The following is a 72,089-nucleotide window of genomic DNA, read 5'->3' as shown; positions in this document are numbered from 1 at the left end:
AAATTATATTAAATAGAAAAAATTTGTACAATCTTTTAAAGTTTATGTTAAAGGATATATATTTAAAATACATAATATTTGGTTTGTTCTGCACTCTCGGGCACCTGCGGCCCTCTTGCCCGCAGCCCCCTCGTCATCCATCGTTGTCATCCGTCCCCGCAGCGCCCTTGATGTGGTTTGCGGAGTCTGGTGATGCATGCGCGTGCAGTCACTGGTGGTGCGTGTGTGCACTCTTGGTAAAGTCGACGCATTGGGTTAGTGGGGAGAGTGTGGTGGAGAAAGTTGCCGCTGCGTGGATTGATGGCTCGTTTCCAGCTCGCTTAACCTCCTCGGGGTCGCCGCTGGATTGATGTGTATACCCTCACCGGCAGCAAGCAATTCTATTCAAGGGTATGATATTTTCAAAAAAAAATTGATTGCAAACAATAGAATTGCAAGCAATCAAGTAATTTAATTGAAGGGGTGTGTTAAATGAAGGGAAAATATCATACATACCCCTGAAATATGTTGAAATATCAAGAATACCACTACATTCTTGATAATAGCAAATATACCCCGAAAAAAGTTTTGATAATAACAAATATACCCTTGAATAGAATTGCAAGCTTGAATATACCCTAAACCATATTCAAATAATAAATAGATTTTATGTTCTTCTTCGATGTAATAATAAAAACGTCAATGCTTTTTTCAACTGTCAGAAACTGATTTTGAAAAGTTGTGAATCAGAAGAATAGAAAGATATTTTTGAAGCAAAAAAACTCCTACCATCCAAAATAATAAAATATTAAGTCTGTATCAAAACGAAAATTAACAAGCAATATCTTAGGAAAACAAGGATTAGTGGACTTTTATTTTTAAATATTAATAAATCCAAGGTTCTATGGGACTTGATCACAGATGAACTTGAAACCAGTAAACGTATCAAATTCATTGTCGAATTGTTTTAGAAAAGTTTAGCAAATATAATATAAAAGTTGTGCGTCTTCAGTACCATTTTAAAAGTATTCAGTAGTGCGAATCAAAGATGTGAAGCACATGTGAATCTCCTCTATGTTGTCTGAGTCGGTGAAGAATTCAAGGTTTCCAAGTTGACATGCAGAACCTGCAGTGAAGATTCAGTTACTCCAAGCAAAGCCTTCATCAGCAGTTGGAACTAGAGCAGGATTATGTACTGGTGGGCACTTCTCTGAAACTTTATATGTTTTAACAGTTTTAACACTTGATCTTCTAGTACAACAAACTGTGAGGACAATGATTGGGTTATTGCCCGCATATTTGACGGCATATCACCAGTGACATCATCACAGCAGTAATATATATATATGTATATATATTTGGTGCAATTTGAAGCATGCGATCAAAGACGATCGTATGGTCATCTTTAACTTACATGGGTTGGTTCTCCCAAATTGAAAAGAACGACAGCAACTCTAGAAGAATCGGTCAAAAATAAGAACCATTATCCAACTATGCAGGACGACCATCTCCTGGCTTAAGGTACCAAGCTGCACCCCTTGTGTAACAAAGTTCTTTCATAACCTGCAAAATAAAAAATGAAGATGGCTATCAGTAAAGCATTGGTGCAGAATAACTCGATGTTGAAGAACGAATTAACCAAGAAAAAGAGCATGTATAAATCATGAAGGATGTCTTCATGTGCTCAAGGTCTCAACCTTGAGATACGTAGCTGATGGAGCCTCTCTCCCCGCAGATTTAAATGCTAGCAAAATGTCATTTTTTCGGAGCCCAGCATCTGGCCCCATCTTTCTCAACAGTGCAATCACCACCTCTCTGCAAAAGGCCAAAAGCCGGAATCAGAGAGATACGAAACTAGTGAAAAGCAACGAGGCAAACAATCACCACTTAAACAAACCCTCAGATACTTTCACCGTATTGTACGAGAACAGCAATTCTCAAAGTTGCGAACTGCACAAGGCACATTATGAAAGACAATCCCCATTGGTATGATAAATAATAAATACACTGGTCATCACACCTAAATGGATCAAGTGCTGGGTTGTTCAATGTAGTCAAAAAGTAAACACCACCAATATTAGTTGCCACTCTACACACTGCAGCTGTAAGCTCCGAGGCAGGGGCATTAGCAGCTTTGGCAGCTGCTACTGCTGCTGCTGCTGACTTAGGGTTAGAATTAGCAACAGTACGCTCAATCGCCATGTCCCGTAGACTCTGAACAATGATCTGCATCCTGTTGCACATACAACACCGGTAATAAGCACAAACTATGGACAATCAATAAAAGCATAAACTACTACAAATAGCATATCTAACACATTCTCCTAACCAAGCGAGGGAAATCAACAATTCACCCAAGCGTATTTAGCACTGGAAAAAGCATCAGCATGCCTGTGACTATTCTAAAGATATGAAATCAAATGCTGACGTATCATTTTAGATAACCAAGGCAACCTTCTTCTGTAATCAGTGCTAATTGTGATAAAAGAAATGAAACACCATAGACATAGCTGTCTGGCCAATATCAATGACGACCAAAACGTACAAACGACTCCCTCTATGTACGACATATTTAAACATAAATTCATATGAGAGGAGTGCAATGGTGAAACTGCCAGCAAATTTGTTCTGGTTGTAGTGTCTTACGTGCAAACATGGTGCTTGGCAAAAATCTCCTTCAAAGCACCTGGCAATGCCATTCGGGTTTCATCTGACATGGTTCCCTGTGCACCATTCTCAACATTGCTTTTATCGTGTCCATCACCCGATGGTCCTGCTTCACCCAATGGTCCTGCTTTGTTTCCTTGAATTTTTCCGGAAGGTGGTTTAGGCGAATGCGAAACTAGTGAAGAATTACCTTGTTTACCACTTTTGGTGTTAAGTTTCTTGTTACCTTCAAAGGTTTCCGAGGGCTCAAATCCATGTACTTCTGGGAATGACGGGTTCATTTCTACCAAAGCTCCCACAATACCTGGTTCTGAGTTTACCCACTGGGCAGTCTGTTCCTTGACCACCGACTGATGTTTTTTGATGAATGACTTGTCAGTGTCTTCCTGTACAGACAGCACTTTATTCAGAACAAGATACCATCTACTTATTCCACAAAACGAGCCCAGATAAATCGTAAAACCGAGACCAGAGCCATGTTGGAAAAAGATAGAACGCAAAGTCAATGCATTGCAGTTTTATCCCTCTAAAGGGCGTCTTAATTTCAATGGAACAGATTTGGAAGAAAGAAAGAGAACAAGTCTCAAACAAATTAATGTGTTAAATCTGTGAAGTGCTTCAAAATACTACTACCTCTTTGACGCAAATAGAAGCACAAAAGCACCATCCCCATTGATTCTGAATTTCAAGTTCTGATTCCTTACGGCACATATCTACTCTACTGAGAAAAACAATAATAATAAAAAATAAACTTTATTTGATTTCTGACCTGAAATTCCCACCCAACGCCAGCTCGCTGCACTGCTATTGGCACCATGATTTCTCGTAAAGCTCCCTTGGTCAAAGGAAGTCCCCGAAGCTGTTCATGCTTCACTACTCGGTTTTTACTAAAGAGGAAAAGAATGTAATCCCTCATTGCTCTTAATCCACCACGGTACTCAGGACGAATATGGCTAGCGGCAACCCAACAACCCTGGACTAGAACAGCGAAGTTACTAAGAACGTTCAGCAATTCTTCATCACTACAGCCTGCTGGTGCCATCTTCATCAACCTCTCAAATTGCAACACTTGGACACGGCTCTGTTACAAAATGGCTCAAATCAGCTTAGTATTTTGGAAAGTGTTGAAACAACTGAATTAATCAAAACGATAGTTTAAAATAACCATTTATAAATCATGCAGAAGTTTTAGACCTGCAGAAAATTTTTGAAGCATGAGTAGGAGAAGCAATGACATCGTACGTGGCAAACAAAGTTGAAAAAAGAAATAATCGTTCAAAGTTAATGATCGTCTAAATGCTTGACAAATGTTGCTGCACGAATGGATTTCCCAATGATGATAAATAGCTATCTATCTTACAATCCAGACTCAAGACAATGATCCAGATTTGATGCATGAGGACTTTAATTTTTCTTGTTCCATTTGTTCAAGTAATAATGTAATAATATTAGTGTGGTCGATACTGTAATCTAGACGTATATAGAAGTCAGAACGTACTAATTCGTACTAGTTTACCGATTTGCGAATTATGTGTGTCGTACACTAGAAACATCACTTTCATTCAGCAAACATTCTTTTCGGCGAAGTTCGGTGCCGCTTACCACTCTAAGTAGATACTCAAATCTGACTTCGGGCAAAACAAGCGTCTCCAAATGGCTGCAAATTAAGTACAAGACAAATAAATGTTAGGACGTAGAAGAACCAGAAGACGCGAAGACTGCGAAGCAAATCAGAATCATAGTATTGACTAAAAAGATGATTCGATCTAATTGGGACTAAGTAATCTACAAACAGAAGCTTTTTTGGTCACAACGGGAGTATTTCCTTGAAGTATAAGAATTCGGTACAATTTTTACTTAAAACGTTCTATAGTATGCTAGTGTGATCATGCAGCAGTGTTGTCAAGCTAAATAAGATGGCCTTCAGATTATCTTATCCGAAAGGTAGCACGATCCTCACTCTGGAGCGATTCAGTGAATCTGTTTACCTTCTAGAAATACCAACATTGCCAGACCCGTCCTCTATAAGGGACCCAGCAGTGCTCGTGCTTGCCCGTCCTGGAACCAAGGTGTTCAGATAAGCATCACTGCAGGTCAATAACCACCATTACGGCGCTGAACTTACGAAAATAAGAATACAATTAACACATCAAGAGAAAGGGAGAAGAGACAAATCAAATAAAATTGCTTCCAAAACAAAATATCCTTTCACAAAGAAAACTGAACTCACGGGCTCAAGTTAAAGTTGATACGATCTTGCGTTGAGGTAACCATCTTCTGCCGGATGCCTTCTGTAATCGGACTATCTGTCCCATGAGGTTCAAGTGGAATCCATGCCTTCAAAATTAAATAAAACAACAAGTGGTATAATGTTAGTAAAATAATCCCAAACATAAGACCACACCTTTTGATAGCTATCAGACACATGTATGATAACATTTACTTACAACTCACAGATGGTGGACAGGATAAGTCAAAAACAGAGGCAAACTGACAGCCTAATTAACAAAGGAATAAAAAGCAAATGACCATAAATAATACTGACATCCACTGGCTATTACTTCTGAAGCTTAATTCACCTCTGCTTCATCCAATTGCTTCAAATAGGCATGAGACTGCAGCCGAGTTGCTTCTTGACGCTCAGTTTCTCGCCTCCTAACATTCACCTGATTGACAAAGTCACAGACAAATCACACTGAAGCTTGCTCATTATTGCAACTACTGCAAAAAACATCAACAAGGACGTGAAGCAGTCTCAAGACTAACATTCATCCAATTGAACAAAATGAAAATAACGTTTCAAACAGCTAGATGATTCCTGACTGCTAGACAGGAAAAGTGATAACTACAAGTGAAAACTACAGTCTCAAAAGTTTCCAGAGAAATTTCAGGATGGAAAGAGAAATTCAGAAGACGAAACTTTGACATAGTGAACAGAGGAAAACTACCTGAAGCAGGGTTAACTCTGTTTTGGATTCAGGTGGTTCAGCATCAAACAACTCCTCCTCATCTCCATCGGCGATCCCAGCCTCTTTGTTACTTTTCTTTTTCGCTGCATCATATTCATCTATGTATTTCATTGAGGGTCGAAATTGTACCACAGCTTGCACTGGGTTTAGGTGTAACTGTTCAACATGTCAAAAATGAAAGTTTAGCTGTATAAAAATAAAATTGCGGGGTCTAAACCTTAACATAACAAAAGACTACTGTCAACCTTGTGTTGACCAACTTATTCAACTTCTCTACAGTAATGATAAATGATGTCAGATAAACGCACATGAAAACCAAAGCAAGAAAACCCGCTCAAAGTCATAGATCCCTTGAAAAAATTAATTGAAAATGCTTGCACCATGGGTAGACTAATACACGAACCCGATTTCCCCGCAATATTCCAATGGCATAGCTAGTGGTCATTGCAACTTTTGACGAAGCGAGTGTCTGTCACCATCCAGATCATACAACATTCTTTATAAGAAAAATGCCACTTCATAAATAAAAGAAAGACCACTTTCAAGAGAGGACCAAATCATAATCGGGATGGCACGATGCTAGTACCGACTTTCAAGATGAACTAAGAAAACCAACGAAACATTCAAAATGCTGTTGATATACAAACTGTAAAGAGCTCACACCGTTACAAGATTTAGTAGCAGATTTCTGCCAAACCTGTAGGAGTTTGAAACTAAAAAAATCCCATGTTGATCGATGCTACACCGCAACAAATCTTGTCTTACGACAGAGTATTTCCAGGGATACCATGACATTTATATGTGCTCGATACAGAAGATAACTAACCTGCTTCTCAATCTGAAGATGCTGTTCCCGATCTTGGTCATAGTTTTCACTGGTGGTATCAATATCAAGATCCACTTCAAACTTTGTCTGCTGCGGTTTAATACGCACCTGTAAAAAGAGAAACATCCAACCAATTTCCAACCCTAATGAAATAGCGTAACACAACAGAGGATGCTAAAATAGAGCACAACACTCATCCCCAAGAATGATCACAAAAGTTCACCAAGCCAATATTGAGAGTATCACTTGTAACCAAGAAAATTTGGCCATAATATCCCTGATGTCGAACCAATAAAAAATTTAGAGCGAGAGCCAAGAAAATAATCTCTGTCTCTCTCTCTCAACACTATCAATGACCCCAATACTTCACTCTCTGATACAAGAAGTTGGAACTGCGAACCTCTAGACAGCGCTCCTCCAGATTATATGGTCTCCAGTACGGTCGCAACGGATATTGTAGAACGTATAACTGCAACCATTTTCAACGGACATAAGAAACAAAACTTTCGAGTTCATGCGAGAAGATTAGGTTCATTCTCAAGAACCACCACGCACAGCTCGTGAAGGATACTCACACACAAAAATTTATTGATTAATTCATTTGCCACCTGATTGCACTTACGTTTGTCTCAGGGTCGACACGCGGTGTTAAAAACACGTCAATTTCTCTGACAACCCGATCAACTCCAGGTTTAGACACTACTGAATCCACAACCATAGGCTCATCTTTCAGTTCATCATCGACCTCTTTCACACTTGGTGGCTCTTCTTTTACTTCTTCTTTGATCGATTGTTTACTCATGTCCGACTCCAGCTTCAATTTGAGGTCAGCTTCATCACAGGGCTCTTCTTTAGCATTTAGAAGAGGAACACCGTCCGTAGGTTCTGATTTGACGACATCGGGCTCAGCCTTCACAGTCAACAAAGGAATTTCTCCTGCTCCTTTCGTATCCATCGACGACGAGGTTTTAGCATTGTCGCCAACGACCATGGGAATAGCCGATTCGCCATTGACGGGGACTGGAGCTGTCTCAACCTTGGGTTCTGTCTGTGCAGAAGGCCGCGTTCGAACGCGTGCCCCTGGTCGGGCTTTCACTTTTGGTACGAACTTCCCTTTGCTGGGTGCAGCGGCGGCAGGTTCACGCTTGGGATTCAATAACGCAAAAACAGATGGTCCGGAGCCCTCCGCAGCATCTGCCATTTCTACATCTTCGCCTCCCGGAGCTGCCATGACCTCCAACTTGATTCCTTCTCATGCACAACATAGAGAAGGGGAAACTATTTTGACGTTGATCACATCCAGCCCTTTCACACCAAAGCCGCAGTGTTCACCTGAAGATCAGAATAAAGCCTGGCGATCACGATTCGGGAATTGATGACATGAAAAAAAATCGAAGGGATTGAGTGATTCAGCACTACAGGTATATAAAATGAACAATTGCTTGTCCCAATTTCTTCACTTGACAATCACACGTGAAAAAAACAGAATCGTAAATCGTAATTGAGTGGGGGCAGCTCTCTGTTTCTCTAATAGAATCCAAACAAAATTAGGCGACATCCACGCATAATTTCGCTCTAGTCCACTACGAGAGATAGACACCCAGCAATCCCAGTCAAAGCAAGAACGTTTACCGCAGCTCGAGAACAAGTGCATAAAAAACGTCAACACCACACTCTGCTCAAGAGCTCCAAATAATGCTCCAGGTTTTAAGATTATCCTCACCAACTCTTCGAAGCCCAATGCTTCATTACTAAACCCCAACTCACTCAAAAAGCTCACGAATCAAACTTACCTTCTGAAAGTTCTACCCCTAAACTTTCGAATTAACACGTACAGAACATCATGAAAGCCAGCAAAACCCTAGTAAGCATTAATGTAGAGCGAAAAATCCTTCAAGACTACCAATCGGAAACTGTAATTGTTCCCTCGAAGGAAACTTATACGTCCATCTATAGTTGATATCTTCCACGAACCAGCGGTGGGACATCGAAAACCCTAGCAAACAGGGGGAGTTTACTCCACAAACGTCAGTAATCACGAAAAAGGGGTAAGAAAGAAGACAAAGCTTCTTGAACCCTAAAGAAATCACTGTAAAAAATTTGGTAAATGGGTTCCGAATTAAGCTGATCATTAGTCAGTGACCCATTCCAGACACTAGTGACAAATGACTGAGATAGCCAGTGGGAACACCCACTTGAACCCATTTCCTTTTCAAAAATCGTGCTAATAAGATTCTTTCAAATGTGACAACCCGCGCACAGCGGTCTGTTCAACCAATCAGAACCGTATTGCCGAAGTCCATGCGACGGAGACTCACCTTGCAAATTCTTCATTCGTCGCTGTGAGGGTTATCTTTGCGATTGATGGATCTCGTTCAGCTTACGCAATGGGCAGGTTTGCAAAGAAGTTCCAGGGGGTCAAGCATGTTGTTCCTTGCACAGCCATAGCCATCCTCTCCCTCAAGCTTTTCACGGTGGTTTTTCGAATTATGATTTGTGGGTTGTGTAGTCTTCAGCTGCACATGTTTGCTTGGATCTGGTAGCTGTTAAAGGGCAATGCAAATCATGAGACCCTTCCTGCAATGACGGTGATCTGCTGCCTGTGAGAAAGAAAACCCTAATTTTAGGTTCCTCGTTGATGCATTCCTCCGCATTTGGTATGGGCACCAAAATCTCTGAATCCTTTCACTTCATTAGGGTGTTGTGTCGCTATTACTTAGCTTTTGAATTTGGTCTTGTAAGGCTTATGGAATGATTTTTAAAATGATAACATTAACAATAAATAGCAACAATAAATAGAGATGGCATATTCTTATTTGCATCCAAATTTACAAAAGAATAATAGATTATATTGCATTTTAGAATCCATTTATTTTACTACAAGAAAGAGAATTGTTTACTTCAAATATATTGAATTGATATTTTGAAATTTTTTCTATTTCATGCTTATATAAACATGTGTTTTATTATTTATTTTAATAAATGTAAATAAGAAAGGATTATAAATCTGTAGACAAAGAAATGTTTATTGTTTTTTTTTTTTTTCTGATATGTGTATGTTTGATAAAATTTTGAGTTTAAAATTTAAAAAGATTGTAACTAACATTTAAAATAATTATTTTTAAACATATCAGAATTATTTTTCAAATATAGACTTAAGTAATAAAAAAACACATGTTTATAATATTTTAAGAATAAATATCTATAATACTATATTTAAAAAATTAAAGATATTATTTATTAATTTTTTAAAAAAGTTTATCAAATAAGAAAATGTGATGTATATATAAATATTAAAGATGATATTTTTATTTTATTTTAAATACCTTTTACTTTTTAAAAACTTAGAAGATTGTTATAAAAGCTATTATAGTTGTTGCACATTGTCAAAAGGACTTGTAAATTAATTGCTTTTATTGTTGTTGCATCAATTGCTAAGACTTGTAAATTCATTACCAATTTATGATTGCAACTCCTATTTACAATTTGAGGACTTATAAATAAATCAATTATCAGTTTGCAATCATTACAATTTGCAAATAGAAGACTTATACTCAAATTTATTACCAACATGACACTATCATTTGCAATTGGAAGACTTATACTCAAATTAATTATAAATCTGCAATTACAATTGCAGTTTTCAATTAGAGAACATGCTTGTGTTAATCTTTTCTTTACAATGGTTTGATTTGCAATAAAGACCTCAATAAATTTGAAGCTGAAGAGATTGAATTACACAATCACTAAAGCATAGAAGAATTAAGATGTTAGTATTAAGAATCTTCAAAGAAATAATATACTAATTGATTATGCTTGATAAAAATGATAGATGCATGATCTTCCAATAATTTGTTGAAATATTTAAGTTCATACATGTTGAGCAACACTCAATATAAAAAGATCATTGACTATTCACAGATTTTAAGAATAATGCTTAAAATGATTATAAGACATTGAAAAACATGTCTTTATGAAAATAAACTAAGAAGCATACTCCATCTTAAAGATTTATGTACAAGGATTTGATTGTAAAGTTAGAGATTTATCTAGCAATAGAAAATTAAAAATCCAACAATTTCAATACATGAAGTAAATACTAAATACCTTATGGAGCACCTTTCTATACAGGCAAATTTAAGAAGCCAACAAAATTGAAAAGAAGTCTTTGTCTTAGAGGATCTTCATGCAAGAAGAATTCTAATGTAGAAATTTAATTTCACATAACATTGTTAAGTGAGTAAAGACAAAGAAATAAAGCCGAAGCAAGCCATGATGTGGAGTTAGAATGAACATGAACAAGGCAATGGTTCAAAACCAAAATTTAGGTGAGATATTGCAATAAAGCAAAATTCAAGCAAGACAAAATAATGTAGTAGAATATAATCAAGTAAGGCTATAAAATAGAGCCTAAATAAGAAAAAATCAATAAAAATTATATAAAAATATAAATTATTGTAAAGTTATATAAAATTAAAATACTACATTGTTATATATATATATATATATATATATATATATATATATAAACAGTTGTCACCACTGCATAATTTTACATCCATATAATAGTCCTATTGTATTTTTTTATTATTTTTTTGTTATGATATCTAAAAATGAAGAGTTATTATTACAAAGATAATACTTACAAGTTTTTATTATTGTAGGTTGCTAGTAGTCAAAGACTTAGGTAAAGATTGAGTATATAATGTAACAATAGTAGGTAGAATTATTGGCCTTTGAAATATATAAAGGTCAAAAAATATTTTATTACAATAAGCAAAGTTGGTGGCTTTTGGATATTGATGATGTCAATTTAATAGCAACCAATTTTTAATATAAAATATCTAAGAAGGTCAAATTATAATTTAAAAAAAAAAAAGATGTTTTAAGTCTTATCCATCTAGTACCAACAATTCTACTAAAGAGAAGTGTAGAGTAAGATGACTAAGCCTCATTATTTTTTAAAAAGGTAATTAAAATTTTAAAAATTTTAAAAATAAAAATTTGATCCAACTTTAGTTAATAGAATTATTTAACATATGGTATTTTATAATTATGTGTGCATTAAATATTGTTGGTATACTAAAACAACTTTCAAGTTGTTGACATTTGTTTCAGATTTAACAAAAAAAATTAGTTATATTCTTTAACACTTAAATAAAATTTTAAATTTAATACTTTTTAGATTTAATAGAAATATAAAATTAATATAATTTCAAAATATACATAATTTTAAAGTTAAAATAATTTGTGATTTCATATGATAAATTTATTAAATCAATGAATATTAAATATATATATTATTTTAATATAAATAATTATAAAATAAAAGTATATTAAAATAATTATAAAACTTACATAAAAGAAAGATAAAGTAGGTATATTTTTTAAAAAAATTACAATGACTATTGCCAAAGATAAAAAAAACTTTGAATCCTTGAAATTAAATTAGAAGCAAGAAAGAAATTGATAAGAGTGATGAAAGCCTTACTCTTATTTCTATATATACTATCTACCTACAGAGCTATATGTTAATGTTCTATAAGTCATTTAACACATGTTGAACTTGCATAATATATATCTAACTTACAATATAAGTTTCCAATACATGCTCCATATAACTAACTTATAAAACAGGTGGCCTATATGTGTAACATATTTATGAAATTATTCCCTCTCTAAGGAACAAGCTCCATAAGAAGTGGTGATCACATATTGATAAAGTCTAAGATATAGCAAATTGTATTTGCCACATACTCAAATTTTAGTTTCTTTTGAAGGTAATTACTAAATCTTATCAATCATCAATAGTATTTTATACAAGAGTAGAAAAACCATCTAAACATCAAGAATATCTTCTAAGTTTGTAATACCAAACTTTTTATATCTTATGATATATTTGAAAAAAGATATATTGTACTTAAAGGCCTTCATATTAATTATATTGTCTTGAAGGTTGTGACAATTTCAATATCTCATTTAATAATTTAATAAAAAAATTTTTATTGAGTTGAATTTGTTTGTTGTTGATTTTCAATCTCTTTGTCCAAGATCTTTTCTATACCAAATTCTTAATTTTTATTGACTTCTATCGGAAGAAGTGACATATGTCTTCTTTTTGATACATCTTTTAACTTATATAGAAATATATATATATATATATATATATATATATATATATATATAAAACATATGATAGATCTTTATAGATTTTGGTAGGTGTAATTAGTATAGAATTAAATTGATTTATTTATAAATAAAAAATAATCCAAATTTACAATAACCTATCTTGTTACAATTACAAATAGTCTTGATATTACAATAAAGTAACCATGTCTTGTTGCTAATATAGAACTGAGATTGTTTCTTGTGATAGATATGTGTATTCATCTTTTGTTATTCTTAAACTTCATTTAATTATACCTTCATTATTTCAATAAGCTCCAATAAGAAAATTAGCCAATCTTTTGTTATAAAATTATTAATTTCTATAAAGTTAAAAATTAATGATAATTATAATTAATATAATATAATAATTATTGAATAAAAGAATTTAATATATTATTATAATAATATTCAAACTTTACTAATGATAATAAAGTTCTCTAATCATCTTTATGTAATTAATAATACATCTCAAATATTACTCCAATATTTAATTCATTTGTTTTGTTTGTCCATTACTTTGAAGATAGAAGGCCAAAGATAGTTTTATTTCTACTTTCAATTTTAAAAATAAATAAATTCTTCAAAATTAAATAAAAATTAAATTCTTTTATTTGTAATAATATCTTTTAATAATTTATAATAATAATAATCAATACAATCAAAATAAATTTAATTATTTGTTTTACTTGTAATAGATTTTATATTTAATATTAAATTTACTAGATTATTAATATAATCTATTATTATAAATATAGAATCATAAAAACTTGAGATTGAAAGATCTATGATAAAATTCATAAAAACAAAAGTTCATAGTTGTTTTGGTGTAGATAGTAGTTGAAGAAGTCTATAAAGTTAATGACTAGGGATTTTCAAACTTGAACAAATATTTATCAAAGATATAAATCTCAAAAAACTAAAAGATCAAGATAGTCTTTTATAACTCGAAAAGACTAGATAATCACTCAAAGATGATATAATATTGAATTATAATGGCTATTGCTAAAGATAAAAAAGACTAGAAAGTCTTTAAAAATAAGACTAAAGACTAGAAAGACATTGACAAGAGTGAAGAAGGCTTTATTCTTGCCTCCATATATATTCTTAACTAAAAACTATATGACAATGTCCTATAAGACCTCAAAACGTATTGACTTTGTAAGACACGTATTTTAACTTAGAAGACTATTTTTTTATATGTGTGCCACATAATTAGCTTTTTTTCTAAGCTATCAATACGTGATTAATTTGTTGACTAAGTTTCTAACCTACCAATCAATTACATGTACTAATAAAGCCAAAACCACCATGTTATTTGATCATTGTTGAAGCCTTCATAACTTCCTTCAAATAAAATATTTGGAACACCATCAAGAGTTATTTCTACCTCTAATAAAATTACCAAACATTGTGAGTATCTTCCAAAGTCGTGATACCAAATACATTGTATCTCGCTATCTTGTCACGGACATACAATTGAAGAATGTTCCAAAAGGTTCTAAAAGATTTTAGAAGATTCTAGAAGGTTTCAAAAGGTACAAATAGGTTCTAAGAAGGCTCTTAAAGATTCTAGGAGGTTCCAGAAGGTTTCAAAAGATTCCAGTAGATTTTAAGAAAGTTCTAGAAGGTCATAGGAAGTTGTTGAAGAAGGATTTTAGGCTTACTTTTTTTTCAAGTCTCATAGAAACTTCTCAAGAAGCTTTTTAGTACCTAGTATATATAGGAGTCGAGGCTGAGGAGATCCTCAGTCTCAACAACTCACTTCTTGTTGTCTAATGAGGACCTTCTTGCCTTGTATCTAGTTATTATTTTGTCGAGTTAACTATATTCTTTGGTCTTGAATCCTTGTCTTGTATATGGTTCCTAATAATTTGTCGAGATTGCCATAAAATAATATTAAGAGCTTGGTGTTTCTTGATAGAGAATGGATTACCCTTCTTCTTGGAAATATTATAGCATTTTGGAGGTTGTGGATTATCTTCCTTTAGACTAATATTATTCTTTACTTAATATTCTTTTGGTTTCTTTTCTTGATATCATAGATCAAGTTTTTTTTCTTTTAAAGGCATGTATTTCTTTGATTTTCTATGGAAAAAAGTGGAAAAATTAATATAATAGACTCTAAAGAAATTAAGTTAGATTTTATTATTAATATTCTTGAAGCATTGACGATTAACATAGAGACTTTGTCAAAATACAATAAAGAACTATATATGACCATACATAATGGTCAAGGAGCCAGAGTGCCTCAACCACCATATCAAATTACAACAAAGATTCTAAATTTTTAAATGACTATATCTACTTCAAACATGGGAGGTGCATCCACTCAAGGCAATGATCTGACAACAATAAGAATGAAAGAACTAAGGATTAGCCTTCCAAAAAAGTTCGATGATACCCTCTTATGTTGGTTTGGTTGAAACCTTGCTCTCGGATCAAGCTTTAGCCTGATTTGTCCCATTATTTGAAAAGGATTCTCATATATTACACAATTTTGAAGAATCTTTGGCATCATTTGTAAAAGCATTTGATGAATATGATAAGATTCGTCCTTCAACAACTAAAATTCAAGGCATCCAATAAGGAATGCGCTTTGCATCAACATATGTCTTAGATTTTTGACAATTAGCATGTAATATAAATTGGGGAGAAGATACATTGATGAACCAATTTCATAAGAAATTAAGAGATGATGTGAAGGACTTATTGTTGTTTATGTCAGATCTTCTAACACTCAATGAAGCCATTAGTCAAGTTGTAAAGTGTGATAATCATTTATTTCAATGACAATAAGATAAATATTCTTTACTTATGCCACATGTATATACTAATTATTATGCAGCTTCTTTACTATCCAATTCTAATGAGCACTTGGAAGCAAAAGATATGCAGATTGATACACTTCGCTTTAAACCTCTTTCTGAATAAGAAAAAAACATCGAAGAAAACTTGGCCTTTGCTTATATTATGGAAAACCTTGCCATAAAGTTAATAATTGTTTAAAGAAGTATGAGCATACATATCAAATGAGGAGTGCAGCCACATCATCAAAAGCATTGTAAGAAAACGAGGGCATCCAACCATAGTAGGAACTATGTGGTTGGATTCTTTACTATCACAAACCAAAGAAAGTCATGTACTCTCTACCAATCTTTCTTGTTGTTTTATTATTTTTGTACGGTTAGGAGTCACAAAACTAAATTGTCATGCATTACTTGACTAAAGAGCCTCTACAAGTTTTATGGATGAAGAATTTTTTAGATCACACAAAATCTATATGGTCAAAAAATCCAAAGTTGTGCATATAGAAGTAATAGATGGTTGACCTTTATCCTCTAGAAATATCACTCATGAAACAATTCCATTAAAATAACCTTTGACAACCATAGTAGCCAAGTAGTATTTAATGTCATTAGATCACCATTAAGTCTCCTTATTTTAGGACTCTAATGGCTTGAAAAATATAATCTACGGATAGACTAGGTATTACAAAAGTTAGAATTTCTTCTAGTAGATCATAGAACCCCTAGATCTATGAAAAAGCTTCTAACACCCGACAAGCCAAAACTTAAATAATATTTATTTAATAGAGCTAGAGCATTTGTAAAGGTGGCGAAACAAGATATTACGTTGTCGTGATGTAACATCGATAACAAGTGAAAGGGTGAAGAAAATATCATGTTTTAAGGATCTCACTTCAAAAATATTGTAGCAAATTATCTTGGAAAAATAGATATTAGTCAAAGGGTAGAAAAATTAAAGATGCTAATGCTACCTATTTGCAGATTATGCTTCTATTTATTTTGTAAGCCCATAAATAAGGCAAAAAAATGTAGATTAGAAAAATAAAGGATATAGACATATGTAGGGAGGAGTTAGGAGTGCAAATTAGTAAAAATTAACTCAAGAAGACGAAAGTTGATACCTGAAGAAGACCGGTTATGAACCTGGATCGAAATCAGATCTCAAGGCACAAAACTGCACTTTGATGGCGGCTTAAGGACTCTTTGGCAGATCGAAGAGTGGGATTTGATAGAAGATTGGATAGGGTTTCTATGGATGTTGGTTTTGGGTGATTTGGATCTGTATTGACTTTGTAATAGATTTGCAAAGTCAAGGTTTGTTTCGGATGACTTGGATTTTATGAAATAAAATAGGATTTACATTTTGGATGATTTCAAGAGTTCTATGATATATCTACAGGTGAAATTTTGTGGGTTTATGTTTATAGTTGTGTTTAATATGTGTTGTAAATTTGAGATTGATCTAACGATTAAATTAAAGGATATTGAGGTTTAAGTGGGTCAAGGTCTCAGAAAGTAGAATTTTAGGTCCAATGAGGGCTTTTAAGATTTCTTGCAATCTACTAGTTGGATTGGAGTGAAACTTATGTAAGAGGATATTTGACTTTTTTTTCTACGTGTATGAGAATTTTGAAATCAATTGAATAGTGCAAATAAGAGATATTGGCTCTAGAAGATTGGCATGAAGATTGGAGAAGGAGGTCGGCCAATATCCGAGCACATTTTTGAGGTTATTGTCAATTTGGTAATTCCGATCCGTTTCAATTTTTTTGTGCTTGTTTTTAACTTATTTTTTTAAAAGTGTGCAAAATTTGAATAAAGATCAACGGTTGATTCATTAGTTATTGAGGTTTTAATATGTTATAGGAATTATTAGGGTTTGATTTAGGATTTGGATTAGGGTTTGATTTAGGATTTAGGATTTGGTTAGGGTTTGATTTAGGATTTAGGATTTGAATCAGAATTTGATTTAGGGTTTAGGATTTAGGATTTAGATTAGAATTTGGTTAGGGTTTGATTTAGGATTTAGGATTTGGTTTAAGGTTTGGTTAGGATTTGGTTTAGGATTTGGTTGGGATTTGATTTAGGATTTAGGATTTCATTAGGATTTAAAATTCAATTATTTTTGGCCTAAAGTTTGAATGAAGTTTAATAGGATTTTAACTAAAATTAAATTAAGATTGAATTGAGATGTATTTGAATGACATTTGTGTTCTTTCTAATGTTTCTTTAAAAATTCCTATTGTTTGTTTGAAATTTCTTTGAGGTTTTTTTGAATTTGATTAAGCTTGTTTAGCATTATTATGGTCTAATTAGAGCATTGTTAGTATTCCATTAGAATTAGGATTTTGTTATTGCAATTTCCATTCTTCCATCCACAGCCAGGTGCCCGGAGCATTCTCAAGCAAGACTTCACATAATACGACAATGTTTGCTGTCTACACAAATTCACAATTGAAACTTATAGTTGCTACAACAATAATTCTAGAGGCATATAAGGATTTTGCAGATGTATTTTTTAAAAAAAATGTGAATATCCTACCAAAGCATCACGCTTACAATTATACGATTGACCTTCAAGAAGGTGTTCAACCATCGTTTGGACCTATCTACAATTTATTCTAAAATGAGCTTGTGACTTTAAAAGAATATATTGACAAAAATCTGGCTAAGAATTTTATTTGACATTCTAAGTCACCAGTTGGTACTCCAATATTATTTGTCAAGGAGAAAGATGGATCCTTACGAATGTGTGTCAATTATCATGGTCTTAATAAAATCATGGTAAAGAATCAATATCCATTGCCATTGATATCTAAATTTCTTGATCAACTTAGCCAAGCAAAGATCTTTACAAAGATTGATCTACAAGGTACACATAATTTGATATGCATTAAGGAGGGAGATGAATAGAAGACAACATTTTGCACCAGGTATGGACATTTTGAATATAATGTCATGCCTTTTGGACTTACCAATGTTCCAGCCATATTCGAATATTTAATAAATGGCATATTTCATGAGTATCTTAATGACTTTATTGTAATCTATTTGAATAATATTCTAATCTTTTCAAAGAATCCAGAAGACCACAAAAAACATGTTTGCCATGTGCTCAAAAAGCTATGAAGTATTGGATTATATGCAAAACTGGAGAAGTGTGTATTTCATGCATCTCAAGTCAAATTTGTTGGATATACGAGTTCCAACAAAGGTTTTTTTATGGATACAAGAAGATGTAAGCAATCATTGATTAGACAAAGCCAAAAACTATATGTGATGTCCAATGCTTTTTTGGATTTGTAAACTTTTACAAGATTTTTGTTAACAATTATTCCAAGATTGCTACTCCACTTCCAAGGTTGACATACAAAGACAAACTAAATTGGGACCCTGAAGCAGAAAAAGCTTTTCAAAGCTTAAAAGATACTTTTACAATAGCTCCAATTTTGATACATCCAAATTTCAACAAGCCCTATTTTATAGAAATCGATGCCTTAGACTTTACATTGGGAGCAGTTTTGTCACAATATGGAGATGATGGCAAACTTCATCCAATTGCATTCCATTCTAAAAAATTCTTAGTGACAGAAATCAATTATAAAATCCACGATAAAGAGCTAATTGCTATCATAGATTCTTTTTAAAAATGCCACCATTTTCTTGAAGGTTCCTTTCATCAAGTGACTGTATATACAAATCATAAGAATCCTAAATATTTCATATTAGTCCAAGTATTGAATCATCGCAAAATATGTTGGAGTATATCTTTATCATGATTTGACTTTTGAATCACATATCAACCTAGGAGCCAACAAGGATTATCAGATGCATTATCAAAAACTCTTGAAAAATATCACTCATTAGATATTGATAAGCTATCGGTGTTAGAGACATAGTCCTTAGAACCTTCTAGAGACAAGTTTCTAGAACCTTCTAGAAGCAAGTCTCTGGAACCTTCTAGAAGCTTCTTAGTTGGTAGAAGATGTTAGGGACATAGTCTTTAGAACCTTCTAGAGATAAGTTTCTAGAACCTTCTAGAAGCAAGTCTTTGGAACCTTCTAGAAGCTTCCTAGTTGGTAGAAGTTGCTTGAGAAGCTTCCTAAATAGGAGTATATATTGGAATCGAGGCTGAAGAGTTCTTCAGTCTCGACAACACATTTCTTGGAGCTGTAGCTCACATCTCTGGTGTTGTTTTTGTATTCATTTGATTAATCTAGTTCTTGCCAGTTCTTGTTGAACTTCTTCTTAGATCTCGAGTCTGTATTTTTGTGTCCGTGACAGTTTGTCGAGACTTCACTCACTTCAGATATCAGAGTTAGTTTCTTCCTTGTTAGAGTGCAGATTATCCCTCTGCTTGGAAGTGTACTAGGATTTTAGAAGTTGCAGATTACCCTCCTCTAAACTGATATTTCTTTTGTTACAATATTGGAGTCTTATTCTTCTTGGAGAGAGTGGATTACCCCTTTTCTTGAAGCTCTTAAGGCATTTTAGAGGTTGCGGAGTACCCTCCTCTAAACCAATATTGTCTTCTCGTAGAGTCATTTTTGTCCTTCTCTTAGAATGGCCGGAGGTCAAGACATTAATATGACGGAAAGTTCGGAGTCCAAGTTGGATGCTATCATGAATGCCCTCGCTACGTTATTGCAAAGAACTGCAAAGATTGAAGGAGTCGTGGCAAGGCTTCATAATATTGGAGCATCTGGGATGGCACAATCTAGGTTGCACCAGCCTCAAACTTCTGCACTTGGAGAAGCAACTTTACCTCAGGTTCGACAAGCACCACTGATTCTACAACATAAGGAGCCCCAAGTTAGCCTTCCAAACAAGTTCAATGGTACACATTCCAAGTTTCGAAGATTTGTCAATCGAATCAGGTTGATAATAGTTTTACAGCCCGAACGCTATTCAACGGAGGAGTCATGTGTTGGGCTTGTTGGAACCTTACTTACAGGGCAAGTTCTATCATGGTTTGCTCCTTTGTTTGAGAAACAATTGTCTATATTAAACAACTTTGAAACCTTTTTGGAGGCGTTTGCGGAAGCATTTGGTAAATACGATATGGTTCGATGGGCTACAACAAAGATCCGGTTACTACGACAAGGGATGCGCTCTACATCAGTCTATGCATCGGACTTCAAGCAATTAGCATGGGACATCAATTGGGATAAAGAAGCGTTGATGAGTCAATTCTATTGGAGTTTAAGGGATGATGTGAAGGATTTGCTGTTAACTCTTCCTGATCCACAAACGCTCAACGAAGCTATTAGCCAAGCTGTGAAGTGCAATAATTGCCTATTTCAACGCCGCCAAGATCAACGTTCAAGACAACATACGGTTTGCCACGTCCCAACTATGTCAACAAGCAGCGTGAATTCACATTCAGAGGTAGAAGACATGCAAATTGATGCGGTACGTGTCAAATCCCTTACCCTAGAAGAAAAAAAGCGACGTATGGAGGAAGGTCTATGCTTGGATTGCGGTGAAGAAGGCCACAAAGTTGAAAATTGTCCCAAGAAGCAAAATTGACGTATTGTCAGGACTAGGGGTGCGTTTGTTCAGGAAAACGAGGATGCTCAGCCACAATAGGAACCGTGCGGCTAGACAATGAAATATTGCAACAACAACCAGGTTCCTTTCTTTCCGCTCAACCTGCCCTTTGCTTTACAATCCCTTTGCTTATTGGCCCTCAGAAATTGAGAACCTTAGCATTATTAGATTCAGGAGTATCTGCTTATTTCTTAGATGAAGAATTTACGAAGTGTCATAAGATCCCTTTAGTACAAAAATCCAAACCTGTTCACGTTGAGGTCATAGATAGGTGACCTTTATTTTCTGGTAGTGTCACCCATGAATCAAAACCTATAAAAGTGATGTTTAAGGGCCATAGTAGTCATATTATTTTCAATATTATTAGAACCCCATCAAATCCTGTTATTCTTGGTCTTTCCTAGTTAGAAAAGCATAACCCATGCATAGATTGGAGGTTGCGGAAGATGACCTTTCCCACAAAACCACCCAAGAGCAAGCCTAGTAGAAAACCTCGAATAGAGAAATCCTTATTCATTGGAGCAAGAGCGTTTATAAGATCGTCTAAGGAAGGCACATCGTTTGTCATTTATGCGGCTCCAACTACCGGGGAGAAGATCTTGACAATAAGTATACCTGAGCAATATAAGGATTTTAAAGACATGTTTCAAAAGAAAAATGCTAACATGCTACTTGAACACCGACTATATGATTGCGCCATAGACTTACAGGAAGGAGCACAATCGCCTTTTGGCCCAATCTACAATCTATTGCAGACAGAGTTGGCGGAGTTGCGGAAGTACATCGACGAGAATCTAGCCAAGAATTTCATCCGTCATTCAAAATCGTCAGCTGGAGCACCCATCTTATTTGTGAAGAAGAAAGATGGCTTATTGCGGATGTGCGTAGACTATCGAGGCCTCAACAAGGTAAGAAAGAAGAATCATTATCCGTTACCATTGATTTTTGGTCTCTTAGAACAACTTGGACGTGCAAGGATCTTTACAAAAATTGATCTAAGGGGAGCTTACAACCTCATATGAATCAAGGAAGGAAATGAGTGGAAGACAGCGTTCCGCACAAGGTATGGCCATTTTGAGTATAATGTCATGCCCTTTGGTCTTACTAATGCTCCAATGGTCTTTCAACATATGATGAATGACATTTTCTGAGAGCACCTTGACGATTTTGTTGTCATCTATTTAGATGATATTTTGATATTCTCCAAAAACGAGGAAGAGCATGAAAAGCACGTTCATTTGGACTTAGAGAAACTACGTGAGCGAGGACTATATGCCAAGTTGGAGAAGTGTTTATTTCACCAAATAGAGATGGAGTTTCTGGAGTTCGTTGCGACTACGGAAGGCTTGAAGATGGATCCCAAGAAGGTGGAAGCAATAGTGTCTTGGGAGGTTCTGAAGACGGTTAGAGACGTACAATGCTTTCTTGGTTTTGCCAACTTCTATCGGATCTTCATCAAGAATTACTCTCAAGTTGTTGCTCTTCTCACTCGGTTGACATGCAAGAATAAGCTAGAATGGGGACCTCTAGTGGAGAAGGCATTTCAAGACCTGAAGATGGCATTTACTACGGCTCCAATCTTAGTACATCCAGACTTTACAAAGATCTTTTATTTAGAAACTGATGCTTCGGATTTTGCTTTGGGAGCTGTACTTTCACAAATGGGAGAAGATAAAAAGCTCCATCCGGTTGCATTCTATTCTCAAAAGTTCTCTGCTGTTGAAATCAATTATGAGATCCACGATAAAGAACTTCTTGCTATAGTGGATTCTTTCCAAGAATGGCGTCACTTTCTTGAAAGAGCTGCACACCCAGTGACCGTATATACAGATCACAAGAATTTGGAGTATTTCATGTCAGCTCGAGTTCTAAATCAACGTCAAGCTCGGTGGAATATGTTGCTATTTAGGTTCGATTTTGTTATCACTAATCGACCTGGAAAGCAGCAAGGACTATCTGATGCCTTATCGAGGAGATCATATCTTGTACCAAAGGTTGGAGAAGCAGCGTTTGATCAACAATGTACGACATTGTTGAAGCTAGAGTAATTTCAGCTTTGCGCTACTATTGTGTCAATTGATGTTGACTTCCTGAATTAGGTACGTACTGTGACCATTAAAGATTCAGTAGCCATTGATATTAAGCAGCATGCCAATGACAACAAGTTCAAGGTGGAGGGAGATCTTTTATACTTTGAGGAGCGATTATATATCCCAAAAGAACCAGCATGACTCCGAGTTCTTCAATCTCGCCACAATTTTCCAACTGCGGGATATTTTGGATTCAAGAAGACCTTGGAGCTTATTTCTCAAGATTTTTGGTGGCTCCAAATGTGGAAGGATGTGAAAGATTTTGTCCTCTCCTGCGACATTTGTTCAAGATCCAAGAATCCTCGGCATTGCCCTTATGGACTCTTACAGCCATTGCCGATTCCACGTCAACCATGGTCTTCAATTTCTATGGACTTCATCACGGACCTGCCATCATCGAACTCATTTGACAGCATCTTTGTCGTGGTAGATCGGCTTACAAAGATGGCACACTTTGTTCCTTGCAAGAAGACATTGTTCAGTGAAGTCACATCAAGGCTCTTTCTCGATAATGTGTATCGATATCATGGACTACCAAATGATATCGTATGAGATCGAGGAACCCACTTCATATCAAAGTTTTGGAGATCTCTCTTTGAGATATTCAAGGTTGATATCAAGCTTTCTTCGACTTTTCATCCTCAAACTGACGGCCTAACGGAACGGGTGAATCAAGTCTTGGAATAATACTTACGATGCAGCATCAATTATCAACAAGACGATTGGATCACATATCTATTGCTAGCCGAGTTTGCATATAACAACACCCTCTATGCGTCGACTCAATACACACCATTGTTTTCTAACCATGGGTATCATCTGAAGCTTGATTTATTGAGTCCGTCAACAAATAACAATCCAACAGCTAAAGGATTTGCAAAACAACTATCAGAGCTTCAAAATATGTTCAAGCTTCAATTACAATCCGCTCAAGAATCTTACAAGGCATCTACAGATAGATTTCGAAATCAAGCACTTACTTTCAAAAATAATGAGCGAATGTGGAAGCCAACTGAAAATCTTGCCAATGTGCCGCAAAAGGTATAAGAGTTTCATCAACAACATCCTCATAAATCTAAGCCGGTTCGACAATAGCTTCCTTCTCAAGCTTGCTCACCCAAGAATATAAGAAAGGGGGAAAGCACTACCAAAATTCGTAGTTGATGTAGTTATTTTCTCCAAGATAAAATAGAATTTTTTCAGTAGCCATAGTTTGGTCTTCTGATATGGATAGCTAAGAGATAGATACTATGCCAGTCAGATTATCTCAACCGACTAGCTCACGAAGGCAACTCTGAGATGAAGAATCACCTACACCACGACGACAACGAAGGATACCGAGTAATCGATCACTGGTGATTGTATTTGAGTCCGAGCTTGCTTACGATGGTCAGCCAAAAGGCGTGTTTGCAGGACAATTTCATAATGAGGACACGAAAGTTCATGCTTGGTCAGAAGTTGAAAGAGTGGATCACTACCGTTGACTTCAAGGGCCAATGAACCACTTGCCTGGTGAACAATAGTTGGAGTTCATAGCAGACGTTATGCGAAAGATCTTCATTTTCTTGCCTTGGTACTGATTAACAACAACATTGCTTCTCAAAGACCTCGAAGCTAAATGAAGGGGTGATGTTAGAGACATAGTCCTTAGAACCTTCTAGAGACAAGTTTCTAGAACCTTCTAGAAGCAAGTCTCTAAAACCTTCTAGAAGCAAGTCTCTGGAACCTTCTAGAAGCAAGTCTCTGGAACCTTCTAGAAGCTTCTTAGTTGGTAGAAGATGTTAGGGACATAGTCCTTAGAACCTTCTAGAGATAAGTTTCTAGAACCTTCTAGAAGCAAGTCTCTGGAACCTTCTAGAAGCTTCTTAGTTGGTAGAAGTTGCTTGAGAAGCTTCCTAAATAGGAGTATATATTGGAATCGAGGCTGAAGAGTTCTTCAGTCTCAACAACACATCTCTTGGAGCTCTAGCTCACCTCTCTGGTGTTGTTTTTGTATTCATCTGATTAATCTAGTTCTTGCCAATTCTTGTTGAACTTCTTCTTAGATCTGGAGTCTGTATTTCTGTGTCCATAACAATCGGTTCATTTGTAAGTCCAAAAGGTATGATATTGTATTCAAAGTGTCCATACCAAGTTTGAAACGCAGTCTTCCATTCATCTCCTTCTTTAATACCTACTAAATTGTATGCTCCTTATAGATCTATTTTTTTATAGATCTTAGCTTGATTCAATTGATTGAGAAGTTTGGATATTAAAGGTAGAGGGTACCTATTTTTTATGGTGATTTTGTTGAGTCCTTAATAATCAATACACATCCGCAATGATCCATCTTTCTTCTTCATAAATAAGATTGAAGCTCCTATTGGTAATTTGGAATGACGTATAAAATTCTTTGCAAATTTTCTTCAATATATTCCTTGAGTTCAACTAATTCATTTTGTGATAAACTATAGACTGGTCCAAATGGCAGTTGTGCTCTTTTTTGAAGGTCAATTGAGTACTTATAGAGATGATGTTCTAAAAGAGTATCCACATTCTTCTTCTTAAATACATCTTGAAACTCTTGATATTGGCTTGGAATGTCATTTGAAGTCTTTGCATCATTAGAAATAGGTGTGGCATAAATGATACAAGGTGATCCTTCTTTTGTAGCATGTAAGAAAGCTCTCACATCTACAAATACAGGTTTTATTGTGGTAGAGTTATGACTTTCTACTAGATTAATTTCACTCTTAGTCATAATTTTAGAGAAGTCAAGAGTACAAGAAATCCAATCTATACAAGGATTATACTTTTTTAACCACGATAAATCTAAAATAACTGGATTAGAAAAAAATCTAATTATATTAAAGATTATGCAACTACTATAACCATTTATTGTTACATCTATAGGAAGTATTTTATGAATAACATCTCTAAAAGATAATAGATGATCAACTATGACTTTTACATGAACAGATTTAGTTTTTTGTATTAATGGTATTTTATGACTTTTAACAAATTCTACATCTAAGAAATAAGCTGAGGCTCCTAAATTTATTAAGGTGGAGGCTTTATAATTATTAAGTCTTAAATGCACATCTATTATAAAATAAGTAGAGGATTCTGAAGAAAGAATACAACCTCCATTAGAAATTACATAAGATTCCAGCTGCATGGTCCGTATTATAGCTAAACAATTTTTTTTGACACATTGTCTTCTTTGATAAATGTGCTCCTTAATTTGTGGTTTTGTCACTTCTTTGGAAAATATTAAGTAGTGTGTTTAGGTTCTCCACAATATACGTACAATCTTTTTGGATGGCATGTAATTATTTTTTACTTATTCTACAAATTCTTTTGAGAATAAACCTATAGAGGAGGATTCGAACGCAGAAAAAGACTAAGCGCATGAGTTCTACTTGTTAGGGTCACATAATTAACCATATTCCAAACCACTGAAAATACCAAAGAACACCACAATGTTTTCCACTTCCTAATAGTACTCAACCATTGCTGTTAATAACAACGTGTAATTCTGTACTATTCTAAAAGAGAGTATATAATCATTCCATAATCCAAACATTGGAATCCTTTACCACTAACTGTCCTTCTCAACACACTTCTTCATAAAATTATAGACTCTACAGACTCTTTCTGATGAACCACTCTCAATTCTCAATACTCAATGTATTATAATCCTTCCATTCATATCCATTCTTCACAAATATTTCCAATTATTCTCTTTCAATTCACCATTGTATAATTCAATATTTAATAAATCAAATTCTTCCTTTGAAAATATCGAATCTCTTTTCATTCCAGAACATTACTTCACATTTTTGAAAAACTATCCATGACTCTTCTTCTACAAAAAAAAACAAAACCCAAGAAATAAACAAAGAAAGAAGTAGCACCAATCTTATCCCGGCTTCTACAACTCCTATATATTTTCTCTTGATTTTCTAGATTCTAACTATAATTTTGTAATTAACTACTTTTAATAACTAAATCAATTATCCGTCCTCCTGAATTGCCTATTCTATGGACTATTAATATATTTTATAAATATCTTTTAAAAACAAATTAATATCTATTCAACACGGAAACCAGTCTTTTTTTAATCAATAAGAGGTTTAAAATGTACCACATCAATTTGCATATCCTCTACTTTTGAATGCATGTATTGATGAGATGTTAATATTGCCATGAAATTGTAACAATGTTGAGGCCCACTTATGCAACTCTTAGATCAAAATTCAAAAAGCCAATTGTTACACTTTACAACAAAGTCAATTGCTTAACTCAATGTTTGAGGATCAAGTAAGTTGAGCATCAATTTCTTTACTTCATATTATAATCCATAGAAAAATTGGTTAATAAGTGTAGCAACATCCCACTTGATATCAGTTACAAGTTGTCAAAACTCTAAAGCATATAATATTACATATTGATTGCCTTGTCATAAAATATGGATCTTATTGGTTGCAACACGAGTTGCATTATGTTTTCCATACATGGACTAAAATTCTACCAAAAATGCCTTTAGATTATTCAATATTAGATCTTATTGTTCAAAAAAAGATGAAAACCACAATAGTGTTGAACCTGAAAGAAGTGTACCAATGAATCTAACTTGTGATTCTAGAATTGAATAGCTTTAAGGTTGAAGTTCAATCACAAATTTTACATAATTGATAAATCCTCAAAATTTGGATCTTTTACCATCAAACTTCTTGAGTAGGGCAACTCTTGGTTTTCTAACACTTAAACAATGTTCTACCATGGATGGAGGGACATGATTTGGTACACATGTTGAGGCAGCTCTAATCATCTCTATATCCTCACTTCTTGCCATTCTTATTGATCCTTGTGGTGGTAAACTAAGTTGATGCATCGCAAGCATCAACTCCTTCAATTTCTCTTGCATTTGTGCCATTGTACTCTTCATTTCAACAAACTTTGCCATAATAACATTCAAAAAAATATCTAATACTACTCAAGACAAGTAGAAGAAAGAACGTGAGCACAAAGAAAATACTAAGAAAAATATCAATTTAGAAGAGAGTGATCGACAACTTCTAATATGCTTATGTCTTATCATGAAAAAAGGATAATCTACTCTTAATTAAAATAAGACAAAGCTTTGATATTGCAAGTATACTCTTGTCAATCTGTCAAGGACATGAACTAGAAGATGATGCATAAACCAATGAAATCCATGTCAAAAAAAAAGTGACAAAATAAAAATAAAGAAGTACATATATTTAAAAGAAGTTAGAATGGCTTATTGTCATTAGACAAGAAAGCTTGAGACTCTTGAAACTAGACTAGAAGCAAGAAAAGAATTGATAAGAGTGAAGAGGGCTTCATTGTTGTTTCTATATATGCTATCTAACTAAGAGCTATGTGGCAATGTTTTGTAGGACCTCTAATATGTGTTGACTTTGCAAGACACATGTCTTAACTTACAAGATAAGTTGTCTACGTGTGGGCCACATAGTTACCTTATTCTTCAAGCTATCAACATATGTGGCACATAGCCAACTTGTTGACCACTTTTCTAACCTAAAAAGTCAATTAAGGATACCTATAAAGTCAAAGTAGCATCTATAAAGTTTTTAAGAAGCTTCTATAGAAGATATTATGGAATTGATCTACTTTTACTTACTATTATCTAAATCATATAAGTAATTATTGGTTTATATGTGTATGTCCATGAAAATTCTACAACAAGTTTGGCAACAATTCAAAATGGGTGTTGATATAAAATATATGACTATTACTTTCAGTTTCTATTGTAGCTAGATAAAACTATTTTTTAAAACATTGTATTTTTTAAGTACTATTGTTGTTGTTTTATAGTTGCTTTAATTATTTGAATAATCTGATTATTATATTTAGGTTCTCTAAAATATAAGCATTATTCTTCTTCAATATATCAAATCTCTTTTTTTCTAAAAAAATGTCTAAAACTTATTACATTAATTTGCATGTCTTCTACTTCTAAATATATATGTTAAAAAAACATTAATGCTTCTTCTAAATTATTAAGACATTGAAGCATATTAATGTAGTTTTTAAATTTTAAATTTAAAAAGCTAATTTTTATACTTTATAATAAAATCAATTGTTTGATATAAAGTTTGAAAATAAAATAAGTTCAACATCAATTCTTTTACTTCATATTGTAATTCATAGAAACATTGCTTAATAGTTGCTACATCATTCCATTTCATATGAGTTAAAAATTCTTAAAATCGTAAAGCATATAATGATATTAAAAAATTGTATTGATGTAAAATATAAATCTTATTGGTTGCAACCCAAATTGCATCATGTTTCTTATATACAGATTAAAATTTTGTTAAAAAAACATCTAAATTATCTAACACTAAATCATATTGTTGAAAAAAAGATTAAAATCATAATAAAGTTGGACTTGAAATGAATGTTCTAATAAATTTAACTTATAATCTTGAAATTCAATAAATTTAGAATTAAAGCTTAATAACTAATTTTACTTGATTGATAATTTCTCAAAACTTTAATCTTATACCATCAAATTTTTATAAAAAAATAATTCTTGTTTTTTTTAACTTGTAGTGATACTTGAATAATATTTTATTATAAAAGAAACAATACAATTTGGTATAGATGTTGAAGTAGCTCCAATCATCTCTATAACTTTACTTCCAAATAATTATATTCTTCCTTTGGTAGTGAATTGAATTAATACAATACAAGCATTAACTCTCTCATTTCTTCTTGTATTTGTATTAATTTCCTATTTATTTTAATAAGCTCTATTTTAATTATACAATAAAAAAAATACTTACCATAAAAAGAATCAAAGAAAAAAATAAATCATCATGTATTACAACAACACCATTTCTTGTAATACAACATTACAAAGTTAGCTCCAAAGGTTTATTATCAGCATTAAGATTGGACATCCTTGAATTATAATTATTGGTGAATATTTTCTAAAGAATTGCAATCACTCCATAATACCAACTAGGGATCATTAAGGCTTGTGGTGAGTTTGATGACAAATCACTTTGGGATGTCCAAAGGAGGTACACAATTCTATAGTGAATTAATTATGTATAATTATAATCGGTGTTAGCATTATGGAAGTAGAATTTTATAATGGAAGTCATTTGAAGTAGTATTTTGGAGTTGTAACTCAAAGAAAGTGTAGCCTTTTATAAGATATTTATGGTTTGTGTACTTAAATGTTGAAAGACTAAAAAATGCAAGATTATGATATGGACTAATAAAAACATCTTTTTAGATGGATGTTTGTTTGGAATATACATTTAAAAAGAAATACCAAGAAGTAAGAGCCCTATGTCTTATTTGAGTTCCATATAACCACTACTTAAATAAATCATTTCTTAAATTAGAATTTTATTATAAAATTTTATTTGATTTAGAATATTATCTAAAAGACATGCATAATAAATTTAGGAAACCATTAAGTAAGCACTTTTTTTTAATTAAGTAGGCAACTTTTTTTTTATAAGTAGATATTTTTTATGTTATATTAATAATGGACTATTTCTATAATTTTTTTAACAAGTTACACACTAATGACATTGAAAGGCTAAAAACAACAACGAAAAATAATATTCATCCATAATACAAAAACACCTACAATACATAAGTTAAATGAAACAAATAAATATATGAAGATGTCTATGTAGCAATTATGCTTCGTAAACATCCTCTTTTTCTATTTATTTTGTTTTTCTTTGATTAACTTCTTTGTCACTAGTATTCTTCTTGTGTTGTAAGTTGTTGTTTTTATATCTTTTAGCCTCATTAGTGTCCAACTTCTTAAAAACTAGTAGCACTAGTGTATTATTGGTGTAGCACAAAGATATTATCACAATCTAAAGAAAGTGACCACCTAGTGGTTTCTTAAATTTATTTATAAATATTCCAACATTGATCAAATATGACATAAGCTTGAGAGATTGAAACATGTAGTTTACAAAATGCTGGAACTCTCTAACACTTGTACTCATTCTTGAGAATTGTTAATTAGAAACCAATCAAAATCAACAGAATGAAAAATTAGTTAAGATTAATACAATGTAAGATAAATGAGTAATGTTGTATTACAAGAAAACTTGTCTAAAATTAAAACAACAGAAATGCTATATAAACAACAATAAATTGCCGTCAGAACAGGTGTCTTAGAAAGAAAGGGAATCCAGTAGACTATTCGCTGTGATAAGCTCGATGTCGGTAAGCGAAATGCTGGACGAACTCGCTGTTCACGGTTGAGTCTGCGCGGTGAGCGCGTATCAGTGAAGTCATACGCGATTTGTTAGAAGACATCGGCGATGAAGTTTTCCGGAGCATCTGCAACCATCTCTCCTCTATATCTGTGATGACATTGACGGCAGCATCGTTTTCTTTTAATGGTAAACACAATATTTGGACGACGTCTGTTTACCACTTTTCGCGAATCTCCAGAATCGAGGCTTTTTATATTTATATTTTGCATTACAAAATTAGGTGAAATTTCATCTGCATTGGTAATTTTTCCTCCAGCAATGCTTACTAGTCAATCCATTTCACCTTAATTATATACATTATTCAAATCTGTTTCGATGCTTCTTCAGTTGAAATTCTGTGAAAAGGATTAGGAATGAGAAAGAAGACCGCATAAGTCCAGCATGCATGTAGGGCAAATTGTGATATGTAGTTTTATCTTGCAGCAAAACTAGTGCCAAAACAGATATATAGTCTCATGTACTGGATGAGCAGAAGGTAAATGAACAAGATAATTGCATGTACAACTGTAAAAGAAGCCATGAACTCACTCTGAAGTATGTTCTTGCTAATCTTACGAAGCACCTCATTGGCTTCGTCATCAAGGAGGCACGCAAACTGGTCAAGAAGTGGGTACACTAATCTAGCAAGGTGTTTAAACAAACAAGCAAGTCAAGGGCTTGTTCCGGTCACCAGGAATCCCTTAAGCTTCGAACTCATCCTTCAGGTCTGAAACAAGCATCATGCTTGCTGCCTTCGGCCTCCTGAATTGTAAACCTCTCTCAGCTTTGTTCTCAATTTCCAATCTGCGGAATGATAAGACAGACAGGATATGGATTAATACCACTGGGATCTACTACAGCTTTTATGTTTTCGGTATATTTTTATATTAGTAAATATTCATTACTTAAGATCATTACCATTTTATGTTCGAACTTTACATCTTTGATGCATTTTGATATATTTAATTGCATCAAATTTGACATTGCTATCAAAGAAGTTAAGATGCAATGTCAAATTTGATATTTAATTGTCTTTGCATCTTTGATGCATTTTGGTATATTTAATGTCTTTGATTATTTTCTACTATTTTATTTTGTCTAAGAAGTAAAGAACTTTATAACTTTTTCTTAATTTGCAATTGTGAGGCTTGCCATCACTACCGTTGATCTATACATTTATTATGCCTAATTACAACACAATTAATTTGCAGATGTAATTTCTATTTATTATAATTATGTACAAGTTTTATTTTCTATAAGAACTAGAGCAAACCTTGCAATTTAAAATGATTCAATTCTCTCAATTTTTGAACTTTAGTTAAAGTCAAAGTATACTTCTAAAATGCTGAGAGATAGGACAAATATTTTCTTATCTAAAAATAATTTGTCAAAATAAAAAAATATTGTGTTATTTTTACTATAAACTTCATTACATTAAATAAATAATTTTTTTGTACGTTTATGGAAAGTAAACAAAATTAAATAGTGGAGAGAAACATGTAAGATAGATATGTCTTTTCCAAGAAACATAATAAAAAAAAAAAAAAAAAAAAAAAAAAAAGCTTTTTAGATATAAATATATGTGTGTGATTTTTTTATGTATACCATATGACCATGAAAATTTCAGTTAGAAGTGTATACATTTCAAAAATAAATAATAAAAGCATTGTCTTTTTATTAATATGTATTAAAAAATTGAGGTTATTCATGATCTTGTCCATACCTTTCTTGTATTTTAATATTAGTTCAAGACTCTTTACTTTCTTAGTACATGAAATCAGTTATTTTTGTTATTTTTGTTTTACATGGAACTAGTTATTTTTGTTCATAATTTAATACGTAATATTTTTTTTCAAAATTCAAGCAAATTTTGGAGGGCAGTATGTGAGTTGTTCCTAAATTGGCTCTACCAAAGCTGAAGCTGAAGTATTGTTTATTTTAATAAATATTCGTCTTTTAAATTTTGAATTCACATACCTTTGTAAGAAGTTGACACTTCCTCTATAAATAAACATGCAGACCCAGACTTATCCACTTTAAACACTAGTGTGATCTATACATATCCCAATTGTATGTGGTCACTCTCAATCAAAAACAGTCACGAATAAACAACGAATCAGGATTTCGCATCATTGTTTACTTCAGCGTGGAATTGAAAGGAGCAGATTAAATTCAGAGTGCAACATGAAGCTAATTCTTGTGCACAGACCTGGTAGAGAAAAACTCAACAAAATTTCCGGAGGCATTCACCTCAAGGATTTCAGACTACTCAACACTCACTGATCTGTACTGTAATAGCTTTTAACCTGTAGGCATTATTGAGACGTTGAGCAGCAAGAGCAAGACCATCTGTCTAGAATCTGAGAGCACCTTTCGGTTTGTACGAATATGCTTCGTAGTTGATATTCTTTTGGCCGATGACACTCAACCTCGTAAATGTTGTAATTAAGTCCACCTACCACAAACAATGTCCGACATGAGTACCTACATAATTGTAAATGAAATATATCTTAGTTGCCCTCAATATCCTAACCTGACCCCAGGCAGCACATAAAAAAATAGAATAGAACAAGGGAACAAAAAATGACAAAATATTGCATTGGAGTAACTATTTAGCTCCTCTGATACGAGTCTTACCTCGTAGTCGGTCTGTGAGACTGTATCCCTACTGTCTTGGTACTTCTTCACCCACGGTGCAAAATCAGGATCTGTAGCTAGATTCACTTCTGTTGCAGCTTGATCAGGTCCCAAGAAAGCTGATAGGACAGCAATCTGCACATGTAGATTCAAAGTTGCTTACACGGGTCTTAAAATAAAAATTCAGAGCTTACGAGCAACCTCATTTACAATAAAACACAAGGGCTGAAAGGCTTAAACATTCCTGAGGTATTTGACCAGTGAAAAATCAACTCACCTGTCTCGGCTTGATGCCCAATTTAGCAAATCTATCCTTAATCTCGGCAGTTGAGGCAGTTTCCCATGACAGTACCCTACCTTCGGGATCAGCCTCCCCAGCATCAGCTCGGCCCAACAACTTGTCGAATTGTCCCCACTGAATCACAACAGAAACAATTGTCAATAATCAATAGCCCAGAGATGCCAAAAACTCAGAACAGAACTTCCACACCAGCCTGGTTCTTAAACCGGATTTGAATGTGACATTCTTAGTAAGGTATGCAGCTAACCTGCCCTGTTGAGCCATAAGCGGTGTACAGTTGCTCTCCCTTTTTCTGGTCACCACCGCACTTGCGAACCGCTGATTGGATGAAGGTACGCTTCACAGCAGCTTGTGCTAAACATCGTAAATCAACAATCAATCGTTTAAAATAGGATGAGCGGAAACCTCCACTTAAGGTGACAAAGTCAAGAAGATTATTTCTCCACTAAATTCTAGGGAAACTCCAACCGGAGAGACACCAAGAAGAAGATTGATTTTTCTTTTAGTTGTTGAGGAGAGCCCACAACTGGAGGGACACCGAGCGAAGTGTAAGCGTCTAGAGACAAATACCAGCAATATGAATAAGGTCCGCATATGAAATAGGACCACCCTTAGTTGCAGCGGCTTCGTCAATACTCTTCTTGATATTTTCCAAGAAGTTCATTGCCTTGTCAAGTCCTTTGTTCTCTGGCCTGTTCAGCTCTGCACTGCACTTCAACAAAGTCAGACCTGAAGGGAACCTCCTTAGTATTTAATCTGAGGTTTGAATTCATCGTCTTCGCAACATAAAACACTCCGGCAAGACAAGATTCGAGACATACCGTACCGAATAGAACCATTTGCCCCACCAGTCTTTGAGTCCTGTGTGACATAGGCATGCGTTCAGAACGTGCCCAGTTCTGTGAAAAAGGAAGAAACAGGAAGCAGTGAAATGCAACACTGAGATCTACATAGAATAGAAAAGAATATGAGGATGGATTGGTCACACACAAACCAAGAGGCTGACCTTGTCATAGGTTAAGGCATCATTGAGCGCCAACTTGAGAAGATCTGGAATAATATCGGGATTTGCCTGAAGCAATGCATCAGGTACCACAGCTGAGCTAAGTAAGACATGCTGGGCGACCCAAGTGGCGAGAAATTACTTCGATTACAGCGGTGCATGGAAGATATAAATTAAGGTTTAGAGAAGAAATCATACCCCTATCTCCACTCTGAGCTTGTCTTTCACACTCGCTTCATGCACACCACACGACAAGCCCATTTGTATTAGTTCATATCGCTTTTCGTAGAAAATGAAGCCTGTGTAGATCACTAAATGAACACTACTACATCACTCGAAAAGAACATAAAATTTGATTCAAGGTTTAGGATTAAGCTCACTGAGAAAAATGCCACGTTGTTGCCTCTGTATAATGTCAGCAGCCTGCGCTTCGTCACATCCAGAAGTCGAGGTCCAGACACCAGACTGCCAAATCCATTTGCAATTTACCCACTCATGTTTACAGACTTCCAATAGGACGTAGGAAATTCTTTTACATGTCCCTCTATCAATGGCGAGAACAAGAATCTTCAATCTGGCGTCAAAAGACCGGCGTGCTCGTGATGAAATCAGATTGCTGAGGCCACATTAAGAGAAATGCTTTTAGGTGTTGAAGAAATACTTACTGCCACAAGTGAAGCAGATAGACTGATGATATTTCTTCGAGTTACCGTCACTTCATCTTTCTCGCTTGCTTGGCACCGCACCCCACACTACCCACAATCACAACTTATTAAACCAGGACTTGCATGGGATTCTACAATCGCTAAAAACAAACCATTCATCAAGAATACTAGAAAAACAGAAATTGGCAGAAATTTGCACAGTTGAAGTCTACAATGCGACAAGATTTTGAGTCAGAAACCAACTCCCCAAATGCTATACTACAATGCAATAACTCCAATAAGGTTGCAGAACGGGCTTGCGCAAATAAATTACAACTGCAATTCGACATCAACTCAAACTGAGCACAGCAAAAAAGTCTCCTTTTTCGAGAACCTTCTTCGCCCACGCGAGCCTCCAGTGATACCGCTCTATAATCTAACCACCTCATTCTAAAAGTTCAAACTCGGAATACCTACCTTGAAATCAATATCAATTACTCGCCAACACTGCCCTCAGAAAATCGTTCGCCCGATTTCAATGTAGCGCTTACCTTGTTTGCAGTTGCCGGGGTAGCAGCTCGAGGAGGAATTGAGACCACAGCATTCCCGCACAAGAACGGAGACGCGGGATCCCTGAAGATGGGACTTGCCAATGCAGGAGCACACAAGGCACGCGTCGTCGACACTGCTGCCATAGCTCCCGACCACTACCCACAGCTCAAACCCAATTTATCAAATTCGTCAAATCCCAATTCACCATCATGCTCAACACCAAAGCACTTCAGACGTCATCATAATTCCCATTACTGACTACAAAAATAAGTAGAGATCCTCTTCAAATACCCACTATCTCACGTCGCCTCACACATCATCCCTTGTGAGGTCAGACTCTACGCTGAGATCACAGCACCGGAGTAGGCAATGTGACAGACTGAACCCATACCGAAGGTTTCCTGTTCTCCTTCTTCCTGATTGAGATTGCGATGTTCCGGGATGAGCGTGGACAAGGGTCTTGAGCTACTTGGCGGGTTGGCAGATTTAGAGATGCCAAAGAGTAGGAGTCTGCGGCGAGCCTTATCCTGATTCTCAGCTGAGAGTGTACAAGTGTGCAGCGACCCTATCCATGCACCAATCAGAGCACTAGGATGTAGCTCCACTGGATCCCTGCCTTATGATAAGTGGGGTTGCAAGTTGATGGGGGCTTCGAAGTTCGTGGAATTGAGCGGCTCAACAGACGAGCTCTTCATCGATGGAACGACGACCTTTTGACTTTTCCGCAAACAGCAGGTCCAAAAACCTTCGTAGTGTTAATGATTAGAATTAAGTTGCCCTCCGGAGTATCTGTTCTGACACCAAAGCCTGACCTTTTTTTACTCACTTCTAGAGGATGTGTTCTTTTTGGCATTTGCTGCGTAATCTTTTGTTTCTGTCCAATTGAAATGTGGACGGTTCACATGCTATCATCCTCTGCAATGCTGGTGTATTCTTCAAGATTCGGTGCAGTGAAGATGCGAAAGGGTTTTGGTTTCTAAATGTGACAGAGTTCCATTCGCTGCAAAAATACAATATTCTTTTTATTTATATTTTTCACGCTTGTGACGCTCATGGTGTTCCTACGGGAGTCAAGAAATCTCCTGCAAGCGCCTTTACGAGTTTCTTGCAATAAAGAATTGTTGTGATTTGCATGTGGTGCATTCTCGCTTGATTTCTGAATCGACTGAACTTAGCATTACCTTTGCAACGAGTTGGTTTCTGAGAGTTCCACCAATGACGACTACTAAACTTATTCAAAAGCAGTTGCATGTCTTCGGGTGTCTGGTTACTTGACTCGCCAACCGAGAGTCACAGCAATGTTGTCTATAAACTTGACAATGATAGCTCATCGATTATTGTCACGATGAAAAATCATCAAGCCACAAGCACCCAATTCACAGTATCGCGCTCACATGAAAGCTCCACAGCTATACCTTTCCTGCACGTGGTTTGGATCTCGAAAACATGAATTTGCAGAAAATGAATGCCACATCTGCTTGTTTTCGCATTTCAAGCTGCGGATCTCATTCGCAGGCAGGTAAATGATATTACCAACATGGATTCTACAACCAACTTTTAGCTGGCCAAATGATACACAACCAACTAAGTTTTGAATCAAGGGAACAAAATATTGTTGTTGGAGGGGCATAAAGATTTACCAAGAACGGAAGTTCATCTAGGTTCCGTTGCATAGGGAGCACTGAAGAAGCCTTCATCTCCAGAAACGAATCGCGGTGGAAACTGCATCATATCCATGCAAATATTATGCATGAGTTTTTAGTTACCTCATTTTGGCATCTTTTGCATACTCAAAGATTGAGGATGTTGCTTTAGTGCAGTTACCAACCATGGCCTAAACTCGAATGCAATGAAAAACACAAAATTTAAGCGAACTTATGCATTCGTGGAGCAAACCCCAGGACACATACAGCCAAAATAATGCACACATTGCAGTCACACATGTCATCGATACCTCCAATCCATGAAGTTGAAACTAATTTTTTGATGTTAAATAGTGAGACTTTACCCTTTTGTAATGCACTTCATCTCGATCCCATGGCGCTTGAAATCCCGCAGCTCTGTTCGGCTGAAGCAGTAACCAACAGTTATCACCACACAACGAAGGGAACCCAAAAGAAAGAACTCCGATGACCTCAAGCTCAATGTTTTCTCGTCCAACGTCTCCTCCATGGGTGTGTTTACTTGCTACTGTGACTTAAGCGAGAAGCACAGAACTTGGACTAACGCAAAGCAAGACGAACACTTCTGGGTTAGGTCTTCAAACAATTGTATGGACACACAAGTGAGGGAAATATATAACCTTTGGAATAGTGCGATTGTCTAAGGTAGCATATGGAGCTGTGTGAGAGTTGGCGGAGCCTGTAGGCCCGTGGTATTCATTGCCCTTGCCTGAATTTACGGGAGACTGGAACTTATTCCATGGAGCTACTTCGATCTCCCTTGTTGACTGATAACACCCCCAGAAAATTCCTGATCTAAATTTAGATGGAGCAGTCACCTTCTGTTGGACGATCAAATCCAAGCAATTGGGCGTCAATTGTACCAAGAGGTAGAAGGAAGTGTTGTCATTCTTGCCTTTTCTTGATGACCCATATTTTCAGCAGTTGCGTAAGGGACGTTCTTCGAGTAATCTTCATTTGGCGCTTTTTGTTGAGAGGCTGGCCTCTGGTCTTTATTCCATGGAGCATCCGGCATCGGCCCGTCGTACTGAGTGCACCATCAGCATTCGCGGAGTCATCACCGTTGGATTCCCACGACTTAAACTCATCGTGTGGGTTCTTTGGAGTGCAAATTCTCGGCGTGCAAATAGGGTTTTCCCAAATCAATCATCATCATCAAAGAATGTATTGGAGGGTTGAGGACTTGCCTGCTTTTGATGCTCGAAGTTTTCAGTCGTCGCAAACGGGGCAGTCTGTGAGGATGGCAAATTGGAATGCTCATGGACTCCACTACCCCGGACTGGTATCTGATCAGGCAATTTTTTGTCCCAAGGCGCATCGTCTCTATCTCGAAGTTGCTGGGAGGCAGACAGACAATCAAGCAGTTTGCCAAAAGTTATGATTGGACAGCAGCAATTGCATGAACTGCATTGTTGTGGCACTAACGAAAACGTAGATGCTATTGCAATAGTCACATTGGATGTTGAATTTCCCGATTTCACAAAATGCAGCATATCATCGTTTGAAAAAGCTGCAAATTCTAACAAACTTCGGCAGTTTATGAAGTTGGGAGTTGTTTGCTAATCAAACAGACTGAAACATTTTGAATGAACACCAACCGCCGACGTTCAGGAAAACAAAAAAAAAAAAAAAAAAAAAAAACGCTCACCTATACATTCTTTCACGTTGTGAACAATATTTATGCTTATCACGACCACATGGACAGGTCAAGTAAATTCCAGACCCTTGATAAAGCTCTTGTACGCAAACCTGCGGTGGCTGTTTGTAATTATCTGTAATAGCAAACGGTGAGGAATGACGGTATTCGTTGGGGTATGGGCCTCGGTAAGTGGGGTTCACTGGTGTCTCTTTGTTCCATGGTGCTTCAGTCAATGGTCCATCGTACTGCAATAACCGCAACCACCATAAGTTCTCAGCAGCAAGCAACCTCAACCGGATATCGTCGCAGGTATCCTATGGATTCTTGCAAAAGTCTCCAAAGTTTCAAAACCACCAAGGAGATCTTCAAAGGGACACTGTAAGCCTTCGTAATCCAAAACTCACATCGCAAGACATCACGGAACTTAGTACGTTGGAAGTCAGATCCTTGTGACCCAGTTTTTGGTTTGCATTTACCGTTCCATGTGATGACGTGAAAATTGCAATAAAGATCCGTTTCCTTCAGACTTACATGATCAGAAATCAATAAACTTTGGGATACTGTGTCTACAAAACTTAACACGGCAGTCTTCCAAGGTGTGTTAAAATTACAAGTTTTAGCAAACTGGACACAAGCTGCTATGTTGGATGAGATCACTCCAGTGTTAGGGATGCAAACAGGAGCAGATATGCAACATGTTTGCATTTCAACCATGCTATACACAACCGAGAGAAAACCATACCTCAAGGGGACTCGGAAGGTTGTGAAAAGTAGCGAATGGAGCAGTTTGTGAGTTGCAGGGCATAAAAGCATCTGGATCATGGCTGCGACCGGTTACGATTTCGGGTTCGTCCTTCAACCAAGGTGGGAGTAAAGCGTCGGCACGCTTCTCGTAGACAGGCGGATCCACCATTGTTGCGTAAGGAGGAATCATACTGTCGGAATACATAAAACTCAATTTTCCGTCTTTTTTCTTCTGTTCACCGTCCAGATATCGTCCCAACCTTACCTCTCCACAGATACAGACAGCTTCAAGCAATCATCTATTCCAGAAACGAAAACCGTGCAAGCAAAGCTTGCTAATTGAACTTCCCTGAAGCACATGAACTGTGATGTGGACAAGTTGCATCACAAGAGGAACTTCACAGTCCATGCAAACTTCAATGACTTGAAGGGATTCTCAGTGTCACCCTGTTTTAGAAAAACCAAATTAGTCAGGACTATCAAAGAGAGTTTGATTCAGAGAGTTTCTCGGAATGATTGAATTGTGTCAACATCCTTTCCTGCCAAAACACAAGAGTGCATTGTGCTTTGCAGGACTGTCTGCCATTCTATTATAAAAGAGATACGGTTATGGTCAGCGAATACAGAGAAACAGACATTAGCAATTGTGAGGCAGGGGATCTGTAGAATAACAATCCGTCCACAACTTGACATTCACCCACTGAATCCCACAACTAAAACATAAAATAAAAAAAGGGCATTGATTCTAACACTTCTTAGCCGCATTGGCACCCCATCATAGGCACCTTGATGGCGATAATTTTACCCATCTCTTCAGCATTACATTACTGTATGTGTATTTGTTTAGATAGATTTTTGGACGAGTCTTATAAATATCTGATAGGTTTTTGAACACTCTTTTCTGACCAACTTCAATTCTATCAATTTTTTATTTTTTTTATTTATTTACTTTTAAAAAGAGTATATCTAATATAGGATAAGAATAGCACGGTCCTTTTTGTTTTAAATTAATTGAAAAAAATACAAAAAAAATCCTTTTAACAAACTGTGTCAATTTTTATATTGTTTTGTTAAGTATTTATTTATAATTACAAGAATTATAGGTTTATGAATTTATAAAAATAATTAATTATAATTTTTGAAATATAAAGAATGTTAGAATTTATTTAATAAAATATTATGTGATATTATTATTTTTGATGATTTTTTGTTGATTTTTGTATATACTCTTTTATGATAATTTGTTATACACAAGAACTTAGAGAATGTAAATAACCAAGTGAGACCTTTCTCAAAGAGAGATGACAAAACAAAAAAGTAAATTTGTATATTCAAGAAGAAATTGGAATGACTAGTGCTAAATACTAGAATATTAAAAATTATTAAAATTAGACTACAGATAAGAAAAGAATTGATAAGAGTGAGAAAGTTCTCTCTCTTACCTCTATATATATTATCTAACTAGGAGCTATGTCTGGACGTTCTATAGGACCTCCAATACATGTCCAACTTGTAAGATATATATCTAATTTAAAAAATAGGTTTATTTATATGTGTGTCACATGTCTAACTTATACTACAAGTAGCTAGTATGTATAACATGTGGCTTACTTGTTGGCCAAGGTTTTATCCTACCAATCACCTACAAAAATGTATAAAAATAAATCCACATCTATAAAACTTCTAAAAAGTTTGTTTATAAGATATTATTAAATTTATTTAATTTTACTTACTCCCACTTATTCATATTATTTAAAAAATTAATGAAATAAATTGATATATCTATAATATTATTTCTTCTTTTAGAAATAAGTTCCATAAGAAGTAATGATCAAATGTTGAAGAAATCTAGACTGCGACAAATTAAATATGTCATTTACTATAATCTTTGTTCTTTTTGAAGGTAGTTGATAGGTCTTCTTGATAAAGAGGGCATTTAAAAGTGTGTTGGATGTATATTTGTATTTAATTTAAATTATATATTTTATAATTATTTTGTAGTATTCAATGTCTTTTGTATAATAATCTATGTTTACACAACAACAGTCATGTGATATGACATAGAGTACCAAATTTCATCAAATGTATGTAGTTTAATTTTATTAGAGATTTCTTATCTATTAATATTTTTTTTGTTTGCTGATTTTATTCAAATCAACTAAAATTTAAATATTTAGGAAGAAAAAAAATTATTGACCTAACATTCTTATCAAGTCAAGTCTTATGAGTGATTTTGAGAATAGAAGAACTTGTTCTAAAGGTTTGCTTGGCTATGGTAATTTAGCCATTTTAATAAAGCTTTAGGGTTTATTTTATTTTGATACTTACATTCTTAGATTCTTCTTTTGTGATATAAGAGATAGCTTGACTTAGTTTGGTATAGATTTCTAATCTTTCCTTGAAAGTGTATTAGATGTATATTTATATTTGATTTAAATTTCATACTTTGTGATTAGTTTGTAGTACTTAATGTATTAAATTTGATGATCTTTGTTTATATGATATACTAAAGTTTGTCTTTATAGATCAAATATGTAAGTGGAGTTGCAACTTTATTGATAAAATTTGACTATAATTGATGAATCATAAAAAAGATTTTACCTTTGTTATTATTTTTGAAATCTTCTAATCTATGATAGTCTAAATTTTCTTAATATCTATCATAAAACTATTATTAGAAATAATATATCTAAAAAATTCAACTTAAATAGTATAAAATATATATATTTTTTTTTATCTTGTTGCATAATTATATATCTTTAAGTTTTTATAATACACAACAAACATGAAGTTTATACTCTTATATATTCTTAGAGCAAATTAACATGTTATCTAAATCACAAACTATTAAATCATCTAAAAATTCTTAAAAGACATCATTCATTAGATGTTGAATAGTAAATGGAGCATTTGTAAGTCCAAAAAGTATGATATTGTATTTTAAATGTGCATATTTAGTTCAAAATATAATCTTTTATTCATTTCTTTTTTTAATATGTATCAAATTTTATGTTCCTCATAGATCTATTTTTGTATATTTCTTAGCTTGATTCAATTCATTAAAAAGTCCAAATATCAAAAGTAGAGGATATTTATTCTTGATGGTAATCTTATTAAGTCCTCAATAATTTATATATATCTATAGTCATCTATTGTCATCCATATTTTTTTTCATTAAAATGATAGGAGCTCTTGCTAGAGATTTAGAATACTGTGAAAAATTATTGGCTAGGTTCTCATCAATATATTCTTTGACTTTAGGCAATTCATTTTGTGATAAACTATAGATTAGTCTAAATGATAGTTGAGTTCTTTCTTGAAGATCAATTGAGCATTTATAAAGAAAATGCTTTGAAAGAATATATGCATTTTTCTTCTTAAAAATATCTTGATAACCTTAATATTAGTTTGAAATGACACTTGAAGTCTTTTCATCATTAGAAATAGGTGTGGCATAATTAAAAAGAGATTATCCTTCTTTTGTGGCATATATGAAAGGCCTTGTACTTAAAAATAAAAATTTGATTGGACTAGACTTATAAATTTTTACTTGCTTGATAAAACTCTTAGTTATGCTTTGAAAAAACTTAAGACTATAAAAAATCTAATCTATTAAAGGATTATATTTTTTTTAACTACAATAAACCTAAATGATTAGATTAGAAAAGATCTAATTTTATTAAATATTACAAAGCTATTATGACCATCTATTGCTACATCTATAAAAAGAATTTTATAGAAAATAAAACAATCTACTTTTAATCAAGAAAAAATAAATTTTTGATATTGTAAGTATATTCTTGTCAATTTTTTAAAAAATAAGAGCTTAAAGAATGTAAATAACCAAGTGAGATGTTTTTTAAAGAAAGAAACAAAAAAGAAATAATTAAATATGTACATTTAAGAAAAAACTAGAATGACTATTTCTATGACTAAAAAACTAAAAACTATTGAAACTAGATTAAAAGCAAGAAAAGATTTGATAAGAGTTAGAAAGTTCTTATTCTTATTTCTATATATATGATCTAGCATATATATATATATATATATATATATATATATATATTAAAAAAATTTAATCATATTTATATATAAACATTAATATATCTTTCTATCATTTTTTTTTAAACTTCATAATGTTTATAAACTTGATTTCCAATTATATATTTTTTATATATTAATAGTAATAATTATTTAAATAAAATTAATCTATCAAAATAATATAAAATATAAAGCAATAAAAAAATTATAAATTTATTAATATAGTAATATTGTATAAATTAAATTGTGATATTAATTGTATATTATTTTTAATTGCCTAAATATTTTTAGTCATTACTTAGAAAATAATACCATATTTTTTTGTTTCTAAAAGATTTGTAAATTTTTTATTGTAATATAATAGAAAAAAATAGAAAAAAATAAAAAATTACGTATAATTTTATTATAATAAATAATTTTAAAATTTTTAGTAAATATATATATATATATATATATATATATATATATATATATATATTTAAAATAATTACCTATTAGATAATATTTGCAATTGAAAATTATTAATTGAAGTTTTAAGAAGATAAAAAAATAACTTTTGGTTGGTTTGTAAATATTATTTTAAAAAAATATAAATTTCTGTGATTAAATAATTTTATTTGATTGCTTATAATTTCATGCTTGGATTTCTACTATGAATAAATTCTCCTTATTGAACTATTTCAACCAAATCAACTTCAAATATGTAAATATTTATTTTTTTATAAATACAAAAATAATTTTTTTATTTCTAAAAATATATAAATTTAATATATAATTTAAATCACTTTGAATTAATTTCTTCTATTGCAATAATAAAAATGAAAAAGATAAATTCTATCTATTATATTATATTAAAAAAACAACATCTAATAAATATCAAAAAAAATTAAACTCTTCTTGCTAGAAAATTATTTTATCTTGTTTATGACACATATCTAAACTACAAAATTTTAAAAGTTTTCTTGAAAATAATTTAAAAAATTTACTTCTATTTTTTAGCTATATAATGTTTTCTTATTGATTTAGATTAGATTTAAATAGAAAATTTTAAAATTTTATCAATAAAATAATATTATTATTATTTATCTTTTATCTAATAATAGATATAAAATATATTAAACTATATAAATTTAAATATACCATCTCATATTATTATTATATAATTTATTTAATAATTATTATATATATTTTTTAATCTATTACTATCTTCTATTTTAATTTGGACCATTTCATGCAAAATATCACAAACATATATAATTATATTATTAATTATTTAGATTAAAGGAATTATACAAAAGTAAGTAGAATTGAAAACAACTTATGGAGAAGCTTCTTAGAAGCTAGATAGATGCAAATTTGACTTTATACATATCTATAGGTGATTGGTAGGTTGGAAATTTTGCCAACAAGTTATCTATGTGTTGCTCATGTTGACAACTAATAGTACAAGTTGGTCATGTGTTGCACATGTAGGAAACTTGTCATGCAAGTTAGGTATATATCCTTGACATGTTTGGAAGGTCTTATAAAATATTGTCATGTAGCTCCTAGTTAGACAATATATATGGAGGCAAGAATAAAGCTTTCTTCACTCTTGTCAATACCTTTCTTATTCTTAGTCTAGTTTTAAGAGTCTTTAGTCTACTTATCTTTGGTACTAGCCATTCTAATTTTAATACAATATTATCTTTGAGTGATTATCTACCTTTTATAGTATCATAAGAGTATATAGATGTTTTGATTGTTTCTAATTCATATCCTTGACACAAAGTTGTAAGTATGTTGGTATTTAGAATGAAATAAATCTAATAGCCTATGTATAAAATATTTTTAATAACAAGTTTCTTTTTATGAAAATTTAATATTGAAATAAAAAAGAATAGATTATTTATTTACTAATATCTTCAAATAATTCAATTATTATCTAATATTCACAAATAATTCAATAGCATATATTTTTAATAAAAAATGTAATATAGATCAAAATTACACTTAAATGAATTAATATAAAAAAAGTTAAAAATAATGCTTTCCATGGATGCCCGACGATGGCGTCGCGTGCCAGATCCATCCTCGTACACACATTCGCCACCACCCACGACGCCATCTGCTATCCCCCACCCGTATTTCATCCATCCATCCGTGCTCTGCAATTTATCCATACATCTATGCGATGCAGCACACTCCAACACCCCCCACCCACTGTGTGTGTGTGTTTGTGAAGCACCAAGTTCCCCGAGCTTCACACGATTGCTGCACTTGGCTTTGCAGGTGGGCTTGTTGTTGGAGCCATTCCAGCACAACAATGGCGACTGTGACCGCTTCTTCTCTAGCGATTTCCGCCTCCGGCCCGGCCATTTCCCCTCACACAGGTCGCAACCATTGTGCAGGGCATCGCGCCACCAGCGCATCGTTTATGAACTCTGAGCTTTTCGCACGCTCCGCCACTCTGAGCCCTCACGCGGCTGTCGTTTCACGACCTGTCGAGTCTCGCCGTCCCTCGGTCTTCACCGTTTGCAAGGTACGATGCACGCGCGCGCACTACTTCGTGAATTGCCGTTGCCGTTCGAGGTCGTGCCTGTCGATTGCTAATTCGGATGGGTGCCTGTTGATTAATCGTAATTGTAACGCTCGCTGCAGATTTCGGTGGGCGATGTTGTTCCGCCGATTGGACTGAAGGACCAGGATGGCAAGCTGGTGAATCTAGACAAGTTTAGGGGTAAGAATTTGGTTCTCTACTTCTATCCTGCCGACTTCACTCCTACCTGCACGAAGCAGGCTTGCGCATTTCGTGATTCGTACGAGAAGTTCAAGAAGGCAGGTGCTGAGGTCGTGGGAGTGAGTGCCGATTCCCCCGAATTGCACAAGGTAACAGTCTCCTTTTTCCTCCGAAAATGTATATGCCAATGTCGGCCCACATTGTTTGGTCGAAATTGAATTCAATGCTCACTCAAGGTCGAAGCGTCACTGATTCGGAACCCAACATGGTGTGCAGCAATTCAAGGCGAGGTACAGACTTCCATTCACTCTGCTGAGCGACGAGGGCAATAAGCTGCGGAAGGATTGGGCCGTTCCCGGGGACGTCTTCGGAACTGTACCAGGCCGAATCACGTACGTGATCGACAAGAACGGCAAGGTGGTATTGATCTACAACAACGCTTTCGATGCCCAGAAGCACATCGACGAGACACTCAATATTCTGCAAAGTTAGACGAACGTCGCCGCTCATGCTTCCCAACTAAGCTCTGGAATTGGAAAAACAAAGTATGTACACTAGCAACCCAACTACGATCTGGAATGCTGTGTCCACTCCTCCAAATCCCACATCATCTACGGTCTGTCCTGTGATTTCAAGCCCGGTTCACATCACGATTGTCCCATCATGGACCTTAACGATTCTTCGCTTGATCTTAGCCTGTCGCGGCGTCTTAATGATCTTTGCCCATGACACCGCGCGCCAAGGCGTCGCTGATTCCTCATAAGATGCTCGTCGCTGATTCCTCATAAGATGTGATCGGATCGTGAAGCACGATGCTTCACATCTGGGAGCTTGCGCAGTGTCGACGATAGCGCTTCTGAGACTTATCGCCACGGGCTGAAACACCTTTTCTATGAGAAATAGAGGAAAATATTCACATCAAACTGCTTACAAATGTAAGCATATTGTGGTCAAATGTTACCAATTATCCAGTAGTCTTTTTTTAGGGTTTTCCTGAGGGGCCAAAAGGAAATGAACATTATTGTGGATAAGATTCTCCTACTCGAATCATTATTGCATTGTGGGTTTCTTTGTTTTGGCAGTGATTTTGACACTAGGATTGAATTTTTTTGTCTAGGGTTTAGAGTTTTTTGCTTAATGGATGACAAAAATTTGTTTGTTCTTTTTGCAAAATGGAGGATAAATGGAAATTGCTAATTGTGTGCTTGTACTAATGAGGTATGGTTTAATCAAGGAAGGGAATGTTGTTGCTTAATTGTGTGAGTTGATACTTGCAGCTCTAATGTCATGGAAATAAACCTTGATAAAGATTTAGCCAAAGAAAATCTAAAGTTTAAAGCACTGAAAAAATTCTTCTAATGCCTTGAATTTCAAAATTAAACTTCAAATTGCTTCCAATTTGATGATAATATTACTTAGTACGTCTATAACTTGTGAATTGTTATTCTGGTTTAAAAAGTGGTTGTTTATTATGTAGTGTACATTCCTAAATTAATTTTAAAAGTCAAGGCATAATGTTATATATATATATATATATATATATATATAATTTTAAATAAATTATTGTAGATTGAGAATTTGATTTTGGCTAACATTATGAAAAAAATCTTGAGTTTATTGAAAATTATATTATCTTTACATGGCATGATAAATTTCATTGCCTATAAAATGGTAATGTGGTCAGTAAGCTCACAAATATGACAGGTAGTAATCCAATAGAATGCTTATAATAAAATTGTAGTCAATAATTCAGATTTTGATTTGTATCATCTATGAATTCATTGTGTGTAATAAGATTAATATTGCCTAAAATACATTTTGGGACATAGCATACCATTAAAAATATATTTGCAAATATATTTATAAGTAAACATCATTAATATTTCAGAAAAATATCAAAATGATTAATATTTATTATTTTCACCATAAAAAAGATTAAAGAGAAAATAATAGACAAAACATACAGGTTATAATCAACTGGCTAAACTCATGCCATTGTCACAAAAAACTTAATGTCAGAGATGGAAGCAATGATCTTTGTGACAATGGATTTACTTTGTCATCATGTAGCTTTGCTTTAAGTTTTTATCATTATAATTCTGAAATGCGTTGTTTTGTTTTTGCTAAAACAGGCACATGGAACTTTTTGTGCAACTGCAATCTATGAATGAGTTGATCACATAGGCACAATGAAATTCCATATTGTTTCATTCTCTTAACTCATTCTACACTAACTGCCATTTCTACCCTTGGTTTCACATCCTCACTCTCCCTGCCTTATTCAAAACATTGAGCAAAAGTTCATTAACATATTCATCAAGCTCCAAACCATTCTCCTTCATTCTCTTAAACATTCTTAACATGATCTCAATTTGGTTAAAATAATCAATGTGGCTGATGAGGGTATTCTAAGCAAATCAGTCAAGCTTATATCTTGCTTGCTTCTTGAATATAAAATTTTGCTTTCTCAAAGCCTCAATTGGTAACCCAAACAATTTACCAACCTTAAACATCACCTTAGATGCCAAATGGTATCCCAAAAAATTGCAGACTTGACACTCCACTCAAATCTGTCACCAGGTTAAGCCCTCAACTTCAATTCTCCTTGCAATACAGCCCTTTGCAAAGAAACTACGTGCTCGATTACTCTTACTTTCTCACTTTCTCTCCCATACTTTTGCTCTCTCTCTCTCTCTTTCTCGCTATGTTGCACTAGGTTATGGAATGTTGACACCACAAATACTATGGTCCACCATTGCCCTCTATTTCATTGATTGTGCTGCAGCAGATGAAGAGAAAGCAAACAAATCCTTGCCAAACATGATGAATGATGAGGCAATAGGTGAACATGGAAACATCATGGGATAAATCATACCCATATTTTCCTACATCCCACTTAGCTACTACCACTGGAACAGATTCTCATGAATAATCATCAATACTGTTCTTATAGCAGCACTGTAATACAAATACTCTCCACTTGGCCTGACTCCCATGGATTCCCATGCTTCCCCTCCCACACATCCATGCTATCACTGTTGACTAAATTGAAGAAAGTTAAGAGTTAACAAAGTTAGGGGTCCTGAGAATTGCCGTATGGAAACTAATTTTGCTTCACTTTTGATGAAACAATGAGAGATGTAGCCAATTAGAGAGGATTTTTGTGTCCTCTTGTTTATCTCATATATTTGCCCTCCTCCCCTCTAATATACAAGAAATTCCAGTTAGCGCTAAAATTAAAATCAAAAAATATAAATAAAACATATGATCACAATATTTTACTTGGATATGGTGCTCTTGGGAAAATATTATGTCACATGCTAAAACTCATTGCTAATATTCATGGTGACTAAATTTTTGTCAAATAGAAGCAAAATATTTCATTCTCAACTAAGAAAAACTAAATCAGCATACAGTAATTTGAATGCTTTAAACATGGCAACTGTGTACGTTGAAGAAACTGTAATGTATCAACAATTTTTTTTTTAAAAAAAAAACACAAAATTTATTTGGTAATCAAGATAGTACTAACTAAAATTTTAAGTTTATTACATAACATAAAACAGAAATTTAAATTAATTAAAAATAATCAAAAATAATCAAAAATAAGATAATAGATGAAGTTTTGAAATGAAGAATGAATTAGAACAAAAAAATTGTTAATAGATACAATTTTATTTTACATTTCATGAAGGCTTTTTATCCAAGTTTATGCCAAAGTTTGTACATTGTTTTATTTTCTATTCATATTTATTTTAACAAATCTTATCAAATCTCACATATACTATCATAAACAAGGAATAACATTTTTCTCTATCACCATGGTATCTTCTTTTTAATTGTAGGATGTAGTGTGGGGATAAGATACATAATTTAGGGTCAATAAGTATTATTCTATACAACATGATTAAGATAGACTCAACACAAAATAGTTTATGTATACAATAATTAAAAATTTATGTGAAAAGGAAGATATTCAAAATCAACACTAAAGTCATATAAAAGAAGTTGGTGTATTATTTCAAAAATTATATATTTAAAACTCTTCAAAATAGATTTAGTGTAAGTTCCCATTAGAACTCAATAACTAGTTGGAATTTGTTTTTCAAAAATTCTTGGGCTAAATTTTTTTCAACATTAAAAAAATTAAATATAATAGATTTTAATTAAAAAACATTTAGAAATAATGTCGTCTTTAAAAACATGCCTTGAAACAAATATACTACTAAAATAATAAGAAAAATCATGTAATACATGTAATAATAAGAAAAATCATGAAATAATAGAAGTTATTTTTAGTATAAATACATGTTATTGTTTTAAGGAATTTGTTACACTGGATTACTACTAGTTATGTTGTTTGGATGAATGTGTAGTTTTAGGTCTGATATGGGTTATAGGCTTCAACGTGTATGTTAAGAGTACAGTATATATAGAAGTTTATGTAGCAATATAGTAACAAGAGTGTAAAATTATGCTTCAAAATGATAATGTAAATCTAATGTATAATTGTGATTGTATTGTGAAATGATAAAGTTGAAATATTAGGAAGGAAGACATCATTATGGTATATATTTTGAAGTTGATCAAAAAATGTATATTAATTCAAAGATTTCCACCATACATATAGAAACAAACATATCAAACTAAGATCGAGGATATTCAAGGAGATATTTAGAGAAAATGTTGAGCCTATGTTATAATATTGGAGGTTTTATTCAAAAAAAAAGAAAACGTATTGAATAGAAGTCAATGTACAAATCTATGCAAAAATAATGGATATGTAATAAAAGAACTTGAGGTTTGTATGACTTGAATGAAGGTTGAATTGAGGTTGAAGCAACTATTAAATGGATTATTTTTTAAATTGAGCAAAGATTTTTTCATTAATAAAGACATGCTAAATAGATAATTAGTATGAAGAGACTAAAATTCAACTAACAAACAAAAAAACTTTTTGGGAATTACTTTTGGAATTGAAGTGCTATTTTGATATAACAAGCAATATGTTTGTAGAGCACTATTTCTATGTATATATAAAAAATAAATATTTTACCTTTAATGTTCCAACTTATAATAAAGTGAAAGACAATAAAATAGAAAATTGTATGAAAAAATGATTTCCAAAAATAATGTAGAACAATTTCAAAGTTAAAGAATAAAAAAGCATCCTTTAAAAAATTGGAAGATTTGTATGAAGAAGATAGAGACTTGGATGCTTTGACACTATTCCCAAACATGAAAAGTTTTGAAATCATAGAATGCGTAATTGGAGAAACTTATAAAAATTCTATAAGTATTTTCATTTTTTGTAAGTTTTTATGATAAATAGAAAAAAATGTCAAAGTAGAATTTTATATTTCTTACAAACCTATACCTATGTTGTTATTTGATTTTTAACCTATTTTCAAAGTATGTTTTTAAAAGAAAACAATAAACATTCTTTTTATCAATGACATCAAGCGTGAACATTTGTTCATACCAAAGGTGAATTAAGATATCAAGTTGCCCATTTCATTTGGCAATGATGCCAAGCTCAAGCACTTCTACATATTTAAGATAGTCAAAGATATAAGATTGCCTAAATCATTTGGTGATAATTTCAAGCTTGAGCTGATATGTTGTATTAAATATTGGCATCAACAATCAACTTACAATTATATAAAGAACATAAAATAATATCAAAAATTGGCATCAACAACTAACATTCACATTCATAAGCTATAATAGTTTGTTACAAAATACATGTATGTTTAATTTATCCTATCTTGTATATAATAATTGTGCATATAAATTATAAAACCAAGAAAAAATGCCTCACTTTAGACCTCCAACATGGTGACCTTATATAAATAAATAAACATAATTCCACATATAAATAACTATCTAGAATAGTTACTTGTTGGATGCATGCTAGTAAAATGGCCAAAATCTTTGCTTGCCAAAAGATCCAACACAAATTTATATTAGAGAAGTATTTAATTTTCTGAATGAAACTCTATAAGATAATTCATACTTACTGAAAATGCTTACTTGCCAAAAGCAAAAAAAAGTGCCTCTATACAAATTCATGTTCAAATAAATTACTTACTTTTTGTATGTGGCTAGTAATACAAATTGCCAAAATTTACACTAGTGCAATGCAATTCAATAGAAATATAGCCTTTGTTTATATAGAAGGAAAATAATAATAAAAAATGAGCAAAACAACAAACAAAATTTTCAAACAATATGTATTGTATTCATTTACAAAACATTGGATTATTGTAAGAGATGGCACATATGATTGTGTTGAACAATAATCAACCACTCATCAAAGAGGTTCAAAACCTTAAGTGGCATATTCCATATTACCACTACATCACACTTGAGAAATATGAGATCCAACATTCTTTAATTGAGTAATGAACTACTTCTCCAATTAATTTTTATAAGGTATCTTCTTACTTTGACACCTGCAATTGTTTGGGCAAGCAAGCGATGGATTGTGAAATCAGTTGCAACAAAACAAGAGCTGAGCGATGAATAATGTAAGGTGGGGGGTAGGATGCATGAAATGAAGATGGTGGGGGAGCCCGTATGGAGTGGAGAGTGGGAGAGGGAGATGGCCCGCTCTTAAGAACGAAGGGGCCGTGGCCTGGAGGGGGAGGTGAGGCCGCGTGGTGGTGAGGTAGCAGCTGCACGGCAGGCGAGGAGGATACTGGGGGTGGGGTCGGTGCGGGAAGAAGAGGGTTGTGGTATGTGCCATGTGAAAGAAATTTCGGCCATCAGGGTCCTGGGAAGGGGCTGCGAGTAGCCAGCTGTTAAAAAGTCATTGTTATATAGCGATAAATATCTCTACCTTTCATGCGGGTGTCTCGGGCTTAATCCCCACAAGAGATGCGGCACTCCCTGCGCACAGGAGCACCGGTGGTCTAGTGGTAGAATAGTACCCTGCCACGGTACAGACCCGGGTTCGATTCCCGGCCGGTGCAATAATCTGACAGCGCCTCCCTTTTCGCCCACCCCACTCCACAGCGCGAACACATGAAGTTCTTGTCACCCCGCTTTTCCACCACACGAGTTTCGCTCGTCTAACCCCATTCCTTCATGTTCTAACCCAAACTCCAATCCTGTCTCCTATATCCCTTCACTCTTGCACACATCCACCACACATTACAAACATCTACCACATCCTTCATTTTCATCATCCTCTTGTATCCATCTTTTTTTCTTTTTTGGATCAAAATGTATACAATAAAAAACTCCTATTGCCTCAATATCCCTCAATCCTTGCTCCCTCCAAAATATTGTGGTTTCTTACATGCAACATAGAACATCCAACTTCCATTCACACACATTCAATACATCAATTGTAAGCCTTTGCATTGGTATTTATGGAGCCAATACATCCACATGCCCCCTTGCATCCACATTATGTATACTTTCAATGCTAATGATGAGCCACATCCTTCACAACATGGTTTGCCTCTCAAATCAACCATACTACAAAACATTGTCTTAATTCTTTTAGAGGTTATTTGGAGAGAATAAAATAAAACAAAACACTTAATTTAAATCAAATTAAATCAAACAAACAAAACAAAAGGTGGAAGGGATGACCAAGATTGATAACCACCCCCATTTTCTAATGCACATGCAAAATATATTCTACTCAACATTTCATCATATTGGTTCTACAACAAATCCAACATATAAGAATGTAGTGATGTGTCCAAACATGCAACCAACAACAAAAACAACATGAATCAAATAGCATGAGGATGTTGAAATTACTCCTAAGATGTTTACATTTTTCTTCCATAAAAATTGTAGTAAATAAAATAAAATAAATGTTATTAAATTTTTCATGTCCAAAGTTTAATAGTTCAATCACATTGTTTATTAATGATCATTGCAAGAATTGGTATTGATGTTGTAGTATTTAATTTGATGAGTTCTTATTCTTAGCTCAGTAATAGTTTTTATTCATATCTTAGTAATAGTCACCTTTTTTGTTTCAAGTAGCATCTCTTTAGACTTAGGTATAGAAAGTTAAGACAAGACTTGTCCTATCTCTTGGTTCTCATCTTCAATCAAATAATAGTCAAATATCTTCACTGTAATTGCCTCTGCCATTATTTGTCTCTACTTCTTGTTAGCATAAATGATAAGCTCATTAAAGACTTTTAATTCAATGCAAATTACCTCTTTGAAGGTGAATTCAATTTTTGCATCAAAAAATCCTATCTTCTTAAATTTCTTGCATATCAATAGATCTTTCAATATATAATTGAAGCTTATTAGAAAGGCCCTTATTTTTAGGCTTATTTGAGCCTTTTTTTTCCTTGTCCTTTATTCCACTCTCTTGATCTCTTACTCTACTCTTTGGTTGAAATAAATGCACTACTTGAGCTTTTGGATAAGAAGGCCCTTTTCTTATGTGAATATATTTCTTAATTCTTAGTGGCATCTTTTTGTTGGAGAGCCCTGCCACATCTTCTCCAGAGGATGATCTTATTTATTTATTTTTTATAATGATATCTTAGTCTTTCAAATTCTTATTGCTATTTAAGAAAGCTTTGATGTTAATAACATCAATTAGGTCATCATAACTTGTTGCCTTTCTAATAGCTTTTGCTTCTCTAATCATAGCCTCTCTTGATAGCCTCAAGGTAGCCATTGTGCCTCTAATCTCTACCTGAATGAAATAGGACTCGGATTCTCTCACATGCAACTCACTTGTTTTTTTTCCTAAAAAGTCCTCTACAAGCTTCTTTATACATCTTCTTTTGAAAATTGAGCTCAAAATATTGTTTTGAAGTAGTAAGCATCACTCTATTTTTTTTTTGAAGAAGATAACTTATTTTTTTAAGTCCATTTGATAATTAAAGCGATCTTTTTACTTATACTTGAGACTATCTCAATACATGTACTTCTTAATAAATTCCATTTATTCCTTTAATGCATGAAAAAACATAGCTCTTTGGTTCTTCTTCAAGTCACTCATCTCTACTTTTAATTTTTTCATGTTATTAACCAACTTTTCAAAGGTGTCTTTAAAAAGAGTCTTATATATTTTTTTGATTAGAATAAATGTCACTAAATTTGATGGAATGATTGGCATCATAGGTGGTAGAGCTTTATGCGTCAAAGTTCCTCCTCTTACCTTTATCTGTTGTTGCTTAGTCACTTATAGCACCACATCTTCCACTCTCTTCCAATCATTAGTTAAACCTTCCTTGGTGGATTTTTTAGTAAAAAGTATAAAGAACATATCTTCTAGTGATTCATCTGATGCTTGTAAGAAAAACTTTTTTTTCTTTGTATCCAATAAAAGTCTCTTTGAAGATGAGAGTTAAGAGAATTTTCTTTCAAACTCTCCAAGTAACTTGTTGGAGGCCATAGACTTCTTTGGTTATTGCTCAATTTACTCCAAAAAATAATCTTTTGGTGATTCTATCAAAATATTTATTATTAAATTTATCTTTTAAGCTCTCTTCAAAGTCACTTTAGATCTATAAATTATTTCAATGCAAACCCTTCACTTTCTTTTTAATTTCAAGAATGCATGCTAATTCATAATTAAGAATATAATGAGACTTTGGAACTTGATATACTTCTAATTTTCTTACATATGTTTGAAAAAACTTAGTGACGTTTCTTCTATCAAACTTATCATGCTTGTTGACCATGTTTTGCAATGCCTTGATCATCTCTTCTTATTTGCTTGAACCTTTTATTGTTTCTCTATGAACATACTTAAAGCTAAGACCAAGTCATTGACACTTTTTCCTTTAGTACGACTTGTACTAGCTCCTCTAAAATCACCTATCATCTTTAAATGTTAAAAATCTCTCTTTTCTTCTTTTTAACTCTTAACCTCTTCATCATTTTCTAAGTTTGCACCCTAGCTCTATAATTCCATTGTGCTCTACTTGTAATGTCAATTGCTTCAAAGATGCTCTTAGTAAAAGCACCAAATTTATGTCAAGAGGGTGAACTTTGTTGAAAGAATACGAGGTCTTTAATTACAATTGGATTGTAAAAAATACAATGTTGCTCAAATGAATTCAAATATAAAAAGATAGCATGAAAAAATAATAAAAATCTCTTTTTTATATCAATATGTATTCAATTTTTAACTTTAATTTGAAATCCAAACCTCTTCTCACTAAAGTATCTATAAATTATTTCTATCTATAAATTAAGTTGGATGTAGTTAAAAAAATATTTATAACTATTTTGATTAAATTTAGGAAAAATTTATCTTATTGAGCTTAATTCAAGTTACATACTTAAAAATATAAAAATCAATAAATAAATTTCAAAGAAATTGAAAGCCAAACTAAAGAAAAAGTTGACTACTTGCTGTAGCTTCAGCCTTCAAAATTTCTATCTATAAATTAACTTAGATCTCCTTCATTATAGCTCTAATTTTTGCTTGCAATGGCTTATTGGAAAGCAAATAACAAGATTTAGTTTTTCTTTTAAATTTCAAAATCATAAGAAGAAAATCCAATAAATGGCATGAAAAAATCTAAATCAATCTTGAATCTTACCACCAAAAAATTCAAATGATCCTCTATCCAAAAATTTACATGGATCCTCCTTATCATAATTCTTCTCTCATATACCAAAGCTTGTTGAAAAGCTAACAATAAGATCTATCTTCCTTTAAAATTTAAATATAAAAAGATAAAAATATAATTAATGATACAAAAAATTCTAAATTAATTTTAAATTCTATCACCTAAAAACTTAAGCGATTAAACTAAGTGCATCACAATAATAGTGATCATATGTTGATAAAGTCTAAGATATGACAAATTTTAATTTTCAAATAATTTGATCTTTGTTTCTATCAAAAGTAGTTGATAAGTCCTCTTAGACATCGATAAAAGTCTATTACAAGGTAGAAAGATGATTCTATTATTTAATTAATATTAATATCTTTGTAATTTCTTTAAAATAAAATATTTTTAACACTATTAGAAGTTTTTTCTACCTCTAATAAAACTACCAAACATTGGAAGTTTTTTTCAAGATCATGATATCAAAGACATTGTATCTCTCTATCTTTTTAAGGAAGAATATATTCTTCTTGAGGATCTTCATCTCTATTACATTGTCTTGAAAGTTGTGACAATTACAATGTTTTATTTAATAAGTCAACAAACAATAGTTCTTAAGTTGAATCTGCTAATTATTGATTTTCTATCTCTTTAGTGATACAAATATATAAAAATCACAAATAAAGATAGAAAGTAGAATGAAATATTTTTTAGATCTTATTTCTTTTATAATAAGAAATTATTTGATTCTTCATCTTAATTTTGATGGATATTATCAATAAAAAGGATAAACTTTCTTTGCTATATTTGCAAGATTCTTAGCTTTCTCTCATATGCATCTACTAATATCATATCTATTTTAATGAATAAGCTATTTTAATCTATTTTAATGCCAGCTTGAATCTAAGACTTCTTTTACTTTGAATTCTTGATTATTATTTACTTCTATAGGAAGAAGTGACATTTGTCTTCTTTTTGAGATATTCATTATCTTATATGATTCAAGAAAAGATGAGTAGAATAGAAGATAGATCTTCATAGATTTTGATAAATATAATTGATAAGCAACTAAATTGATTTGTTTACAAATAAGAAATGGTCCAAGTCAACAATTTATTACAAAGATAATTAGTCTTAATATTGCAAAAAAGTAACTGTATCTTGTTGCTAACATGAAATTGAGGTTGCTTCTTGTGCTAAATATGTAAATTGATCTTTTGTTGTTCTTGAGCTTCTTTTAATTATATCTTTATTATTATATGTAGTTCAAATAGATAATTTTCCATAATTTTTGTTCTAAGATTATTAACTTTTGAGAAGTCAAAAGCATCAAGTCATAGATGGTATTCATAATTAATAATAAAAAAGTATTTAATATATATATAAGAATATATCATGTTATTATAAATATATTCTTTTAATCATAAAATAATTTTCTAATTATCTTATTGATAAATGATATTATACCTCAAATACTATTCCAAAATTTAGTTTATGATTCAATTTGTCCATTGGTTTGAAGATAAAAAAATTAAAGATAATTTTATGTTGATATTTAGAATCTTCAAAAAGATTTTTTAAAATCTTCATACAAATTGAGTCCTTGAATTCAATATAATATCCTTGAGCAATTATCAAGGACATAAATCTTGAAGAAAAAAAACCTTCAATACACTCTTGTGTCACTAAAGAAAAGTAAAGAATCACTCAAAAGGTGATGTAATATTAAACTTGAATGGTTATTTCCAAAAATAAGAAGACTAGAAAGTCTTGAAACAAGACTAAGGATTAAAAAGGCATTGATAAGAGTGACGAAGGCTTCACTCTTACCTCCATATATACTCTTAACTAAAAGCTATGTGGCGACGTCCTATAGGACTTACAAAACGTGATGACTTTGCTAGCCACATGTCTTAACTTACAAGGCAAGTTATCTATGTATGCGCCATATAGTTACCTTGTTCTACAATCTACCAACATGTGGTTAATTTGTTGGCCAATTTTCTAACCTACAAATACATCTATGAAGCTTCTAGGAAGCTTCTCCTGAAGACTTTATGAAATTAATCTATATTTATTTATTTCTACTTAATTCTATAAGTAACTATTGAAATAAATGTATATTTCACTTGTCATAATATATGAAGTCTTGCTTGAGAATGCTCCGGGCACCTAGCTATGGAAGGTAGAATGGAAATTCTAACAACAAAATCCTAATTCTAATAGAATACTAACTTAATTCTAATTAAATTATAATAATGCTAAATAAACTTTAATTAAATTTAAATAAATCTTAAAAGAATTACAAAGAAATAATAAGAAATTTTAAAAAAATATTACAATGATCACAAATATATCTCAAATATATCTCAATTCAATCTAAATTTAATCCTAATTCAAATCCTATTAGACTTCATTCAAACTTTAGGCCAAAAATTAACTAAATTTTAAATCCTAAACAAATCCTAATAAAATCCTAAATCCTAAACAAATCCTAATAAAATCCTAAATCCTAAATCAAATCATAATCAAATTCTAAATTCTACATAAATTCCTAATCAAATCCTAAATCCTAAATCAAATCCTAACCAATTCCAAGTAATTCCTACAATAGATTTAAACCTCAATAACTAATGAATGAACTATTGATTTTAACTCAAAATTTGCACACTTCTTAAAAATTAAGTTTACAACAAGTACAAAAAAATTTAAAAAGATCGAAATTACCAAATAGATGATAACATCAAAAACGTGCTCAAGTATTGGCCAACCTCCTTCTCCGATCTTGGTATTAATCTCCCAAAGCCAATATTTCTTTTTTTTACTATTCAATTGATTTTAAAATTCTCATATATATAAAAAAACAAGTCTACTATCTTTATACACAAATTACACTATAATTCAACTAGTAGATTGTAAGAAATCTTAAAAAATCCTTACTAGACTTAAAATTCTACTTTTTGAGACCTTGACCTACTTAAACCTTAATAACTTTTAATTCAACTATTAGATCAAGTTAAAATTCACAACACTTATTAAGCACAATTATAACCATTAACCTACAAAATTTTACTTATAGATCTATTACAAAATTTTCAAAATTTTCCAAAACATCAACCCTCTTTTATTTCACAAAAATCCAAGTCATCTGAAATAAACTTGACTTTGTAAAGCTCTTATAAAGTCATTACAAATCCAAATCACACAAATCCAATGCTCATAAAAACCTTATCTAGTCTACTATCAAATTCCACACTCCAATCTATAAAAGAACCTTAGAATCGTCATCAAGGCTTGGTTTTGTGCTTTAAAATCTAATTTTGATCCTGATTCATAACTGGCCCTCTCCGAGTATCAATATCTAGTTTTTCTACATAATTTTTACTAGAATTTACTCTTAACTTCTTCTTAAAGATACTTATATCATTTATTTTTCCAATCTACCTTATTTTGTCTTATTTATGGTCTTACAAAATAAGTAGAAGTTACTTTTCTAAAAAAATAGCACTATTATTAAAAGTTTTACTACCTTCTTATCTTTTATCTATATTTTTCTATTCTATCTTTTAATTTGGTTCTTCTATAATAAAATCTATATTATCATCTTTCACCATATAGTTGTATTATAACACAACACCGTGACATCACCTTCCTTTCTAGGGATGAGTTCTTTGAAGAGCAGTCATCTTCTTTTATGAATCGTTGTAGTTCATCTTGATTTTGATGGATGTCATTAATGAAAGGCCTCAACTTTCTTTGCTGTATTTGTAAGATTCTTTGCTGGCTCCCATGTGTATTTTCTAAGATCATATCTATGCCAATGAATAAGATATTTCAACCTATTTTGGTGCCACCTTGAATTTAAGACTTCTTCTACCTCAAACTCTTGATTATTATCCACTTCTATAGGAGAAAATGGCATTTATCTTCTTTCCAAGATATTTACTGTCTTGTACGGTGTTGTACTGTAATTGCTTATAGTATGTAAAAATTAATTAAGATATATAATATATTTTTAAGTCTTGATGTAGATTAGAGTGGTTAGTAAATAAATTTAAAGAAAATTGATATAAAGAAATTTATTTGGAGATTTATCTATTTTGATTATAGTGTTTATATTATATAGGATTTAGATATTTAGTATAAAGCTTAAGAGAAGGTTGGAGTTTAAACATGAAAGTCTAAACTATTAGGAGGCTTATTGGGAAGGATAAAAATAAGGCATGGTTGGATGAAGGCAAGGAATGAAAAACTTCATTCCTTTTGGTTGAAGGCCATGCCCAATGGGCTTCAAGGAGGCTGCCCAAGGCCTTATTAGGGATTAGGGTTTTTTTTTCGAGGTCATTTGAGCTTTAGAAGCTAGGATCAGCAAGTTCAGGATTTTGGGTATAATTTGGATGTAGAGTTTGTGTGATTTTGAGTTTTTGGGAAGGAGATATAGGTGTTCAAAGTTAAGGTGTCAAATTTGTACCTACTGTCATTCTTTGAAGCATAACATATGTGTACGGAAAGAAATGAAAGAGTAGCGACTAGAGTTAGAAAAAACACTTTCTTTGCTACACTTTATATATATTTTTTGATGAATTTTAAGTCTAGATGAAGGAATTATAGGGCATTGAAGATAGCACATGTAATTCAAAGGTAGTATGTGAGTCATTTTGTTAATAGTAATGGTTGGAGCCATATCTTGAGTTTTTGGATGAATTTTTGGCTCAATTTTTTTTAAATGTGAGTTATTAGGTTAAGAAGCTATAGGTCAAAGTTTCATGGTATTTGAGTATTTATTTTGTGAGATATAAAGAAAATAGCATATGGATTTAAAGTTATTATTAGGATTTTGGTGATATCTCAAGATCTGTAATGAACTTACAGTTGAATTTTTTGTAGTGGTTTTTGAGAGTATATTAGTACTTTATATAAAATTTTAGGTTGTTTGGATAGTTTGATCGTGAGATATGAGGTGTTGAAGTTTGAAAAACATTTATCATAAGGATGTATAAGGTTTTAAGATACTTTATCATATATTTGGGTATTTTTTTTTGTACTTGGACTTATGTATAGATGAAATTTTCTTTAAAGTTAAAATATTATATATGTAAACTTGGTACTTTTATATCTTAAACTTGATTGAGTATTTAGTGGCAACTAGAAATCCAATGCTTTTTTGAAACAAACTCTTTCTATCTTGACAACGGCTCAAAAAAGGACATGTAAAATACAAGGTGGATCTTCATAGACTTTGGTAGATATAATCAATAAGCAACAATATTGATTTGTTCACAAATAGGAAAAGGTTCTAGCCTACGATAGTCCAATTTATCACAAGGATAAGTAGTCTTGATATTGCAATGAAGTAATAATATCTTATTACCTACATTGAATTATATTTGCTCTTTGTAATAGGCATATGCATTGATCTTTTGTCATTCTTGAACTTCTTTTAATTGCATCTTCATTGTTGCATGTAGCTGTAATAAACGATTTGCTAAATCTTTCACTTTAGGATTATCAACTTTTGAAAAGTCAAAAGTATCAAGTTATGGATGATAATAATAATTGACAAAGAGAGGTATTTGTTGAGTAGAAAAATATACCAAATTATTGTATGCAAATTTTGCCAATGGCAAAAGAGATGTCCAATCATCTAAATGATAGTTGATGGTACACCTCAAATACTGTTGTAGAATTTAATTCATCAATTTTGTTTGTCCATTAGTTTGAGGATGAAAAGCTAAAGAAAGCTTTATATGCAATTTTAGAATTTTAAATAGGATTTTTTAAAATCTTAATACAAATTGGATCTCCTCATTTGATATAATATCTTGTAGTAATCCATGATAGCGATAGATATTGTCAATAAAAAGCTTAGCTGTTTCTTCACCTGAGATACATTTTGTATATGGTACAAAATGTATCATTTGGTGAAGTAATCTACAATTACAAATATAGAGTTATATGAATCTGAGACAAGAAGATCCATGATAAAATCCATACAAACAAAAGATTATGGTTGTTTTGGAATTGGTAATGGTTGAAGAAGTCTATAAGGTTGATGGCAAGGAGTTTTAGATCTTGAACAAGTATCACATGATTGTACAAAGTTTTTGACTTCCTTCTACATTTGAGGCCACCAAAAATCTCATAATATTAGCTCCAAAGTCTTGTTGTATCTAAAATGTCCGGTTGCTAGAAAATCATAACGAGCTTGAACAACACGTAATTATACGTGACCTTCTAGAATACATAGGCGATCTTTGAAATATAGTAGGTTGTTCTTGAACTCAAAATTTGAAGTATCATAGGATTTAAAGGAAGTATGCTTGATATCATGAAAAAGAGGATCAAAAGACATACTTGATTGAATTTGCTTTACAAAAGTTAAATCAACAGTCAATATTGATTTTAGTACTCAAAGATGAAAATGCTCAAGCTTCAAGAGAATTATTCTTTATTGATCAAAAGATACATCTCCTTCTTTTGGTGCAAGATAAAAATATCTAAAAAAGGCATTTGATAGATCTTATTATTTTTTGGGTCAATAAGTGATCTTGAAATTGAATCTAGATAAAGACATGCTCTAACAAGCTTGATGACAATTCAAAACATATGCTGACATGAAGTATTCAAGGTTCTTATAATCCATATATACAGTGACTGGACTTGAGGCACCTTTTAGATAATGATGGCATTTTTGAAATGAATCCACAATTGCAAGGAGCTCTTTGTTATAGATCTCATAATTAATCTCGGCTACTAAAAATTTCTTAGAATGAAAAGCTAATAGATGGATTTTATTATCTATTCCCATTTGTGACAATAAGACACTCATAACAAAGTTTGACACATTTGTTTCCACAAAAAATGCCTTAAAAAAGTCGATGCAATGTAAGATTGGTGCAGAAATAAATTTCTTTTTTAAAGCATCAAATAAAGCTTCTACTTCTTTATTCTACTCAAATTTTTCTTTACAAGTCAAATGTATAAGTAGAGTTGCAACTTAAGAAAAGATCTTGATGAAGATTCAGTAATAATTAGCAAAGCTCAAAAAGTATTGTTCATCTTGTACTATTCTTGAAATCTTCCAATCTATAATAGTTTGGACCTTTTTGAGATCTATTATAAGGCCTTTGTTGGAAATAATGTATCCTAAAAAATTAACTTGAGTAGTATAGATTATATACTTTTTTTAACTTGGCATATAATCTTACATCTTTAAATTTTTGTAAAACATGACAAACATGAAGTTCATATTCTTCTATGTTTTTAGAGTAGATTAGAATGTCGTCTAAATAAAAAATAACAAAATCATCTAAAAACTCATAAAAAATATCATTCATAAGATGTTGAAAAGCAATCAGTACATTTGTGAGTCCAAAAGGCATGACATTATATTCAAAGTAATTATACCTTGTTCAAAAAGTAGTCTTTCATTCATCTCCTTCTTTCATACGAATTAAGTTGTATGCTCCTTGTAGATCTATTTTTGTATAGATCTTTTCTTGATTGAATTGATTAAGAAGTCCTGAAATTAAAATCAAAAGATACCTATTTTTGATGGTGATCTTATTGAGTCCTTGATAATCGACACATATCTGCAAAGATCCATCTTTTTTCTTTATAAATAAGATAGAAGCTCGGCTAGAGATTTAGAATGCGATATGAAGTTCTTTGCCAAGTTCTCATCCATATACTCCTATAATACAGCCAATTGTCACCGCCATAATCATGTAAGCTAATAATTACATATAGAAATAGGTAGAAGTAAGTAAAAGTAGATAAAAGTAAGCTAATTCTATAATATTTAATATAGAAGCTTCCTAGAAACTTCCTAGACGCTGCTTTGACTTCATAGGTATCTTTAATTGACTTTTTGGATTAGAAACGTGGTCAACAAGTTGGCCATGTGCCACACATGTTGTTAGCTTGAAGATCAAGCTAACTATGTGGCCCATACGTAGAAAAACTTACCTTGTAAGTCAAGGCATGTGTCCTACAAAGTCAACACATATTGGAGGTCCTATAGAACGTTGCCACGTAGCCCTTAGTTAGATAGTATATATAGAGACAAGAGTGAAGGCTTCTTCACTCTTGTCAACTCCTTTCTTGCTTCTAGTCCAGGTTCAAGAGTCTTTAGTTTCTTGTCTTGTGGCAATAGCCATTCCAGTTTCCTTTTAATATATCTACTTGTTTATATTTTGACTTATTATATTGAGATAGCCTTTTTGTGTATATTTTCCCTCATCGAGTCTTTGTCCTTGACAGATTCACAAGAGTACACTTACAATATCAGAGCTTTATTTTTCTTGAGTGAGAGTGGATTACCCCTTTCTCTTGACAAGACATAAGCGTATTAGAAGTTTGCGGATTACCCACTTCTAAACTAATATTGTTCTTAGTATCTTCTTTGTTATCAAGTCTTTCTTTTCTTTTGTCTTGAGTAGTATCAAACAAATTTTTCTTCTTAGTGTCATTATGGCAGAGCTTGTTGAAATGAAGAGTGCAATGGCACAAATGCAAGAGCAAATGAGGGAGTTAATGCTTGCGATGCATCAACTCAATTTACCAACACATGAAAGAACAAGAATAGCAGAAAGTGGGGATATAGAGATGATCGGAGCTGCTTCAACATCTACAACAAATCACGTTCCTTCTCCAATTGTACAACACCCTGTAAGCACTAGAGAACCAAGAATTACCTTATCCGAGAAATTTGATGGTACGAGATCTAAGTTTCGAGGGTTCATCAATCAAGTACAATTGGCAATTGAACTTCAATCGCAAAGCTATCCAACTCCAGGATCACAAGTCAGGTTTATTGGCACTCTACTTTCTGGTTCTGCATTATCGTGGTTTTTATCTTTTCTTGAACAACGAAATCCAATATTGGACAATTTGAAAGCTTTTTTGGTGGAGTTTCGATCTATGTATGGTGAACACGATGCAACTTGTGTTGCAACAAATAAGATCCGAATTCTGCGACAAGAAAATCGCTCAGTAATAGTGTATGCTTCACAATTTTGACAACTTGCAATTGACATCAAGTGGGATGATGCTGCATTCATCAGTCAATTTCTTTATGGATTGCAATACGAAGTAAAGAAATTGATGCTTAACTTACCTGATCCTCAAACTTTGAGTCAAGCAATCGATTTTGCGGTAAAATGTGATAATCGACTTTTCGAATTTCGATCTGAGAATCATTCACGGGAACCTCAACGTTATTACTCAATGGCAACATCAACATCTTTGCCAAATGTACATTCGGAAGTAGAAGACATGCAAATTGACGCGGTACGTTTTAAACCCCTAACTAAGTAAGAAAAGATTCGTCGTCGTCAAGAAGGATTATGTTTATATTACGGAGAACCTAAGCACACTGCTCAACATTGTCCAAAGAAACGACGCAACTATAAAATGAGGGGTAGGACGGTCAAAGAAGACAACATGTCGGAAAATGGATTCGTCCAGCTACAATAGGGACCGTGCAGCTGGAACCTTGTACAATTCCTAATGAAGGTCCTATCCTCTCCTCAGAACCCTCTCCTTGTTTTATAATAGACTTATATTTAGGACCTAAGAATTACAAAGCCTCTGCTTTATTAGATTCGGGAGCCTCAACATGTTTTTTAGATGAACAATTTGTTAAAAGTCGTAAAATACCCTTTGTATAGAAACCTAAACCAGTACATGTAGAAGTCATAGATGGTCGTCCCTTGTCTTCTGGAGATGTCACTCATGAAACTCATCCTATAAAAGTAACAATAGACGGTCATGATAGCTACATAGCTTTTAACATAATTAAATCCCCGTCCAATCCAGTTATTTTAGGTTTATCCTGGCTAGAAAAATATAACCCTCGAATAGATTGGAATTTGCGTAAACTTGACTTTTCCCAGAGCGTTATTAATAGTTCTACTAACCAAGTAAAAAATTATAAGTCTAGTATAGTAAAACCCGTACTGATAGGTGCAAAAGCATTTATACACGTAGCAAAAGAAGGATCAACTTTTGCTATTTATGCTGCACCTATTTCTGAAAACGTAAAGACTTCAAGTGGCATTCCAAGTCAATATCAGGAGTATCAAGACGTTTTTGAGAAAAAGAATGCAGATATTCTTCCTGAGCATCGCCCATATGATTGTTCAATCGACCTCAAGGAAGGAACTCAGCCACCATTTGGACCAATTTACAGTTTATCGCAAGATGAGATGGTTGAACTCAAGACATATATTGACGAGAATTTAGCAAAGAATTTCATACGCCATTCAAAATCTCCAGCAGGAGCTCCAATTCTATTCGTAAAGAAAAAAGATGGATCTTTACGAATGTGTGTTGATTATCGAGGACTCAACAAGATCACAATCAAGAACAGGTATCCATTACCTTTGATATCAGAACTCCTTGATCAGTTGAATCAAGCTAAGATCTATACAAAAATAGATCTAAGAGGAGCATATAATCTAGTACGGATCAAAGAAGGAGATGAATGGAAGACTGCATTTCGAACCAGGTATGGACATTTCGAATATAATGTCATGCCGTTTGGACTCACGAATGCACCAGCTGCTTTTCAACATCTCATGAATGATGTATTTCGTGAATTCTTAGACAATTTTGTCATCTGCTATCTAGACGATATCCTGATCTATTCTAAGAACGTCGAAGAACATGAAATACATGTTTGTCAAGTATTACAAAAACTTAGAGATGCAGGATTGTACGCCAAGATGAAAAAGTGTGTATTTCACACTACTCAAGTTGACTTTTTAGGATACATCATTTCAAATGATGGTCTCATGATGGATTCTAAGAAAGTCCAAACAATCATGGATTGGAAGATTCCAAGGACAGTAAGAGATGTCCAATGTTTCTTAGGATTTGCTAATTACTATCGGATCTTCATCAAAGATTTCTCACGAGTTGCAGCTCCACTTACACGCTTGACTAGTAAAGATAAATTTCAATGGAATCAAGAAGCGGAAGTAGCATTTGAAGCCTTAAAGACATCGTTTGTCTATGCACCAGTCTTATATCGTGTTGACTTTTCCAAGGCATTTTTTATGGAAACAGATGCATCAGATTTTGCCTTAGGTGCAGTTTTATCACAAATGGGAACAGATGACAAACTTCATCCGATAGCTTTTCATTCAAGAAAATTCTCAGCAGTTGAGATCAATTATGAGATCCACGATGAAGAACTTCTTGCGATCGTGGATTCCTTTTAAGAATGGCATTATTATCTAGAAGGCGCTTCTAGTCCAGTCACTGTGTATACAGATCACAAGAACCTTGAGTATTTCATGTCAGCACGCGTGTTGAATCGTCGTCAAGCTCGTTGGAGTATGTCTTTGTCAAGATTCGAGTTCATTATCACTTATCGGCCAGGAAAACAACAAGGTTTGTCTGATGCCCTATCTAGACGTTCTTATTTTGCACCAAAAGAAGGAGATGCAGCTTTTGAGCAACAAAGAATGGTCCTCTTGAAACCGGAGCAATTTCATCTCCGAACAATGAAATCAACATTGACTGTTGATTCAACTTTTCTCAAGCAAATCCAATCCAGTATGTCCTCAGACCCTCTTGTTCATGATATCGAGAATAATTCTTCCAAGTCTCATGATCCTTCTAAGTTCGAGTTCAAGAATAATCTATTATATTTTGAAGGACGCCTATATGTTCCAGAAGGAGAAGCACGTTTACGTGTTCTTCAAGCACGTCATGACTTTCCAGCAGTAGGGCACTTTGGATATAATAAGACTTTGGAACTCATATCAAGAGATTTTTGGTGGCCACAAATGTGGAAGTCAGTCAAAGACTTTGTACAATCATGTGATACTTGTTCAAGATCAAAAATTCCTCGTCATTGATCTTACGGACTTCTTCAGCCATTACCTATACCAGAACAACCATGGTCTTCTGTTTCTATGGATTTCATCTTAGATCTTCCAAGCTCAAGATCTTATGATTCTATATTTGTGATAGTAGATCGTTTCACCAAGATGGCACATTTTGTGCCATGTATAAAATCTATCACAGGTGAAGAAACAGCTAAGCTTTTCATTGATAATATCTATCGCTATCATGGATTACCTAAAGATATCATATCGGATAAGGGAACTCAATTTGTGTCAAGATTTTGGAGGACCCTTTTCAAGATTTTAAAAGTGGACATAAAGCTATCTTCGGCCTTCTATCCTCAAACTGATGGACAAACAGAGCGCGTAAACCAAGTCTTGGAGCAATATTTAAGGTGTACTATGAACTACCAACAAGATGATTGGACAACCCTTCTGCCATTGGCAGAGTTTGCTTATAATAATACGGTACATTCTTCCATGCAACAAACACCTTTTTTTGCCAATTATGGCTATCATCCACGACTTGATACTTTTGATTTTTCAAAAGTTGATAATCTTGCAGCAGAAGATATGGCAAATCGGTTGTCAGAGTTACATGCAATAATGAAGACGCAATTGAAGAAAGCTCAAGAACGACAAAAGATAAACGCAGATCTATATCGTAAGGAGCAACCACAACTCAATGTGGGTGATAAGGTATGGCTACTTTGTCGCAATATCAAGACTACTCGACCTTGTGAGAAGTTGGACTATCGTAGGCTTGGCCCTTTTTCTGTTTCTGAACAGATCAACCCAGTTGCATATCGGTTACATCTACCGGAGTCAATGAAGATCCATCCTGTATTCCACGTATCTCTTCTTGAACCATATAAGACAGTGGATATACAAGGAAGAAGACAAATGCCACCGCCTCCTATAGAAGTAGATAATAATGAAGAATTTGAGGTGGAAGAGATATTAGACTCAAGGCAGCGCCAAAATAAGCTGCAATATCTTGTTCATTGGCGCGGATATGATATTAGTGAACGCACATGGGAGCCATCCAGGAATCTAGGAAATGCATCAGCTAAAGTCAAAGTTTTTCATCAACGACATCCATCAAAACCAAGATGAAAATCTCTCTTATAAAAGAGACAAGATTGAGGCAAGATAACATTCAATTTCCTATCCTTGTTTGTAACTTCTTTGCATTTGTGACGCTAATTAGATGGAGAGCCAACAACCAGCGGATTCAACTCAAGAACCTTCGTTTGCTGACTTGCCGGACGAGACATTACGATTGTCACAACCTTCAAGACGACGCAATCGAGATGAAGATCTTCAAGAACGACATGTTCTTCTTCGAACAGATGGTGAGATACAACGCGTTTGGTATCACGATTTGGGAAGGGACTCTCGATGTTTGGTGATTTTGCTAGAGGTAGGAACAACTCCTGATGGTGTTCCGAATATTCTATTCGAAGGAAGTTATGAAGGCCTCAACAATGATCAAATAACTGGGTGGTCTTCCCGCCCTGGTATGGGACACTACCGATGGTTGAGAGGCCCTATCAATCATCTTCGAAGAGAACAGAGATCAGAGTATGTGGCGAATACAATTCGTCGCATCATAGATTTCTTCAACATATGATGACCGCTCCTCGTGGAACTCGTCTCTAGAAGGGGGGGTAATGTCACGGCCATAATCATGTAAGCTAATAATTACATATAGAAATAGGTAGAAGTAAGTAAAAGTAGATAAAAGTAAGCTAATTCTATAATATTTAATATAGAAGCTTGCTAGAAACTTCCTAGATGCTGCTTTGACTTCATAGGTGTCTTTAATTGACTTTTTGGATTAGAAACGTGGTCAACAAGTTGGCCATGTGCCACACATGTTGTTAGCTTGAAGATCAAGCTAACTATGTGGCCCACACGTAGAAAAACTTGCCTTGTAAGTCAAGGCATGTGTCCTACAAAGTCAACACATATTGGAGGTCCTATAGAACGTCGCCACGTAGCCCCTAGTTAGATAGTATATATAGAAACAAGAGTGAAGGCTTCTTCACTCTTGTCAACTCCTTTCTTGCTTCTAGTCCAGGTTCAAGAGTCTTTAGTTTCTTGTCTTGTGGCAATAGCCATTCCAGTTTCCTTTTAATATACCTACTTGTTTATATTTTGACTTATTATATCGAGATAGCCTTTTTGTGTATATTTTCCCTCATCGAATCTTTGTCCTTGACACCAATTCATTTTGCAATAAGCTATAGATTGGTCTAAATGGTGGTTGAGCTCTTTTTCACAGATCAATTGAATAATCATAAGGTCGATGCTTTGGAAGAATATTTGCATTCTTGTTTTCAAAAATATCTAGAAATTCTTGATATTAATTAGGAATATGACTTGATATTTTT

At 33.3% G+C, this 72,089-nt stretch overlaps 4 protein-coding genes, 1 long non-coding RNA gene and 1 other non-coding gene across 12 annotated transcripts; 3 read left to right on the top strand and 3 right to left on the bottom strand.

Moving 5' to 3' along the window:
- Positions 1–823: 823 nt before the first annotated feature.
- On the bottom strand, positions 824–8,597 carry LOC112278847 (uncharacterized). 3 transcript variants are annotated; one of them, XR_002968806.3, is made up of 16 exons: positions 8,235–8,367; positions 7,064–7,773; positions 6,842–6,910; positions 6,442–6,549; positions 6,019–6,084; positions 5,595–5,771; positions 5,226–5,312; positions 4,877–4,983; positions 4,635–4,733; positions 4,249–4,303; positions 3,416–3,727; positions 2,626–3,032; positions 2,000–2,212; positions 1,677–1,794; positions 1,394–1,542; positions 824–1,105 (listed from the first exon to the last, which is right to left on the bottom strand). XR_002968806.3 is itself a non-coding variant. In XM_024512697.3 (15 exons), the coding sequence occupies exons 2-15, from the start codon at positions 7,670–7,672 to the stop codon at positions 1,471–1,473; spliced, it is 2,499 nt and encodes an 832-aa protein (XP_024368465.1). In that variant the 5' UTR covers positions 7,673–7,773; positions 8,074–8,597; the 3' UTR covers positions 1,308–1,470. The 3 variants fall into 3 exon arrangements, 1 of the variants encoding a protein (XP_024368465.1); XR_002968805.3 differs by having other exon boundaries at positions 8,074–8,352; XM_024512697.3 differs by lacking the exon at positions 824–1,105 and having other exon boundaries at positions 1,308–1,542; positions 8,074–8,597.
- A 24,831-nt stretch (positions 8,598–33,428) lies between these two features.
- On the bottom strand, positions 33,429–37,711 carry LOC112276544 (thylakoid lumenal 29 kDa protein, chloroplastic). Its single transcript, XM_073532140.2, has 13 exons — positions 37,526–37,711; positions 36,852–37,025; positions 36,460–36,615; positions 35,930–36,016; positions 35,645–35,729; positions 35,463–35,497; positions 35,268–35,333; positions 35,088–35,122; positions 34,832–34,968; positions 34,509–34,615; positions 34,238–34,375; positions 33,961–34,095; positions 33,429–33,778 (listed from the first exon to the last, which is right to left on the bottom strand). The coding sequence occupies exons 1-13, from the start codon at positions 37,709–37,711 to the stop codon at positions 33,677–33,679; spliced, it is 1,443 nt and encodes a 480-aa protein (XP_073388241.1). The 3' UTR covers positions 33,429–33,676.
- Positions 37,457–41,413, bottom strand: LOC112279026 (uncharacterized). 5 transcript variants are annotated; one of them, XM_024513061.3, is made up of 9 exons: positions 41,276–41,413; positions 40,524–40,972; positions 39,892–40,026; positions 39,330–39,479; positions 39,038–39,169; positions 38,763–38,909; positions 38,469–38,528; positions 38,101–38,182; positions 37,457–37,880 (listed from the first exon to the last, which is right to left on the bottom strand). In XM_024513061.3, the coding sequence occupies exons 2-8, from the start codon at positions 40,728–40,730 to the stop codon at positions 38,114–38,116; spliced, it is 900 nt and encodes a 299-aa protein (XP_024368829.1). In that variant the 5' UTR covers positions 40,731–40,972; positions 41,276–41,413; the 3' UTR covers positions 37,457–37,880; positions 38,101–38,113. The 5 variants fall into 5 exon arrangements, 4 of the variants coding, with proteins under 4 accessions (XP_024368829.1, XP_024368828.1, XP_073395584.1 ...); XM_024513060.3 differs by lacking the exon at positions 41,276–41,413 and having other exon boundaries at positions 40,524–41,263; XM_073539483.2 differs by lacking the exons at positions 38,763–38,909; positions 41,276–41,413 and having other exon boundaries at positions 39,791–40,026; positions 40,524–41,269.
- Positions 41,414–46,772: 5,359 nt separating this feature from the next.
- On the top strand, positions 46,773–48,352 carry LOC112294362 (peroxiredoxin Q, chloroplastic). The gene is made up of 3 exons (XM_024544691.3): positions 46,773–47,087; positions 47,207–47,434; positions 47,562–48,352. Exons 1-3 carry the CDS (start codon positions 46,872–46,874, stop codon positions 47,775–47,777), a joined length of 660 nt encoding a protein of 219 aa, XP_024400459.1. The 5' UTR covers positions 46,773–46,871; the 3' UTR covers positions 47,778–48,352.
- A 3,241-nt stretch (positions 48,353–51,593) lies between these two features.
- On the top strand, positions 51,594–54,544 carry LOC141045084 (uncharacterized). Its single transcript, XR_012216995.2, has 2 exons — positions 51,594–53,720; positions 53,821–54,544. It is a non-coding gene; the product is annotated as an uncharacterized LOC141045084 (long non-coding RNA).
- On the top strand, positions 54,189–54,259 carry TRNAG-GCC (transfer RNA glycine (anticodon GCC)). The gene has a single exon. It is a non-coding gene; the product is annotated as a tRNA-Gly (tRNA).
- Positions 54,545–72,089: the final 17,545 nt, after the last annotated feature.

Source organism: Physcomitrium patens, chromosome 2, assembly GCF_059467195.1.
Source record: "Physcomitrium patens ecotype Gransden chromosome 2, ASM5946719v1, whole genome shotgun sequence".
Taxonomy (NCBI): domain Eukaryota; kingdom Viridiplantae; phylum Streptophyta; class Bryopsida; order Funariales; family Funariaceae; genus Physcomitrium; species Physcomitrium patens.
The sequence above is the reverse complement of the archived record's forward strand: the minus strand, read 5'-3'. Positions and strand labels throughout refer to the sequence as shown.

Bases quoted from the DNA above. Each gene is read 5' to 3' on its own strand.
- LOC112278847 (XM_024512697.3), bottom strand. From the start codon at position 7,672: ATGGCAGCTCCGGGAGGCGAAGATGTAGAAATGGCAGATGCTGCGGAG. The intron at 6,085-6,441 runs GTTAGTTATCTT...GGATGGTGACAG, and splicing joins ATCTTCAGATTGAGAAGCAG to ACACTCGCTTCGTCAAAAGT. The intron at 3,728-4,248 runs GTAAGCGGCACC...ATTTTGTAACAG, and splicing joins TTGAGTATCTACTTAGAGTG to AGCCGTGTCCAAGTGTTGCA.
- LOC112276544 (XM_073532140.2), bottom strand. From the start codon at position 37,711: ATGCAACTGCTTTTGAATAAGTTTAGTAGTCGTCATTGGTGGAACTCT. The intron at 35,730-35,929 runs GTAAGTATTTCT...TGGATTTGGCAG, and splicing joins TATCTGCTTCACTTGTGGCA to TCTGGTGTCTGGACCTCGAC. The intron at 34,616-34,831 runs GTATTTGTCTCT...TACGATGTTTAG, and splicing joins GGACCTTATTCATATTGCTG to CACAAGCTGCTGTGAAGCGT.
- LOC112279026 (XM_024513061.3), bottom strand. From the start codon at position 40,730: ATGTATTCCGACAGTATGATTCCTCCTTACGCAACAATGGTGGATCCG. The intron at 40,027-40,523 runs GTATGGTTTTCT...CGGTTATTGCAG, and splicing joins ACCTTCCGAGTCCCCTTGAG to TACGATGGACCATTGACTGA. The intron at 39,480-39,891 runs GTTTGCGTACAA...TCTGCCTCCCAG, and splicing joins ATTACAAACAGCCACCGCAG to CAACTTCGAGATAGAGACGA.
- LOC112294362 (XM_024544691.3), top strand. From the start codon at position 46,872: ATGGCGACTGTGACCGCTTCTTCTCTAGCGATTTCCGCCTCCGGCCCG. The intron at 47,088-47,206 runs GTACGATGCACG...CGCTCGCTGCAG, and splicing joins CGGTCTTCACCGTTTGCAAG to ATTTCGGTGGGCGATGTTGT. The intron at 47,435-47,561 runs GTAACAGTCTCC...CATGGTGTGCAG, and splicing joins ATTCCCCCGAATTGCACAAG to CAATTCAAGGCGAGGTACAG.